The 72,089-nt window shown below is 35.8% G+C and overlaps 2 protein-coding genes across 3 annotated transcripts; one reads left to right on the plus strand and one right to left on the minus strand.

Moving 5' to 3' along the window:
* Positions 1-11,164: 11,164 nt before the first annotated feature.
* On the minus strand, positions 11,165-30,687 carry mtpap (mitochondrial poly(A) polymerase). 2 transcript variants are annotated; one of them, XR_007828838.1, is made up of 12 exons: positions 30,561-30,687; positions 27,686-27,897; positions 27,313-27,473; positions 26,965-27,192; positions 26,636-26,860; positions 24,618-24,826; positions 23,404-23,630; positions 20,980-21,072; positions 20,732-20,805; positions 19,216-19,702; positions 11,994-12,037; positions 11,165-11,678 (listed from the first exon to the last, which is right to left on the minus strand). XR_007828838.1 is itself a non-coding variant. In XM_051124302.1 (10 exons), the coding sequence occupies exons 1-10, from the start codon at positions 30,563-30,565 to the stop codon at positions 19,349-19,351; spliced, it is 1,788 nt and encodes a 595-aa protein (XP_050980259.1). In that variant the 5' UTR covers positions 30,566-30,687; the 3' UTR covers positions 18,418-19,348. The 2 variants fall into 2 exon arrangements, 1 of the variants encoding a protein (XP_050980259.1); XM_051124302.1 differs by lacking the exons at positions 11,165-11,678; positions 11,994-12,037 and having other exon boundaries at positions 18,418-19,702.
* Positions 30,688-30,729: 42 nt separating this feature from the next.
* On the plus strand, positions 30,730-40,228 carry map3k8 (mitogen-activated protein kinase kinase kinase 8). The gene is made up of 8 exons (XM_051124304.1): positions 30,730-30,923; positions 31,511-31,841; positions 32,010-32,180; positions 34,303-34,564; positions 35,531-35,637; positions 36,257-36,409; positions 38,295-38,541; positions 39,485-40,228. The coding sequence occupies exons 1-8, from the start codon at positions 30,892-30,894 to the stop codon at positions 39,607-39,609; spliced, it is 1,428 nt and encodes a 475-aa protein (XP_050980261.1). The 5' UTR covers positions 30,730-30,891; the 3' UTR covers positions 39,610-40,228.
* The last annotated feature ends 31,861 nt before the right edge of the window (positions 40,229-72,089 follow it).

The raw sequence follows: 72,089 nt of genomic DNA on the forward strand, positions 1-72,089 counted from the left end.
AAAACCTAAATGATAATGTTAACAAAACTTGATATAAAAAAACACAACCCACAACCATGCCAGTAATGTGCTTCTAAACTTGTAGGCTCATATTGAAGCACTCCACATCGCAAGTGCAATCCTTTACCAGGTGGGCTACCAAGCAATTTTACTCAGAAAAGCCAAATATATGGAGCTGGTTATGTGATGCAAATGTATGCATTACAATTCCTGCACTATGGTAAAAGTGTTTTGAGGCCATTATAGTATTGTGTAGGGCTGCCCCCTAATAGTCGACAAACCGTTAGTCGATGAGATGATGCTTGGTCGACCAAAATTGTATTAGTCGCTTAGTCGCAGAAATAGAAATCCACAGAAAGTGGCGAAGTCACACAGTCCATGACGGAGAGATCTTTAACGGCTGGTCTATGTGATAATATAGTACATCGGGCAGGACATCCAAACGCTCACCTATCATTCATCGACCTCAAATATGGCTTGTCAAGTGAAATATGTAAGTAGTAGCAACTTTACATAGCCGTTCAATCTAATGTTAACCTAAAAAAATGTGCGCTATAAGTGTCTGTGCGAAGTGTGGAAGCTGAATAGTAGTGCGCTCCCGGGATGACAGATGGAGGTGCCAGTGCGATCACTTACTGTTAAAATACTGTTAAAAAAAACATCTTTCGAATCTCTAAAGACTCTATGTTTATTTGTGTGCATTCACAATTACAACAAAATGTTACGCTTTTGTAAAATAATGAAAGCAGGATGTGCTTTCTGCCGTCTCGGTCTCTGTGAACTTGTGTGCGAAACTTCAAAACTCCATGTATACTTGCCTTATAGACATGAAAAATATATCTATAGAGAGTGGAATGTCTACTTTTAAATGAACCAATTCAAATAGAAAATTATTCTCAGATTACATAATCTGTATGAACCGGACATACAGGCACGTCACTAACATTACTGCGGAGATGACGAGTCAGTGCCGACTTATTCTCTTAAGCCGATAACAAAGCAAGCACTGGTTTATCAATAGCTTATTAAAACATTAATGCAGTCTCCTTGCTGTTTTTCCCAGACACATTCATAATTATATCTGCTGGTGCACTGTGGCAAGCTATTTTTTGCGCTTGAGCGCTTATTAGGCTATGTAGGCAATTAACGCCTTATTATTATGATTTATATGGTTTATTAGTGGAGAAGTCCACTTCCAGAACAAAAATTTACAGATAATGTACTCACCCCTTGTCATCCAAAATGTTCATGTCTTTCTTTCTTCAGTCGTAAAGAAATTATGTTTTTTGAGGAAAACATTTCAGGATTTTTCCATATAGTGGACTTCTATGGTGCCCCGAGTTTGAATGTCCAAATTGCAGATGCGGTTGTAAACGATCCCAGACGAGAAAGAAGGATCTTATCTAGTGAAGCGATCGGTTATTTTCATAAAAATAATACAATTTATATACTTTTTAATGTTTTTCCGGTTCATGACAGTTGGGATATGTCAAAAAACTCCCATCTCATGTTCTTCCTCAATTTCAAAATCGTCCTATATTGTTTTACTTTTTTTGTTAACGGTGTTTGATCTTCTTTGCATGCTCACTTTGAGGGAGTTGAGAGAGAAAATACGATTGGAGTTTTTTCGACATACCCTAACTGTCTGAACCAGAATACACAGAGTTCAGGCAGAGCAAGACAAAACGAGCGTTTGAGATTAAAAAAGTATTTAAACTGTATTTTTAAAATGAAAATAACCAATTGTTTCGCTGGATAAGATCCTTCTTCCTCGGCTGGGATCATTTACAACCGCATTTGGGATCGTTTGAAGCTGCATTTAAACTGCATTTTGGAAGTACAAATTCGGGGCACCATATCAGTCCATTATATGGAGAAAAATCCTGAAAAGTTTTCATTAAAAAACATAATTTCTTTACGACTGAAGAAAGAAGGTGAGCACATTATATGTAAATTTTTGTTCTGGAATTGGACTTCTCCTTTAAACTAATAAACATGCGACTAACAGTCGACTAGCGTTAAAAATGAATGACTAGTAGTTGGCAGTGAAAACGGCAGTGCATAGTATAGAAGTATAGGGATGTTTTTGTAATTTTGCAGAAATGCCGCCACAGATACATTTTTCCACTGAGCCTAGGTTAGATTTGGAATGACCTGACAGTGAGAAAATGTTGACTTTTTTCAGGAAAAATATCTAAAAACAATATGTTGACAGCATAATCATGTCAGTTGAGACTACACCACTCTGTCTGACCTCCACCTCCTATAGGGAATTATAACAGCACTTTGGATGTGATATTATTAGTGCTGTCTGCCACCTCGACTCACTTCCTGTGGACGTCTAGACTTCAATTTCTGTTCTGATTTATTCCACAGAGACTATTATAAATGGCCTGTAGTCTGCAGACAGCATGTATTGCAACACCCTATGACCTTGCAATTATTAGAAAGGCTAAAAGGTCACCGGAGATTCAGTGCAATGTGCCGTCTGATTGTTCGCGACACATTTTCTTGTACATAGAATTGGGATGAACTCACAACCATTATTTCCACCTCACACCCTCATCACTTCTCCACACGCTGCCATCTTGTTCCATTTCACCCTCTCCTCCTTTCTAAATCACTCAATAACCTCCCCTTTTTCAGATCATTTCCACATTTCTCAATCTAGTTCTCTTCACTTTCCACATCGCTTTGATGACCTTTCCGGCACCTTCATTTGATGGCCACTTACTAAACAGACAGTTTTGGATCTTTGCAAAAGGGGGTCGGGCCGGACCGCCGGTGGCCGCACACCTCCATCTCCCTCCGTTCTATCAACGCAGATTGGAGGGAGGGTGGAAAATTCCTGAGCTGTAAGCTAGCTGCACTCCTGGGCTCCCTCCCTCCCAAATTAAAGGCATGTGTGGAATCTCGAGTGAAGGCTCTGACAGCAAGGAAAGAGGGGAATGGGGGAAAGGGGAAAGGCGAAAGGGAATTAGATGATCCTCGAGAGCGTGGATGACCGAAAAAAAAAACAAAAAAAAACAGATACATAAAAAAATAGGAGTTAAAAGCAGATGAGAGTGAGCAGAGCTTGATTTTCTCTGAGGATATAACGTACAGAAGATGAAAGAGAATAGTAGAGATGGTTTAAAGTACGAGAGAAAGGGAAAAGTGAAGGGTGGAGCTGCTCCCAGGGGACGAAGCAGCACATGTGCTTCCTATCCAGCACTCCATGTGTATCTCTCTTTTGCTCATTTGTACAGCCCCCTCGCTCTCTCTTTGAGCTGCTGGAGTGGGAGGAAGAAAGGGTGTTCGAAAGTCCTTAGCACAGATGCGAATAGCCTAAACGCCAGTTTAATAAAAAGAAAACAAACTCTTTCCAGCTTAACCTGCCTCACCAGAGGGGGAATTAGAATAGGGGGTCACACAGGATTGTCCCACCCAAACCCACCCTCTTCCTTGTCATTCCCCCCCTTACATAAATATAGATGAAGAGAGATATACATCTCACTCGGGCTTCTCACTCTGTCTCCTCTGGAGACAAATTGCTGCACTAGTGGGAAGGTAGTGACTGACACTTCACGACGGACTGTGTGCATATACAGTGGGTGGTCCAAAATTTAAATATTCTAGTTAAAGAAAACATTTTATTAGAGCTGTGCGATTGTCAAAAATCATAATCATCATAATTATTTTGGTCAGGGACATCAGATGCAAACATGGTGTTTGCATATAAATGTGCCTTAGCAGTGTGTGGACACAACCACCCTAAAATGATTAAAATTCATTCACTCCTTTTTTTAACCCTGAAAAAACCTAAACAGTCTTAATTATCAAGCCGTTTTGATTTTCTGAGCAATATGACGTCATACTGCTCAGGCCCCACCCACAACTGCTGATGGACTGTCCCGTTGTAACGTATTTCCGACCTCGGCCAATTGTACGCTGTTCGCCATTCTCTTGAGCAGCTGTAGCGACAACAGTGTTTCGTAAGCAGTGCAGATGTTTTGTAGCTGGATGTAAAAGTGAACATGAGTCTTTTTCTTTTTCACATTATATGTTGCTGCCTTAAGTTAAACTGCTTTAAATTACTTTTTTCCACATCAATCTACACTCAATACACCATAATGGCAAAGCAAAAAACAGGTTTTTAGCATCTTTGCAAATTTATTAAAAATAAACAACTTAAATGATTCCATTGCATAAGTATTCATACCCTCATCTGGGACACTTGAAATTTAGCTCAGGAACATTTACATTGCTTGTAGATGTTGCTACACTTCAAGTGAAATTAACCTGTGGAAAATTCATTTGAATGGTCATGATTTGGAAAGACACATGTCTTAAAAAGGTCTAACAGCAAACAGAAAATGCATATCAGAGCAAAAACCAAGCCATGAGGTCAAACAAAAAAACTGCCTGTAGAGCTCAGAAACAGGAATGGATCAAGCCACACATCTGGGGAAGAGTTCAGGAAAAAATTCTGCTGCAGTGAAGGTTCACAGAAGCATGTAGTCTCTGTTACCCTTAATGGAAGTAGGTTGAAACAACCAGGACTCTCCCTAGAGCTGGCCAAACTGAGCAATTCATGGAGAAGGGCCTTGGTTAGACTGGTGCCCAAGAACCTTCCAACAGGACAATGAGCCAAAACACACAGCAAGATTGGTTTATAGACAATGTGAATGTCCTTGAGTGGCCCAACCAGAGCCTGGGCCTGAACCCAATCAAATATTTCTAGAGAAACCTGAAAATGTGCATCTACCCCCATCCAACATGACAGAGCTTGAGAGGTGAAGAGGTGAGGAGAAGAATTGCCAAATACAGATGTGCAAAGCTTGTCACATCATACCCAAAAGACTTAAAGGTGCTTCAGCTAAGTACTGAGTTAAGGGTATGAATACTTATGCAATGTACTTATTTCAGTTTTTTTTAAATAAATTTTCGAAGTTGTGACAATTCTGTTTTTGCTTTGTCATTATAGTGTATGGAGTGTCGACTGATGTGGGGAAAAAAAGTTTTTAAAAAGCAGTTTAACATAAGGCAGCAACATAACAAAACATGAATGAATGAGGTATGAATACTTTCGCAAGGCACTGTATGTTAAAGACGTTTCATGAAGACATTATTTATATATTTATTTGTTATATATACATACATATATATACAGGGGTTGGACAATGAAACTGAAACACTGGCCAATATAGTGTTGGAGGTTTCATGGCTATATTTATGCAGCCTGGTGGCCAGTCTTTACTGATCGCACATTCCACCAATAAGAGCAGAGTGTGAAGGTTGACTATGTGCACCCAATAGCTCAAACATTGTACCCTGAAGGTGGTGCCGTGTATTAGGATGATAATGCACCAATACACACAGCAAGACTGGTGACAAGAGTGATTTGATGAACATGAAAGTAAAGTTAAACATCTCCCATGGCCTGCACAGTCACCAGATCTGAATATTATTGAGCCACTTTGGGGTGTTTTGGAGGAGCGAGTCAGGAAATGTTTTCATACACCAACATCACATAGTGACCTGGCCACTGTTCTGGGAAAGGAATGGCTCAAAATCCTTCTGGCTACTGTGCAGGACTTGTATTTGTCATTCCCAAGATGAAATAATGCTGTATTGGCTGCAAAAGGAGGCCAAACGGCATACTAATTGTGGTCTAAACCCAGGTGTTTCAGTTTCACTGTCCAACCCCTGTATATATATATATATATATATATATATATATATATATATATATATATATATATATATATATATATATATATATATTCTGTATGCCCTCCTTTCTTTTTAATGACAGCAGAACTCGAGCTGACATGGACGGATGATCATGTTATCCAGCATGAGAATGTTCATCTTGTGCTCCAATGGCAGCGACAACATCTGACCTTTTGTAAAGCGGATTTCACATGGTTGATGTCACGCATTTCCTTACATTTAATGAGTGACCTAAAAATAGAGCAGAATTCTAAATGTTTTTAATTATTAACTATCATCATGAAAAAAAAATGAATAAATCTTGTCAGACTTGGGCCCCACTTTATAAAAGCTATTCTGACATTCTGTGCATGTGCGCATATGTGAGCTTTGTGATCAATTCTTTGACTATAAGATGACACCGCTGTAAATTTAGTGAATTATCATTTATATTCTTCCCCAAAAACCCTGAGGAACCAGACCAGAGATGAAATGAGTAACACTACTGATGCTCTGTATTTGTGGCACCTTATGAACACATTTAAGAATCCTCCTGACAACAAGTGAGCTTTAGTCATCTATAAACGTCACTACCACAAGGCACTGAGAAAGAGCACCAGTAATTAACGGGCTTAGCTGCGGGTTTCCAAACAAGTCGAACATCACAAGAGCCCAGAGAAATCAAAAACCTTTAAATGGCAACATCATCATGTACACTCAGCGATTCTGGCCACTGGGCCTGTGGCTGCTTATTTATGCAATCATTGCTGTTATCTCTTATCTAACAATAAAAATAGCACGCTTGCTTCGGTGGAGTTATTTCTAAGGAACTGTTAATAATCCTGTTATTTTTGCTCCACTGAATGATAGAGGAGGAATTTAGGACACATCACTCCACGAATTTCCCAACCATTTCCTTGGACAGGTGACCTCTGTTAGAGGTGAACTAAAAACGGCCCGAGGGAAAGGACGCAGAGACCAGCTCATCACCACGAAACAACAGCTCAACTAATGCCAGACCTCTGGAAGCACGTGTAGAGCATGTGCCTTGTGACCTTGCACAGGTCAGCAAGACAGCCTTAAAAAGGCGCCCTTTGATCTTTGACCTTTAAAAGCCATAAAGATTTGACATTAGAGTGTTTGTTTACCTAATCAGGTCACTGAACATTCTTTTAGTTGTCAAGACCTCTCAATGGAGTCTCTTGGATTCGGAGTTCATTTCCTTTCCAGTTTTTTTCCTAAATTGAAAGCAACATTTAAATGAATGTGTTTTCACTTACGGCTCCTTATGTTAGTCTTTCTATTTTAGTTCCATGCTGACAGCATCAAAGATGTTACTGTCCATATGATATCAGCAGATGGGTTTTTCATTGCTACCATGCCAGACATCATTACCCCTTAACAACCTCTTATTTAAAACGACCTGTCTACATGTGTGAGTTATCTGCATTTACATTCAGGCTGAATCACGTTCTAATGTTTGTTTAAGGTTCAACTGAATGCTACTAACCTGTAATTAAACATACACTTAAACACATAAGAGTGAACACAAAAAACTCCTAGCTGGACAGTAATTTTACCATGGACAGTGTGAAGCGCACAGAAATGCCAAACAACCACACACAAACAGTTTCTGAGCACAAAGAGAATGCTGGGTCTTTGCAAGGGGTGGTGGGATAATGGGGAGAATCCCTAACAAAGGCCATTTTGACAGAGCGAGCTTTGTCTGCGTCAGCCCACAAATTCATCCACTCCAAATGAACTCGGCAAAAATAATGGGACTCTAAAGAGTGCTGGCCCTTGAAAAACAAAGCTGTTCAGCACATGATGTTGACCTTTTGTTATTTACCCCAAACCAATTTAATCCCACCCCGAAACAAAATTAAAGTTTGTAATGTGCTGAAAAATATAACTTTTTAGGTCTTTTATTATTTTTACCTTTTCCCTCAAAGTTTGTTGTTGACAGTTTATAGGACATTTAAAGGAGCAGTGTTTACTGCTATCTTAATGCCATTTTAGCATGCTACTCAAGCTGTTTGCAAAAGTAGTGTGGCAGTTATGCAAATCTAATAAGGGGCCATTCACACAAAATGCATTTTGCATTCCACTGTGCTGCTTTTCCATTGTTTTCTATGTAAAAATTCACTAGATGGATGTGTTAGATCATTGCACTCACATCTTTTGCAGCATATGACGTTAGAGTCCAGTTCAGGGACTGCATCCTAAGGACATGGACTTCGAAATCTACAATGGTCGAACCAAGATTTGTCAAATAGGATGGTCTAGCCTGGAGGATTGATCTTGTCATTGATTCACTCAAAAAAAAAAAATGATGCTGTTCACTTCATTTAAACAATTAATTTTATTAGGTTTATCATTCAGACATGATTACATCATGTTAAACTGACTTGAAATGGTTATTTTTGGCTTAAATTGATTGTTTTCATTTTGAAAGAACATGTTTCAATCAAGTAGCTCAAAATAAATTTTAAACTTCCCATCATGCTGTGCACAGGGCTGGATATGAGGAGTGAAAAGTCAAACTCAAGTGTTATTTTATGCATTTTTTTAGCAAAATAAGAAAATAGAAAGACGTGTTAATGTCTAATGTATTTTTTATTATTATGTTGGCATTTTAAAATACTTTAAAAGGACCTGCTAAAAAGAGTCTAAGTTGCTTTCATTTAAAAAAAAAAAATATAAAAAATCAATTTTTTTTTTTTTTAATTGTTGGTACACAGTCCCATCTTTAAATGGCCAGCAACTAACATCATACAGTTAAAGTCAAAAGTTTACATACACCTTGCAGAATCTGCAAAATGTTCATTATTTTACCAGGGATTATACAAAATGCATGTTATTATTTATTTAGTACTGACCTGAATAAGATATTTCACATAAAAGGCTTTTACATATAGTCCACAAAAGAAAGTAATAGCTGAATTTATAAAAATGACATGGTTCAAAAGTTTACATACACTTGATTCTTAATATTGTGTTGTTACCTGAATGATCCACAGCTGTTTTTTTTTGTTTTTGTTTTTTTTTTTAATGATAGTTGAGTCTCTTGTTTGTCCTGAACAGTTAAACTGCCTGCTGTACTTCAGAAAAAAAAATTCAAGTCCCACAATTTCATCATTTTTGTGTATTTGAACCCTTTACAACAATGACTGTATGATTTTGAGATCCATATTTTCACACTAAGGACAACTAAGGGACTGTGCAACTATTACAGAAGGTTCAAATGCCCACTGATGCTTCAGATGCTTTTTGAACAGAATGAATATGTGTAAATGTTTCTTATTTTGCATAAATATTTTCATTTAGTACTTCCCTTCAGAACCAGCTACAAAAGATACTTCCATGTTTCCCAGAAAACAAAATAAGTAAAATTTACCCTGATATTCAAATTCAAATTCAAGTTTTAACCCCCCATCTCATAATGTATCATGATTCCTTCTGGAGCATCAGTGAGTGTTTGAACCTCTGTAACAGTTCCATATGAGTCCCTCAGTTGTCCTCAATATGAAAAGATGGATCTGAAAATCACAGTCATTGTTGGAAAGGGTTCAAATACACAGAAAAGCTCAAAAACCTAAGAATTTGTGGGACCTGAAGGATTCATGAGGGACTCATGAACAACTATCACTAAACAAAAAAGCACAGCTGTGGATCATTCAGGTAACAACATTAAGAAGTGTATGTAAACTTCTGAACGGGGTCATATTTTATAAATTCAACCTAAACGTCTTTTATGTGAAACATCTTATTCAGGCCAGTACTAAATAAAAAAATAACACACATTTTGCATGAACCCTGTTATTTTGGCAAAATATTTAACATTTTGCAGACTTCAACTGTATGTGTAAAAAAAAAGTTATTTTACTTGCTAACATGTTATTATAGCACTTTGGCTGAACTTGCATAGACAGTGGTTCTACTCTAATATTTCATGTAACAACTAAAATTACATCTCAAAATAACTTGATTCAATCATATCCAAATAACATGATTCAGTCACATGGAACTTCTGTCCATGATTGAATCATGTTTAGTCAAAGAGTTATTTACAGTGACTGTGACAGCAACCTTGGTCCATTTCTGTACATATATACACTAAAATCGCATCCTACTAACATGTCAACATTTGAACTGCTTTAAAGTGTTTATATTTTTAACATTTGTATCATTAGATATCAGAGTTGAAACACAATACTAACATTAAAAAGTGTAATCTGGCATTTTTGCTCTCTCTCTCTCTCTCTCTCGTCACTAACACACAGTAAATCTTGGAATAGTCAAACATTAATTCCCAGTAAATGAAAGACGCATTTCAATTCCACATTTTTGTCACACTGCTGTGTCACATTTGGTCTCGGGATGCAGACTTCAAAAGATGCAGCATCTGAATTGGGACACAGCAGAGGTTCTAAACACGCAACTTCAGTTCAACTTTTATTAAACGTGCCTCTAGAGCCTTTTTTTTTTCCTGCTACCCAGCATCTTAGATTTAGAAATGCAAAAAAGCATTCTCTGTGAAAGGCTCCTTACACGCTCGTATAAACTCTTCTCTCTCACTCGCGTTGTAATGCTGGGAAAGTTAATTCATTTTAGTAAATTAGTTAGTTTGAATGGCTCGTGCAAATAAAACGATTTTTAATGACCAGTTTGTTTTACATTGACTACCCAAAGGAACCCATTCATTAGTGATTCATAAATGTGAATTGAGGCCCTGGGTAGAAGTGCTTGAATGTTATTTTGTATTGGTTTATTACTTCTGTTGTATTTTTCTTTTTTTTACAGAAGTAGCTTCTATAAAAAACATCTCCTGATGATGTTGACACAGATGTGATGGCATTTATGATGTTAAAATCTGTTTATATTGTAGAGTTTTGTTCATTACCTGTTTTCACTCTTCTGACCTTTGCTTTCCAATACCATGAGGTCATCTCATCTCTTTTCACTCCAGTCTATCCACCATTCACCTAAATCACGTTAACAGAAAACCTAGTTACTTCCTTGCCAAATATAGACTAATTCAGACTCTCTCTTAAGACTGAAATTTAATTTCCAACTGACATCAGTTCATTTACTAGCACACAGTGCCATTCCTGTTCCAGTTGTATGGCAGGATGTTGTGCTATTAACATAGTGAAATGTTTTTGCATTTATAGCAAAAAGAATTTAATAATCCATAGCCATATCCCAAATTAAATGATTAATTATCAAGATTACTGTCAACTCTGCTCCTATTAATGCATTAAAATGATTTCAAGGCAGATAATCTCTTGCTAGACACAAACAACTACCCACACAAACTCACACACCTAAGAGGAACTGTGGAATAGGAAGAGTGGGAGGAAAATGTCCCTGTAGTTCTCCATGTGTGAAGTGAAGATGTTTGAAAGATGAAAAGTGGAATAGGATCCTACTGTTGTGTTTTTCAGTAATGAAACAGGAGAGCTGCTGCTTCTCTCTAATAGTTTTAGCAGAGACAGATCATAGAGTTGATGGTTCCAGGAATGGATGTCATTACATATGGATTCACCACCACTGATGGAACCCAATATTCATGGAAAGGCTCACGCTGATGCTCCAGAGTGTTCAGGAAAGAGAAGGGAGAGGGAATAAAATTCTAATTTACACAGACCGATAGCAATCAAATGCCCATGTAATCAATTTCATGCATGTGGTTCTACTTTTCATGGTGTAATAAGACACACATACAGTGAGAAAACCTCACAAGTGACTAAAAACAAATGGTTTCAGGGCTGAATAATAAAACTTCTTCCATTTCCCAATTTCTCCTTTTCTGTCATCAAGAAAGCTCTCAACAAGTGGCCACAAATACACTCATGCCAGCACACTGGATCCAGCATACACTGAACTCAGCATAATCTCTCATCTATTACTCACCCTGCACAGTCAAGCCCCAAATCTTCTAAGTTGCAGCTGTGTACAGCCATGGAGGAAAAAGGCCAGCTCTGGTGACAGGGGAGAAATCCTGACCTTAATAAATTGGTGGTTTAGTTGTTTATTTTCAAGGAGCATTAGTGCACCAAAAACAAAACAAACAAAAAAATCATCACAGCACTTGTGAAAAGCATGAAGGAAATCAAAATCAATAAAGTCCATATGGGATTCTCAAAGCAAAGTTTTTTTTCTTCTTGCAGGAAGCATATAAATGGTCTCATATGCAAAGTCTCTGAGTGTGAAAGCCAAAAGCTTGAGTGGTTGACACTAGGAAAACAAGAATTACATTAAACCCAACAATGAACTACAAGCTAACCAAGAAGTACCTTTAAATACATCACTTCCTCCAGAACATCTACTGATGTTGATCCTGTTGACGAAAAAAAAAAAAGAATTAAGAGAGAGATAGAAAGTGACATAGAACAAAAATAAACCCCCCTATAAAACTGTAATATAATATAATGTAATGTAATGTAATGTAATGTAATGTAATATAACATAATATTACATTTTATTGTAAATTATTATGAAAAAAATAAACAAAATTTAATTTAAATGCAATATAATAAATGCAATTAAGTGCAATATTAAATGCAAGACAGAACCATAAATTCCTGAGGGGATATATATATATATATATACATACATACATACATATATATATATATATATATATATTACATACACACAGTTTAATATAATATAATATAAAACTATTTTTTTAATTATTATTTAAAAAATCATGAAAACAGAATTAAATGCAATACAAAATCATAAATTCCTGAGGGGGGAGTGGGATATATATATATATATATATATATATATTGATATAATAAACATTTGAACGATAGTGTATACGCACAATAATATAGTATAATATAATATAATATAATATATAATATGATATGATATAAACTTTTGAACGATAATATATACACACACACACACGGATAAACAATGCTAATATAAGAAGAAACTTAAACTCTGATCCCTTTTAAAGCTGGCAAGCAAAACTCAGACACAAGGTCCAGTAAGCTGTTTTCACCCATCATTAGTAACTGTAAACTGCCTAAAGTTTTAAACAGAGACAGACCTATTAAATGGAGGTCTTTCCAGACACTCATATTGTGTTAGTACTGCCTGTATTGCAGCCAGGCCCTCGGCACCAGAACAGCAGACAAGAGAAAGAGAGAGAAATGCCATCGACCGGCATAGCTCTATCGTTCCACTGAGGTCGACTTTTGGTGCCAGGCTCAATTAAGCCTTGCTGAGGTAGAGAACTAAAACAATGGGAATTGTGGGTGCACACAGAGGCCCATTCTGATAACTGAACTTCAGTGTGTGTGCGCGCCTGAGCTTGCTAAAAACAACAACAACAACAGGGCAGGACTTTCCACCAGTTTACTGAGCTAATGCTACTGGCTGGCGCAGTGCTTCCGACAGGGAAAAAAACTGCGTCAGAAGCTTTCTCAGATTCTCTTGATCCACAAGGTGCTTTGGGAGAAATAAACGGCAGAAGGAGGAAAGGCAAAGAACAGATTTAGAGACATTGACCCTGTACTGACAGGGAAAAGATTGAGAGAGGACATAGGGAAGGACGCTCAGTGGACCTCATTCATGAAACACAAGCTGTAAACCGTTTGCAAAGCCACTCTGAAGTAGACGTTTGAAATCATGAAAACGACCGAACAACAATAGAGAAATTTCTGGTTACTTAAATTTTATCCACCTTATTCTTCAAAGCGGAAGTAAGCCTATGGTCGAGACTTCTGGTTCATTAACTACTATAGTCCGTTTTCACAATGCGTCAACAACCGGCGATATTGGCGGCACTGAACATAAACAATGCCACTGAACTGAATGAAACTTGCATATTTTGCTAATTATTGCTGCTGAAAATGGTCAATTATTGTCATGTTTTGGGCTTGGTCAGACTGGAAAAAACATTCAGAGTACTATAGACTGGCAAAAGTTACAACAAATCAATGAGAAGAGTGCAAAAAACTGTCTGAGGAACAAAAAGCATTTGTGGTTGGCTAAACCGAACCAGGATTTCTTGACAACAGTCGCGTTTGTTTTTATCATTTCCGCTCAGGTATGTGAAATATTAGGCTAATATCTAAATTAATACTGCTTGTACGTATCTTCACCACCTATTAACTTTAGTTTGTCAAAATATTGTGCCCTTTCCTGTTTACTAAGTCCTTCTCTATGATTTAGTTGCTTCCACACGTTTTTTCCCTGTGGTTTAGACAGCATAAATTAGCAGAATAATCTACTGTAGTACAAAAACAGTGCAATTAAAGCTGTTGTTTACATCCCAATACCTCCAAAATGGCCGCGCATTCGGGTAACTGACCGAACCTTGACGTTTACAACGTCTTTACAGTGTGCAGTAAACGTTAAAACTGTTTGCACTTCAAACCAGTGTGTTCATAATTAAGATAATACATTAAAAATAACATGGTAAGACACACCAATTTGCAATATTAAGCAGCGAAAAGAGCTGTTTTGTACAGGTAACTTAACGTTAAATAGCTGGACGCGGAGGAAACAGGAAGCCAGATTTGTAAAATTTAACAAATGGTAGCGCCCGTTCTTACAAAAAAATAAGCGCCTAGCGTTTTTTTTTCTTTTGTCTAACACTTTGGTGGACATACTTTAATTGAATGTTTGTTGTTAGGCATACGGTCTATTAGTTATTTTTCATTTATGCAGTATGCTGGACGGCGCCAAACCTGAGAAGGGAATCTGGATTATTGGGAAATATTCCACTGCATTCCTGATGGACACGTAATTCCGTAGCTATAATTCATTGGCGGGGATTATGCAAATTGTGAATGCACGTGCACTATTTACGAATGATTGGAATCCATTAACATACACGTTTGACTATCAAATCTGATGTTTACAAGCCGTTTCTAAACCGGAAGGTCTGTTTTGCGTGTAATTACTCTGAATTTACCCATAAACAAAAGTTAAATACATCTTGCAGATTCTGCAAAACAGTTATTTTACTAAAATAAGAGGGATCATTCAAAATGCATGTCATTTTTTTTATTTAGTGCTGACCTAAATGAGATATTTCACATTAAAGACGTTTACAGTCCACAAGAGAAAATAATAGTTGAATTTATAAAAATGACCCCGTTCAAAACTTTACATACGCCTGATTCTTAATACGATGTTATTTCCTGAATGATCCATAACTGTTTTGTTTTTGTTTGTAGTGATAGTTGTTCATGAGTCTGTTGTTTGTCCTGAACAGTTAAACTGCCCACTGTTCTTCCGAAAAATCCTTCAGGTCCCACAATTCTTTGGTTTTTCAACATTTGGTGTATTTGAACCCTTTTAAACAATGACCATATGAATTTTAGATCTATCTTTCTAAAACTGAGGACAACTAGGGTCTCATATGCAACTATTACAGAAGGTTCAAATGCTCACTGATGCCTCAAGAAGGAAAAAATGCATTAAGACCCAGGGGTGAAAACTTTTGAACAAAATGAAGATGTGTACATTTTTCTTATTTTGCCTAAATATCATAATTTTTCACTTAGTACTGGCCTTCAGAAGCTACAGAAAGATACTTACATGTTTCCCAGAGGACAAAAAAAAAAAATTTTGATCTTCAAAAGTTCCCCCTATTATTTTCTTGTGTATGTAAATGTCTTTTATATAAAATATTTTATTCAGATCAGTGCTAAATAAAAAAAAAACATGCATTTTGTATGATCCCTCTTGTTTTGGTAAAATAATTCACATTTTGCAGATTCTGCAAGGTGTATGTAAACTTTTAACTTTAACTGTATTTACACAAATTTCCTTGGAAGCCTGTGTGTTTTGGTACTACATGGCAAGCGACTGGCACAAGCACAAGCTTTGGAGTTGGAAAAGAACTATAGACCACTCTGGACAATGAACTTGAAAAGGAAAAGGAAGTTAGATTATGCCTGGGTGTGAATGATATAACATGAGAAACTGAGATCACGTGATTACAGTCACACAAATAATTGATGCATATCAGCTGTGGACATATTAAAGTATAATTTAAGTATCAAATATTTTAACGGCACACTAATCACTGCCTATAAACGTGTGAAAATAAGATCAGGAGCATTTTATAAATACCCAAGGCTTTAAAATGCTAAATTGCACCTAACCAGCAAAATCCTCTGAAGAGGTTGTAAATAGCACAGGTTTTGACTGAAATTCCACTAAGACGGGAAAGCCAAGACCATTTTCATTTCATGTTGTTTTTCCTGCAAATCCCCCCTGTGTTTTTCAAACCCTCAAGCCACCTTTCCGAAATTCTTTCAGGCTCAAGAGAAAAACCTACAGCCAAGAATAAGCAGAATGAGCGAGAGAAAGAATGAAAGTATATATTTTGTACATACTCAAAAGCAAACTTACTCTATGGGTAGTACAGAGAACAGTTGGAGAATATGACTGAAGCACATCTCCATTGGAGACGGGGTCATAACAATCATCATTTCAGGAAATAATCATCATATTTGAATAAGTTTGTTTTGTTTGGCAGCAGGGTGAAGAAAAAAATCGTAGCGTAACCTGACGAGTATTACACCCAGCGGAAGCCTCAACCCGTCTGCTGCCTCAGAGGCCGAACAAACACACGGGAGGTTGAGCTCCCTGCCTGGATGAATCAAAACAATGGTTTATATGCAGGTTATATTTCAAATGATGAAATGGATAGACCTAGTTATAAACACACAGACTACCACCCAAAAAGTTACGGCTGGTAAGATTTTTATGATTTGCTTTGAAAGAAATAAATACTTTTATTTAGCAAGGATGCATTCAATTCATCATAAGCGTCAGACATTCACATTACGAGTTTCTTTCTTGAAAGACTTCAAGACTAAGATTTCTTTTTGTTATTTTAACAAATGCATACAAACAACAAAAAAACCTTACCTTTTGGGGGGCACAAAGACAGCATTAGCAGCTCTGCAAGTCCTAAGCTGTCATTGTGTAGCCTACGCTGTGACTGTAAGAACCTTATGAGACATAACTGAGCCGATAAACAATTGTGAACCGTTTGATGCCACACAGATATAAGCTCATAAAACCCAAATGTCTTTCAGCTGTTCGGATAAATCCACCACTAAGCAGCTCTGGGTGGGATTTCACCTGTGAAATTGCATTACGATATCAAGTACTTATTACTTTATCACTCCATCATTTGCTTGTCTTAAGGAGCCCATGACCTTCCACACGTTCTCAAACAGCCACTTAAGTTCAAATTCAGTTCAGATGGTTTAAAGGTGACAACGCTGTTATTCTCTGCCTCTCAGTAGAAGGGGTAAGGTAAAGAGAAATGGTTTCTACTAGACTCTTTGACCTCTGACCTCATCAAGTTAAGTGGTAAAACCATTGTGAACATTAAAACAACTAACTAGCTCTCCTAGGAGACTTCACACTCTTTCATCTTCTCCCGTTACAGTTTTCTTCCCCTGCTACTAATCGTCCTGTGACAGAGTCTCAAAACACTTATTTCCTCTCCATTTGCCAACACTCTACAGCTTTTTTCCAGCAACTCACTATCTGTTTCCTGCCCTCCCCGTCAAAGTGCTGCAGTTCTTCACCTTTCCCATGTCTTGCTCCATCCATTTTCAAACACAACCTTCCAGTTTATTATGAAAGTCAGCATTATATTAAGATACAGTTTCAATGACGAGAAATCACAACCGGTAGCACTGAAAGATATCAAGTCTCATTTCTGAGAAAGTTTCATTATGAGATACAAAGTCACAATTACACTGTAAAAAACAATTTGTTGAGTCAACAAAAATAATTTGTAACCTGGCTGCCTTAAAATTTTAAGTTTAGTCAACTCAAACGAAGTTAAATGTTAAATTACACTAAGTGACAACTTAGATTTTTGAGTTGAATCAACTTAAGATTTTAAGGCAGCTACTTTACAACTTACTTAGTACAACTTAACATTTCAAGCTGACTAAACTTATTTGAGTTGACTGAACTTAAAATTTTAAGGCAGCAGGGTAAAAATTATTTTAAGCTGACTCAACAAATAGTTTTTTATTTTTTTTACAGTGTACAAGAAATAAAGTTGCAATTGTGTGAAACAAAAGAAATATTAGGTCACATTAGATCAAGATTGATGAGGAAATTATGCCCCAATCAGGAGTAATAAAGTCATTATTGTCACATACATAGTTGCATTTGTAAGGAAGTCACGTTGTGGCTATAAAGTCACATTTACAAGGAGATTAAGTCCCAATTATGAAAAATCATGTCACAATTGACCTTTCGCAAAGACCCCCGCCCTTTGTTCCTGTTGCTATGTCCGACAAACCATTGCACTCTCACACCACACATCATGTTCTCACGCAGCGAAAAATACATCGCAAAGGAAACCGACAACGCGCTGACAGACAAGACAGGACAGGTTACTTTTGGTATGAAACAAAGTCTTAGCCTTTACATTTTTATAGCCTTTTTTAAAAAAAAAAATTCCAGCAGCATGTGAACTCATCATCTCTTTCTCTTTACTAGTTATAGCGTGAAATAAACACGAACGAACAGAAGATATCTCGTTTCAACCGCGGAAAGACACAAACCATTTTTCAAGTTCAAGTCCACCGATGTTAATCTACTCTCCTGTCTGGGTTGTTTGTCAGACAAAATGGCATATTCAGCAATATGATTGGTCAGATCGCCTGTCAATCAATCTCTGCGAAGAGTATGGGAAAAATAAGAAATAAAGAAGCGCAAGAAGAAACAAACTGTAATGGTCTGAACGTTACTTTGTTTTAATATCTTATAAAACATTATTTATGTACATTAGTTGACAGTGCCCGTTTATTCTTTTTGCAGCTCTCACAACACCATATTTGTGTAAAAACTAGGGCTGTTAATCGCATACAAAATAAAAGTTTGAGTTTGCCTAACATATGTTTACTGTAATTATTATGTATATATAAATACAAACACATTCATGTATATATATTTAAGAAATATTTGCAAGTATATGCATTTATTATAATATATATATATATATATATATATATATAGTAAATAACATTTCTCAAATATATACATTAATTTGTATTTATATATACATAATAATTACACATAGTGCACACACAAATATTAGGCAAACTCAAACTTTTATTTTATATGTGATTAATCGCAATTATTAATCGTTTGACAGCCCTAGTAAAACATGACATGAGCTTTGCTTTTGCATAGAGTCATTAGGCTATTGTATTATTATGGCAGCTCAGAGTAGATGGAGTTTGTGTGTGATCTAACATAATCAAAACTGTTCCATGCAAGCTGTTTAGTGTTCAGAGGTTCTGCTCCACTTCTCTGGAAACCGTAATGATTGTGTTATCAGATCAACACAACAACCACTGAACTCCATTTTTCTAAGAGTCAAAGAACACAGCTGACCTCTTCCTCCTGTTATATCATGTTGGGATCTACAAAGCTTCTCTTTCATGTGAAATACTTGAGTAGAAAGGAAACTGAGCTTAGTTGTTTAACATTTCTTAAAAGACTTACAGATTCAGACTGTAGAAATTTATGAAGTTCACGTTTGTTCCAGTCTTTGGGCATGTCGGTCATTTAAATTCGTTCTTCAGAAGATTTTTTTCCCCCCCGTGTTCTTCAGGGTGAGTGGGATTTATTGACCAGATCACCTACTAGAGTTTTCACTTCCCTTCTTTGCAACAGTTTCACCACCTTTAATCTTCAGAGAGTCTAACAGGTTCTTTATTCTTGAACTAGCCGGTTCCAGTTTCCTCTTCCTGCGACTTTTCACCCCTGTTCCCGAGGTGACTGAAGGAAGGAGAAGTGCGGCGAACCCCCACGGTGAGACCGAACTTCGGTTAAGAATTTCCTTTTGCTGGAGAAGCCAAGCACTTTCTCGACAAAGAGCCACGAAACGTTCAAGCTGTGTTCCGTTAACATTCTTGCTAACGTTCAGAGTGGTTTCAAATGGATTTTGGATATACAAAGCTGTCGTTTCCGGTTTGGTCTGCTCCCTTCCCTGTTGAAAGAGATAGAAAGCAGGATATTTAGGCCTATAAACAGTTAAACACAGTACTAACACATCAATTGCACCAGCAGTCACACTCAAATTGTTACAATGATAATTTAATATACAAAAACGACAACAAAAACTATAAAATTAGAAACACACAAAATAAAAGCATTTTCACTGGTGGTCTTAGACATATGGATTGCATTGTTTACAACTGCTATCAAAATTATTGAATCCCCAGAGACTTTAATGACATAACATAATAATAATATGTGACCCTGGACCACAAAACCAGTCATGAGGTTTTGAAATCGAGATTTGTGCATCATCTGAAAGCTGAATACATAAGCTGTAAGGACAGGACAATATTTGGCCTAGATACAACTATTTGAAAATCAGGAACCTGAGGGGAAAAAATCTAAATATTGAGAAAATTGCCTTTAAAGTTATGCAAACAAAGTTCTTAGCAATGCATATTACTAATCTAAAATTAGGAAAATATCTTAATGGAACATGATCTTCACTTAATATCGTAATGATTTTTGGCATAAAAGAAATATTGACCATTTTGACCCACACAATGTATTTTTTGGCTATTGCTACAAATATACCCATGCTGCTTATGACCGGTTTTGTGGTCCAGAGTCACATATAACGTTTATTGGAGATAACGAATAAAAGGTTATCTACAAAATTTGACTTTTTGCATTAAATCATATTGTATAATATAATTATAAATCTCAGAATCACTCAAATGTGTATTAACAAACTTCCTTTAACACTTCACAGATGCTTTTGGTTGAAATATTTTCCTAATACTTTGTTTACAGCTGAGGAACGTCTTGCAGGTCAAGGGAGTTGAATATATTTGATAGCAACCGTACATCAGCGTCCACTGCAGACCTAGACGCTTTCTTTAAATTGACTATAAACACACTGCCCTCTGGTGGGCGTTTGTAGAGGGTTCGCTAAGACGTCAGCAGCGTCCTCTGGGAGTTTGCGCATGGATGCACGTGTCGTCGGTGGATGACTCACCTTCCTGATATTGATCGATGCCTTGTTGAAGGGAAAATTGCCATAAAACTCGAAGAATTCCTGCAACAGTTTCTCTGTGGGTACAAAAATTAAAACAGAAAAATAAACAGCAGTGTCATTAACGCTCAATAATAATCGAATGCATAACAAACGCATCACAGAAATGCGCCATCTGCCCAAGGGTGAAAAGGTAAAACCTTTCATTAGGTTTGGGTAAATTATGAAAACAATCCATGTGCTCCACTCACCTAATGTGTCTGTGTTCTGCTGCAGTGTAATCTTACTAAGGTCACTGACAATAGTGCAGTCATTACCCTCAATGACACATTTATCTGATGGTCCTGGAAAGAGCACACACACAAAACATAAATATAATTTGAGTGGCCTTCCATATAGAAATAGATTCTGTATCACTATTGTGGCATCACTGTCCTTGACCCTGGCAGGCAAGAAAACGATTGTGGGTAGACAGTCAGCTCAGAGGAGAGACATAAAGTGATTCATCCAGAGCCACTATAGGTTATTAAAGTCACAGATGATGAGACAGCAGTGTCTCATGTATTTTACACACACACACCCATATATATATATATATATATATATATATATATATATATATATACACACACACACACACACATACATAAATACAGCTGCTGTGCCACAACCAAAAAACACATTTAAAAAGCCATTAAGTATTCACATTTTAGATGTTTACTAAGATCCTTTTATTATCTATTGACATTCACAATAATATTTAATATATCTATATTAAATATATATACTATAGATATACTATATCTAATATATATTATATATTAGATATATTATATTATATCTAATATATATATCTAATATATACTATATCTAATATATATTAAGCTTGCTGATATTTAAAATATCAGCAAGCTTAATATGTAGAAAATTATCATTTGTAGGTACTTTCAATTGGGAGGTGGCTGTCCCGAACCCTAACCCCTAATTTTTAACTTATGAAAATGATATTGAAATACTTTTTGCATTTTATCCCATTATTGTTTTTAAAAACATCTTTTTGGTTTTGTAAAAAAAAAAAAAAAGTGAAGTTAAAAATATATATTTTTTGTAAATTATTAAACTTTATGTGAAAAAATAAAATAAATAAAATGTCTTCCACATTTTCATGTCCCTACTGAAACTGTATGTTTTAGTCCACTGGCTGAGACTGAATTTTTAACTAAACCCCTAAATTTATGATCTGGAAATATTTGTGTGTAAACTAGGAATCTGTGTGTAACTTAAAAAGTCACTACCGAACACCATTTTTCTATAATTAAACATTTTCTTGGGAGTTGTTCCATAACATATAGTTTTTACATGTGTACAACAGTTCAGAACTGTGCTAGAAACCATGTGCTGATTAGCATCTTTGAGCTACGTTCAAAGTATCTAAAATTATTACTATCGAAACAGTCACAACTGAAACAACTGGTGAAGTTTCAGTAATGACATCATTGTTTTTTTTTGGCTGTTATCCCACAAAATTGTCACCACTGTAACCATCACAACCGAAACATGTCATCATTGTTTCGGTAGTGCTAAAATAGAACGCATAATCCTTTATTTGGGGGAAATAAACACAATTTTAGTACAGTTATGCAAATTTGTAGTATTTTAGTATGTTTTCGTTATGTTTTAGTATAAAAAAATTCTGTAATACGATGTGATCGCTACCAAAACATTACTGTCACTATCGAAAATGTGCAGTCATGACCAAATCATGGGATGTTTTGTCAAAAATAAAGTATACTGAATTATCAACCAAGTTGTTATGATAGTTTTTGGTTTATGTATATTCAAACTAATGAATCATTACGTTTTAAATGAGTATGATCAACTTTTCACCTCTACAAAGAAATAATTGGATTCAAAATAAAACAAATTTCATAAATCACACTTGAAATATTGTTAGAATAGTAATTGTTATTGATTTACCTCTGAAAAATTAAAAAAAAAAAAACTGAAAAAATATATTTAAGGAAAACGTAAACAAATTCTTAGTAGGTTAACATAACCCTTCCTATTAAATTATATATTACTGTGTTTCGGTAGTGACAAATTTGGGGGGATGGCAAATATTCCAAAACTTTCTAAAAAAAAAATACAACATGAGAATTAACTGCACAATTACTAGAAAAGTGTACGTTTGATATTATACAATTTGTATATATACAAAATTTGTGGGAAAAGACATTTCCAACTCTGGCTTTGAACTAATTCTATAGAATGGCCCATATATACACACAAACACAATTTCTACAGTTTGCAATTTAAATAAAAACAGAAACAAAAAAAGCACAATACCATTCAAAAGTCTTAATTTTGCACCACATTAGTGATGCAGTAAATGTTTATCATTTGTAATACCTATAATAGTATAACTGCAATAGTAGCTTTTTTTTTTTAACTGACTTTATAATATATTAATTCACACTCTAATTTTTCTGAATCTGAGCATTGTTGAGCCAAACTCATCTGTCACAGGACAGAACATAATCTAACAGCTCCTATTTCAGTCATAGCTCTATTTTGACCAAATGTGTAGTTACTGTCTTTTGCCTTTGTATGGCAGTGTAGTACAGTAGACAAGAAAATGCAGACAAGAACAGTTGTAAAAGGACAATTGTGTATACCTGCAAGCTCCTTGAGTCGGTCGAGTGTGGGCAGTATGGGAGGATTCCTCTGCTGTAGAAAAAACACTACCATGACCGTTAAAGAGAAGTTAGTGATCCATGCTCCTGGAATACTGCTTGTGATGCTATGAGCCCGAGCCCAGCATCGCACACTGAACACCAGATGCCGAACACGAGGGTCCAGCTGGCCATAGAGAAACAGCAGTTCTGAACTCTTCATCGCCACCCTGCACACATGAAAACATGAAATAATAATGTAAGAATAATTGAAAAACCTGTTTTAAAAAATATATATCATTTTTTGTAATTCTATCTGGTCCCACTAGGGGCACACTGCATCTTTATAAGACATAAGTTATATCATATTTAAACTATTAAGTCATATCAAAATAATCAGCTCAAATAAATAAGTGTATAAATATCTAAGCAAGTAAATACGAAAAAAAGCAGCATACGAAGCTGTCATAAAAAATACAAACCAAATCTGCTATTAATGTATGTTCTTAGAAATACACAAATATCCTGTCCCTCAGAAAAAAACAAACTTTAATATTAAATAAATGCATTTCATGTTCCTCAGTCTTTTTACTCCTGTGTTCATACATCCTCCACCATATTTCCATTAAGGGCAAATAAAGGTCTGCGTTTCTCATTATGCATATATAGTTTACACCTATGCATATATAGTTTACACCACACACATATGGAAATACCCCTCCCCAACCCACATCTCGTCCCTGGAGGGGTCTCAGCGCAACAAAAACTGCTGAACAGGTTTCTGTGCATTGCTAATTTGTCATGTTCAAAAAAGGAAGCATAAGAGTGACCTTTATTTTAAGGAAGTACAAATGGGAGTGAGAAAATAAACCGACAGCCCTTAATGCCCACATAACAATACTTTAAAAGTCTTTCGATGGGACTTACAGAGATTAACCATAACTACACTACAAGACAAACGTTTTTGAACAGTAAGATTTTTAATGTTTTTTAAAGAATTCTCTTCTGCTCACCAATCCTGCATTTATTAGATCCAAAGTACAGCAAAAACACTAAAATGTTGAAATATTTTTACTATATAGTGTATAATGTTACAAAAGCTTTTTATTTCAGATAAATGCTGATATTTGGATCTTTGTATTTTGGATCAAATAAATGCAGGCTTGGTTAGCAGAAGCTGAAAATTGAAATTTTATACATCATTCCGCAGACATTACCTGTTATTTGCAGTGAGATCACATTGAAAGCCAGAGGGCTGGTGAGCAAAACGGACGAGAGGGCATCGAGCTTGGAGAATGTTCTGGACTCCCACACATCCAGGGCCGAACTGGTCTACACATTTTCCAATGACTGAGAGGATACTCTGGGTCACAGCTCGCTCTGATGCTCCTCTCTTCACCTGGTACTCAAGAGACAGTCCTGAACCCTGTTTACAATACAATACTGCATAATTAAGGAACATTAAAAAAAAAAGTATCACTGCTATTGTTCTGGTGGTGCTTGAGGAGATTCCTCCCTTCTATGTAAAGCGCTTTGAGTGCCCAGAAAAGCGCTATATAAATGTAAATGTAAGGAATTAATTATTATTATTTGTAAAGACAATGACGGCTATTAACTTCTATATATATATATATATATATATATATATATATATATATATACACACACATACACATATATATATTTATACATATACATATACACATACACACATATACATATACATATACACACACAAATAATTTAAATATGCTGATTTGCTGTTCAAGAAACATTTTTACTATTATTAAAAATATTTTAAACAGTTAAGTAATTTTTTTAGGATTCTTTAATGAAAACAAGCATCCAAAGTTCAGCATTTATCTGAAATAAAAAGCTTTTGTAACACATACACAATACCATTCTGAAGCTTGGATTTTTTATTTTTTTACAGAAATTAATACTTTTGTTTAGCAAGGATGGTTTAAATTGATCAAGTGTGATGATAAAGACATTTAAAATGTTACAAAAGATTTCTGTTTCAGATAAATGCTGTTCTTCTGAACTTCCTATTCAAAGAATCCTGAAAATAATAATAATACATTTTTTTGAGCAGCAAATCAGAATATTACAATGATCATGTGACTGGAGTAATGATTCTAAAAATTCAGCTCTGCAATCACAGGAATAATTTACATTTTAAAATATATTCAAATAGAAAATAATTATTTTAAATAGTAAAAATGTTTCCAAATTTTACGGTTTTTTCTGTACTTTGGATCACATAAATGCAGGCTTGGTAAGCAGAAGAGACTTTGAAAAACATTAAATTCCTTACTGTTCAAAAACTTTTCCCTAGTACTGTAAAACAAATTCCTAAAACTATATGACTAACGTTCTTCTGCAGAACAAAAAAAAGACATTTTGATATACGTCTCAGTGGTTTTTGTCCACAGAATGAAAATCAAAACTACAAACATTCTTCAAAATAACATCACGTTCTACAGAAGAAACAAAGTCATTCAGGTTTGCAATGACCTAAGAATGTAACTGACAGAATTTTGTGTAAACTATCCCACTTAGTTTCAATATATTTAAAGGGATAGTTCACCCAAAAATGAAAATTACTCCATGATTTACTCACTCTCAAGCCATCCTAGGTATATATGACTTTCTTCTTTCAGACGAATACAATCAGATTAATAAAAAAAAAAAAAAAAAAAAAAAAAAAAAAAAAAAAAGTCCTTTCACTTCCACTAATTGTCACATGCACGTTCACAAAAGAGTGGCTCTCCTGCTTATGACTTAGAATGAAGGGAAACACGGTGACGAATATGGAAGTGAAGAAAGCGGAAGCGCAGAGGAGAAAGCATAACACCGATCACAAATTAGAAGTACAAAACAAGAACTTGCAAAGTAATATAAGCTAAGAGGAGACTGGTCTTCCTTTGTTGTAAACAAAAATGCTACACCTACGTCCTATATCATCTGCTGGAACACCACTCTCTCATGCACGTACGTATGAGAGTTAGCAGAAACTAGAGAGTATGGTTTATAGTTTTTCCTAATTTCAGGAGGCCTTTATTACTATCCAATGCCATTATAAAGCTTGAAAGAGCTTGGATATTTTTTAATATAATTCCGACTGTATTCATCTAAAAAAAAAGTCATATACACCTAGAAAGGCTTGAAGGTAAATCATTGGGTATTTTCATTTTTGGGTGAACTATCCATTTCAGTACTCCAAAGCACTGACCTTTTTCTGGCTTGTTGCATAAATGCCATCAAGATCCAGAATCATGTCAACATCACAGCCCAGTTTGCCAAAGCTGTTGACAGTGGATCCAAAAGGCCTGATGATGCATTCTGGGAAATATGCTCCAGCTATGTCTTGAAGCAGGGAACAAACGAGGAAACGCAGACTGACGTTCTCTTCTGTGAGCTGTAAGGCCTCTGTCAGAGACTGCAGTTGCTCATCAATCTATGGACGAAATGTAAACAGAAGATGCATATTTGAAGCTCCAGTGGATCCAGCCTAATCATATGTTTTGGTTAAAAAATTAACGTCATCCAGAGAAGACTTACACTGTCCTTCTCCGTGAGCAGCTGGGTGATTTCACCGATGGATGGAGGAGACTGGTTTTTGAACTTCGGCATGGGTTGATTGCTCGACTGACTCCCTGGCCATTTTAACGAGAGCAGGCGAGATTTAAAAGGCACTGCAGCTTCATGTTCAACAGCTGGTATATTAGTGCTCTCCTTCAATGAGGCAATGCTGTCTCTGCTGGAGAATTCAACTACTGCGTACGCTCCCTACAGAAACAGAATCACATGATAAACAACAGTTCTGTCAATTTCAGATCTTTGAGATCAAGCATCACATGACTTATAAATATCACATTTGCAAATATTCAATAGTTCTGCAACACTTACATAACTGTTGTAGAAGAAATGATTGTTGACTGTCCCATGTTTGGACAGGTAATCTAAAAACTTCTTTTCGTTGATCTTAGGCGGACAGCTGATCAAAACAGATCTTTCAGCTTGCTCTCTTCTCTCCTCTTGGATTGCTTGAAATGTTTTACTCTCTTTGGCTTTCGTGGAGAAAGAGAACAGAAGCTTGAGTTATTGGAGGTGTAATGCACATGTTATTTCCATCACTATTTTCACCATGAGATGACAACTCGGTATTTATTTTTAACATAAAATGTCAGACGAGAACACGTTTTACAGCTATCATTTCCATGACTTAACGGAGAACACTTGCTAAATGTCATGCCTACAGATCTTCAGAAAAACATATTACCGGCTTTCGCTGTTGTGTTCTCTATCTGGGGTTTGATTGCTGATGTAGTCGAAGTGAACCTTCCTTGCGTTTGAGGTTCCAATCCAAAACAAAATCTATCAAACCCTCCTAAACCCCTGAAACGTAACCTACACACGCCAAAGGAGGCCGCCATTGTTGATTTGAGACGGGCGCATGCGTACACATTGGCTCTACGGTGGCTGTGAACGGACCTGCGGTTTCGAATTGGGAAGAAACGGCAAATGTTAAACCATCGGTGCAGCCCGGAGATCACCAAATTTGAAAATACTTACTAAAAATAAGTGTTGAGGATTTTGGCTCATTTTCGAATACTTTGAATTTGTTCACTGAGTCGTTTACTGGTTTACAAGCTATGCTGTAGATATGATGTAGCCAGTCGAGTCACAGTTCATTACATTCACAAACGAGTCAGTGCATGAAAAGTGTGTAAAAATGATTTACATGCCTAAAAGATTTATACACATCGGTTCGCCAGCAGACTTCTTACTTTTCAAAAAACAACAACATTTTGAGGGTGACAGACAGAGACCGTTATAACTTAGGAGCAACCCAGAAATCCCCATTAATTCCTGTGACTCATTCACCAAAAGATTCGTTCACTGATTCGTTTAGTGATCATTTCTGCTAGTGCATGTTATGATGTCATTTACTCATTGTGGGGGGTATAACGCGTTACAAGTAACGCGAGTTACGTTATCGGATAACTTTTTTGAAGTAGTAAAGTATTACTTTTTAATTTAAAAGAAAATATCTGAGTTTTTTTTTTTCAAATAAGTTCCCATTAACTGACTGACAAGTGTCCCCATGTTGAGAAAAATCGTGAACATGCATTAATAAATCTAAATAATAAAAAACAACAACAGTGAACTCTGAATAAGACGCATACCTGCAATAATTAAATAGAAATATCCTTAATGTATTTAATCCCATTTTATTAACCAATGTCTTTGCTGCTGAACTTTGATGATCCAATTAAACCATACTAATTAGCAAATTACTTTAGATAAACATTTGTGCTTCATTTTTTTATTGCTGAAGAGTGCTTAACTTTATTGCCTACTTTTCCTTCAGCCTGAGGTTTATTTATTTTACTTTTGGTGTAAAAGGGCTTTTAAATTAGCAAAAAAAAAAAAAAAAAAAAAAAAAAAAAAGCAATCCCTGCCCAGATTTGAAAAGTAACGCAGAAGTAAAGTAATGCATTACTTTCCATAAAAAGTAACTAAGTAGTTACGCAATATTGTACAGGCAACATGCACCAGGGGATACATACTCTTTGGTCTTTTGTAGGAGGCATGAGGAAGACTTTTTCATCCAATACTGTTATCATTATCATAGTTGAGGTTATTTAGAGTATGGGGGTCATATTTTTCTGTGCTTGTTTTGTCAGTTTGACCTTAAGCCACCATGTACACCCATTGGGCTGGACATTCATATGTAGAAAGTAGGCATATATTAATCTAACTTTTTTCAGCAAAAAAAAAAAAAAAAAAAAATTGGCATTGTCTTGAGATATTGAAAAAGAAAACTGTCATATGTTGTTTGTGTTGTTTTTATAGCATTTTGAAATATGCATAAAAAGGATTATTCGCTACACTGACAATGAATGGTGTCACAAGGTAAACTGTGCCCTTGTTCTGGTCATTTCATTATTGTGCTTTCTGGGGCGGTGTGTGATGGGGCTTGAGGGGGTGGTTATTGGGGATGGTGGGGTGGGGTAGGGGGATGGTACAGAGGCTGTAGAAATCACAGAAAATACTCAGTGGAAATCACATTCCAGGGCCTGGGGCCTTTGGGAAGAGCCTTACAGGCCCTCCTGGCCTCTGGCCCCCTTTACACAATTCCCTTTCTATTTCTTTTGACTTGTGCAAATGTCAGTATTTGCATTTTTTTTCTTGCAGGGTTTTACACAGCTCATTATATGTGACCCTGGACCACAAAACCAGTCTTAAGTCGCTGGGGTATATTTGTAGCAATAGCCAAAAATACATTGTATGGGTCAAAATGATAGATTTTTCTTTTATGCCAAAAATCATTAGGAAATTAAGTAAAGATCATGTTCCATGAAAATATTTTGTAAATTTGCTACTGTAAATATATTAAAACTTATTTTTTGATTAGTAATATGCATTGCAAAGAACTTAATTTGGACAAATTTAAAGGCGATTTTCCTCAATATTTTATTTTTTTGCACCCTCAGCTTCCATATACTGAAATAGTTGTATCTCAGCCAAATATTCTTCTATCCTAACACACCATACATCAACAGAAAGCTTATTTATTTAGCTTTCAGATGATGTATAAAGCTCAATTTTTGAAAAATTGACACTTATGACTGTTTTTGTGGTCCAGGGTCACATATGACTGTTTAGGGATGGAGCGAAACTATGCAGGACAGTGGACCTCCTCAAGGGGTGGAATTGCCCACCCCTGAGAAAGAACACGAGTTAAAAAATGTAAAAATGCAGGAAATGCCAGTGGCTCAATTTTAGGACACTTATGTCATATATGCAGCATATTTTGAATTTTACATACTTGTTTGCATCAAATAAATCATAGAATTATTGATGCCTGTTGCAACGTATCTTGGGAGATACAACTCATAAAATCCAACATTATTCAAAACATTATTCAAAAAAGAGTTTTTGCTGATCATTTTTCCACTCTTTCCTGTTTTGCTTTAGGCTGTTGAATTTGCCTACATCATTCAGAAACGAGTCACGATTACTTATCTAAAAGATTCATTTAAAACATCGACTCCTTTATGAACAAGACATCCCCTTTTGCGCAAAGTCAACGGACTTCGCTAATTTGCATAAACGTTTTGAGATATACAAACACCAAAAAAGTTGTTCACCTCATAAAGAGCACAGACGTGTGGGTCTTACTTTACAGCCGTTCATAATAGTTTATGCTTTTCTTTTGTTACAAGAACGCATAACTTTTTCTCTTGCGTATCATGAAGATGAAAGCGAATGACATCCTTCTTCTTCCACGGAACATTCTGATAAAGGAGTGCGGCAAAATTAAACAGATACGTGACCTCTGAATGAGAAAATACCTCTCGGTGAAAAAAGAAAACGAAACCGCAGCTGACGTAGGCGCTGAGCGGAGGCGCTGCTCATTCCACTTATCTGTGAGCGTCAGGCTGTGAGCGCTTCAGTGGGAACTATGGACAATCAGTGAGCATGTGTCCTGCTGTGATCACACTGACCGAACGGTAAGCAAACGACTATTCTTTTATAGATAGTATATCGTTTTAGAATTTGTGTACTGCATTACTATATGTTTTCGAGCAGCTATTACGATTATTATAGTTTGAAATGTACACAGCTAGCCGGTTGATTATTGGCAGTGACTGAAAACCTTGTCAGCTGACTGTTTCTAGTCAGTGCTTCTGAGCATCAGTTATTTTTAAGCACTAATGATACATTATTATTGTTGTCGTTACACGAGTTTCTATTACTTAACTCCACAAAATACGTATTATGCGAATTTTTCAGCACTGTGAAAAGTTGGGTTTGTCTTGTTCTGTCGAAAAAGAGTGCTTAAGGATCGTGAAAATATTTTAAAGTTTGAATGTAGAAGTTTTAGGTGGTATTTGTTTTGAAGAAGAAAGCCCATCTCGGGGTTTCCCACCCCCTGAAAACCACCCCTCGCATGCAGGCAGAATAGAGCAAGCAAGCAGTTCAGGAAACTTACCTGACCACACTGTAAACATACATATGGGTGCAAAACAACATGAGTGTATCCACTAAATGACTTTAGTTAATGTCCTGTTTCTGACAATCCAACATTCTGTTGTAGGATTCAATCCAGGATGGAGTACAAAAATGAAAATGCTGGTATAGAACTGCTTCTTGCTCACATGAACATTGAAGACTTCATCCAAGAGGCAGAGAATTTCTACTGTGTTGACGAAGAGGTGGAACCAGAAGTTTCGTTTGAGGAAAGCTTCTCTCAGGAAGACATGGATGAGATTGAGGAGACGCCTCAGGATATAATCTCACATGTGCAAAGTCCTGGAAAGGTTCGTTATGGGACAGCATCTGACCTCCTGGACTTTGTAAATATGGTTTCAAACAAACCATCCTCTCTTTCAGAGGTGGGTGAAGAAATGGGCGTTCTGTTAAACAAGGTAAGCTCCAATTTTGATGCCATAACAGATGCATAACATTTACAGCTGCATGAATTCTTTACACTGTGAGATTTTAGGCTCAATTAAAACAAATCTTGTTTGTACATTATAAGGAGTGCTTACTTGTAATAGCCTTATTTTCATGAACGCCCTGTTTTGTTCCTGCAGACAGACATGGTCATTAAGGAGGGGCATTATCGCATTGACTTGGACGTGCTTCTATTTCCATGGAAGCTGACCTACAAGCCCCCAGGCCCTGGACATGTTCCCAAAGGCTCATTTGGGAAAGTCCATTTGGCTCAGGACACCAAAACGCGGAAGCGAATGGCATGCAAACTAGTAAGTCTAGGAATTCAGAGAATGCTTGTTTCAGGAATCCCAACCTTTTTTTTTTGGCAAAGGTAGTTGTTTTCACTCCACTAGGAGGTTTTAACAGACGTGACTTCCCTTCAGGGAATCTGTGTTCTTTTATAAGTAAAGCAAAAACATGTTGTGTACTGCTTGTTCAAAATACTATGCTGAAACCAAGGTAATAAGCAGGAAAAATAAATAGTTTGAGCATAAGGTCAGTCATACACTTCTCACATGAAAATATAAGAGAGAACGCACATGATACTGCGTGATGTGTTGTTGTGATGATCTTATGCACTAGCATGTGAGGCCACAAGGCTTTAAGTTTAATGAAACAATAATGGCTCTAAAAAGAGAAACGGTTCTTGTAGAAACTGCAGCAGCAATAAGAGAATATTTCGAAATAAGGAAGAGCACTTTTGGGAAATAACCCAATTTCCTTAAAATGTTTAGAGGGTCAGTGTGCAGCATGCAGCGTTTGAACAGAAACTGAGAATGGCTCTAACGCACACAGGAAGCAGACAGGAACACCCCCGTGGAAACATTCAGCCCACAGAGACAGTGTCTCAACTGTGAGGCAGAGTGCAGATGTCTAGTGGGAGAAACGTTTCATACTTGTGGTCAGTTGATCAGGTTGTTGCTGACGCATATAAAAATAGTCACCCTCTCATTGTGGCCTTTAACACTTCGATCAAACAATTAGACGTCATGGTGGTTGATGTCTGACCTAATCAAGTAATGCATCTGTTTTAGCATCTGTTCAGCAGTATGTGGCCACTTTTTAAGTCAGTCATTGAATTGTTTATTTAACCGATTTATTCGAAAATACTGATTCTTTATGGGTGAGTCATTACATAATTCACTCAACCTGTTTATTCAAAAACATTGATTTATTCAGGAATGCCACTCCATGTGTGTTTCTTTGGTTGTTGTCTGGCATAATCAAGTAATACAACTATCAACTGAGTCATTGAATTGATTATTTAACAGATTTGTTCAAAAACGCTAATTCTTTATGGGTGAGTCATTGTATTATTCACTTAACCCATTTGTTAAAAAATAGCACTTCAGTCAGGAACGCCAATCTGTTTGTTTCTTGGAGACGCTTAACGTAAGAAATTCTCTTGTCACCAACACTGGTACATGCAATAAATTCTGATGAAAAATAAAGTAAATGTAATGATAAATGTATTAATTTTACAAAACATTTGCTTAAAATTAGTTTAAAAAATGTGCATTATCCATTGACAGATCCACTGACAGATGTTCACAGATTTTGGAAATATCTATAATCGTTTAAGTATATGAATGTAATTTTAAACAGCCAAAACAGAGAAATACCGTGCTTTGGGATGTAGATTGATGTGGAGAAAAAAGTAATTTAAAGCAGTTTAACATATGGCAGCAGCATAAAAGGAAACAAGATACGATTCTTATTTCAAAACTATTTCTTCTTCGGCCATTGTTCTTTAAATAAAATAAGCATCAGCCACATACAAAATGACCAACATTTAATTTTTAGCAACTGAAAATGGATAATATTTAACAGTCTGAAAATGGAGCACTGACCACTGAAAATGTGTACATTTTAACAGTTTACTCCTGGAGCCTCATAGGGCTGAAAAACGTAAGATGCCAAAAGGAAAGTTTGTTAAGACCCAATATCTAAAAGTGCATTAAGATATCTTTAATACTTCTTGAGCTACAGGCATGCAAACTTTGTTGAAAAGACGAAAAACTTGAAAAGCGCTCTCCATTTTTGAATGGTCACCATTGGCACATAATGCAACAAAGATTGCTAAAGTCAACAGATTTTACTAATATAACTACCAATCTCTGAAAATGGCCATTTTGACCTCCCAATACAAAATAGTGGATTACTCAGTAAATATTAATCCATGACATTTAAAATTTTGGCTTTCATCCTTATACATGTGTATCTTTCTTCAGAAAAAAATATTAGCAAAATCAAAAACTTGAGCCAGGGACACGAATGACCCATTAGTATTTTGTCTTTCTCATCAAATTATTTGCATATATGAATGCTTAAATAGCATATAAGTATAATGAGTGAGCTCATTTTTGGTGCACTTCCATTATTTCTCTCCAGATTCCTGTGGAACATTTCAAGCCTGCAGATGTGGAAATCCAAGCCCGGTTCCGGCACGAGAACATAGCAGAGCTGTACGGGGCATTGCTGTGGGAGCAGACGGTGCATTTGTTCATGGAAGCGGGTGAAGGGGGCTCGGTTCTGGAGAAGCTGGATAGCTGTGGTCCAATGAGAGAGTTCGAGATCATTTGGGTCTCTCAGCAGGTTCTGCGAGGCCTTGAGTACCTGCACTCTCACAAGATTATACACCACGACATCAAACGTAAGCGCTTTTCTGATTGCATCATAAAGGATTTTTGCTGAAATATCACTGCTGTTTCCTGCCAAACAGATTGTTTATGACCACTTTACCTCAACTACTCTGAACTCAACGTTCAAAACACATTTCAAAAGAAGGGTCAAAAGCAGTTCAGTACTTTTTACGTTGCAAACCACAGGCACACAAAACCACAGTTATTTTCCCCCCAAATGCAACAAAGGTGCTCTGAAGGTAAATCAGATAATGACTTTGTGGTCGAGAAAGGTATTTAGCTTATTTGGCAGAACTTAAAATGAGGCCATCAAGAGGAAACAGCAGTGTTCAGTGATTGACAGGGCATTGGCCACAGGCTAGAGAAGTGTTTTAGTTTATGCTTCTCAAAGATGAGGAACACAACATAATTTAATATGGTGGGGTTGTGAGTGACAACATTCTGTTGCTGTTTAGTCATACGCTGGAGCCAATCAGCGCTGCAGCTCATGACTTCTCAAGCATCTGGAATTTCCAGTCAGGAGAGCAAGAGCAGGAAGAAGACAGACACTATTACTCAAATGTACTGCTTTCAAGTTCATAGTGTTCAAATTTCAGTAAGACTGAGAGAGTAACATGAAATGAGTGACCAATCACAGGAGCCTGCTTTGTGGTTTTAAGGACTTTTGGCTTGGAGAGGAAACATGTTATTTCAAGCAGTGTGAAATGTGGAGGGAGAGCAAGAAAAGGGGGTTTTGAGACATCTGATGATTTGTTTTTTAACTATTCCACCCAGCCCATGAGTAAAGACCTTACTCTGCTTCCGGTAAAAACAACACCTTGCTCTGCTTGTCCCACTTTGCGGAACAAACAGGAACTGAACAACCTATATTTAGCAGAAGTAACTGTAACATCTCAAATATTACTACACTGTCTGAATGTTGTTTTTTGCTTTGATGTGTTTTAGACATGATCTAAATTTAATCTTTCTCCCTGCAGCCAGTAATATCGTGCTAATGTCGGCCAAAGCCGTGCTGGTGGATTTTGGGCTTACAGTACAGATGAAGGATGATGTATATGTTCCTCGGGATTTACGTGGCACAGAGGTGAGTAGGATTGAGGTCACTTTGCACACTTGATTTTTCCATGTTTGGTCTGCTGCTGTGTTGTGACTAAATATTAGTTTAGTCTATATTGGGATACAATGCAGAAATTGTCAGTTCCTGATTGTGCTGGTGGCAAAGTCCTTTGGAAAGTTATAAAAATGCATTGTCTTTTGATATGTACATTTTTTAAAAGTTGATTCTGAAAGGAGATCTGAAAAGCCAGAAGGCACACACACACACTTTCCCCCCTCTTAGCTGACATTCTGTTCCCTAACAAACTCTGGGAAAGGCCCAAAAGGGACACATGCACATTAGCTGCCTCAGTGTTGACATTTTGCCCCATTCGGAAAGTCCAGCATGCCTTGTTGACCAGCACTGAATATTCCCAACATAGAATAATAAAGTTGTTTACTGTAAGGCAGTACAGTGAACAGCTCACCAGATGTTCACTAGAACATTTGCCTATTACATCAGAAGTTGTTTTTCATATTTATATCATTCAAAGTGACTGAACTGTACAAAAGCAGCCAGTCCAGTCCAGTATTCCATGCACAAACTTGAATAAAAACAAGCTAATGCAAATTTTGAGTTCTGAGCTCTTGTTTTTCTTTCTATACAGATGTACATGAGTCCAGAGCTGGTTTTATGTCGAGGACATAACACAAAGACTGACATCTACAGTCTGGGAACCACAATCATACACATGTTGAGTGGAAGCCCTCCATGGGTTAGGAGATATCCCAGAACAGCCTACCCCTCATACCTTTACATAGTGAGTGTGCTTATTGAATTTTATCAAGGTGCATTGAACTGCTTGCTCTTTTAATTGCTTGTATGTTTAATTTGTTTGTATGTATTTTATTGCAACGGTATAGGGAAAGTCCCCAAATGTGGCAAAACCTCATCGTTGAAACTGACTATATACATTAACCACAGAGCAAAACCCAGAATTGCCATGCAGGCTGATGTCATAACTTAATGACATAAACGCCTCCAATAGCACAACATATCTCATGCTGATTCTGTATCATTTTGATGTTAATTATAATAATTGTGTTTAATTTTATTCATTTCTTATTTTCTTTTTTATCATTTTTTAGTTTTTTTTTATTTATTTGTTCCATTTTAATCACTGAAAATTATGCTTATTTTATATAATTTTAATACTAATTATGATAATAAACTACTGTAACGCAAAGGATGCTAATTCTGTATAACTGCAATAATAATAATTACTATATATACAGTTGAGGTCAAAAGTTTACCTTGCAAAATCTGCAAAATGTTAATTATTTTACCAAAATAAGAGGGATCATACAATTTTGCATGTTATTTATTATTTAGTTACTGACCTAAATAAGACATTTTACATAGAAGATGTTTATATATAGTCCATAAGAGAAAATAGTTGAATTTATAAAAATGACTCTGTTCAAAGGTTTATGTACACTTGATTCTTAATACTGCGTTGTTACCTGAATGATCTGAATTGATCTGAACAGTTAAACTGTCTAGTGTTCTTCAGAAAAATCCTTCAGGTCTCACAAATTCTTTGTTTTTTTCAGCATTTTTGTGTATTTGAACCCTTTCCAACAATGACTGTATGATTTTGAGATCCATCTTTTCATAATGAGGACAACTGAGAGTCTCATATGCAACTATTACAGAAGGTTAAAACGGTCACTGATGCTCCATAAGGAAACACAATGCATTAAAAGCCAGGGGGTGAAAACTTTTAGAATTTGAAGATCAGGATAAATTTAGTTTATTTTGTCTTTTGGAAAACAGTCTTCTGTAGCTTCTGAAGAGCAGTACTAAATATAAAATTATTAATATTTAGGCAAAATAAGAAAAATCTTCATTCTGTTCAAAAGTTTTCATCCCCCGTCTCTTAATGCATTGTTTTTCCTTCTGGAGCAACAGTGAGCGTGTAAACCTTCTGTAATAGTTGCATATGAGTCCCTCAGTTGTCCTCAAAAAGATGCATCTCAAAATCACAGTCATTGTTGGAAAGGGTTCCAAAAAACAAAAATGCATAAAAACCAAAAATTTGAGGGACCTGAAGGATTTTTCTAAAGAACATCGGGCAGTTAAAACTGTTCAGGAAAAACAATGGACTCCTGAACAACTATCACTAAACAAAAAAAAAAAAAAAAAAAAAAACAGCTGTGGATCATTCAGGTAACAACACAATATTAAGAATATTGTGCAACGTAAATGTCTTTTATGTGAAATGTGAAATAATTCTTTATTTTATTTACAAAGCTTTTTTTAATTTCTTTTTTTAAAGCCACTATAAAGCAAATGATCACAAGATAAAACTTGTGATGTCAAGTTCTTCTTTCGATTGCGAGCAATTTCCAAATATCTCTTTTATTTAAAAAAAAAATAATAATCTAATATCAGCGGTTTAAGCTTCCTCTATGTGTTGCAGAATAGTTTGTGTGTTTCAGTTTGAGAGCTGCCCATGTAATGGATGCAGACTGAAAGCTTGCTCTATAAAAAAATTACTTTTGTGAAGCATTTGTACCGCAGTCCAACTGGTTTCAGTTCCCTTTTCACACACCACAGTTCCTTTTCATGTAAATGAATGTAAATTCATGTACAGTGTGCATTGCACCTGTACCACTATTGATTTTCACAATCTCTGTTTGCAGATCCACAAACAGGCCCCTCCTCTAGAAGACATACCTGAAAGCTGCAGTCCCGCGATGCGGAGGCTCCTGGAGCATGCGCTCGAAAGGGTGCCCGCGCTGAGAAGCTCTGCCACCGAATTACTGAACGAGGAGGCCCTCCATCCTTCTCGGGATGACCAGCCGCGCTGTTGGAGTCTGGATTCTGCGCTGGAGGAAGGCACACATCCAATGCTGCGACAGCACAGTCAGCTGTCAGACAGCACCCAAGGTACATCACACAACATACACGTACAGTTGGGTCAAAAGTTTACATACACCTAGTAGAATCTGCAAAATGTTAATTATTTTACCAAAATAAGAGGGATCGTACAAAATGCATGTTACTTTTTTATTTAGCACTAAACTGAATAAGATATTTCACATAATAGACGTTTTAATATAGTCTACAAAAGAAAAAAAAGAAAACATAATGCATTAAGAGCTGGGGGGTGAAAACTTTTTGAATTTGAGGATCAGGGTAAATTTAACTTATTTTGTCATCTGGGAAACTTGTAAGTATCTTCTGTAGCTTCTGAAGGGCAGTGCTAAATGAAAAAAATACGATATTTAGGAATCTTTATTCTTTTCAAAAGTTTTCACCCCCAGCTCTTAATGCATCGATTTTCCTTCTGAAGCATTAGAGAGTGTTTGAACCTTCTGTAATAGTTGCATATGAGTCCCTGAGTTGTCCTCAATATGAAAAGATGGATTTCAAAATCATACAATCATTGTTGGAAAGGTTTCAAATACACAAAAATGCTGATAAACCAAAGAATTTGTGGACCTAAAGGATTTTTCTTAAGAGCAGCAGGCAGTTTAACTGTTCAGGACAAACAAGGGACTCATGAACAACTATCACTAAACAAAAAACACAGGTGTGGATCATTTAGGTAACAACACAGTATTAAGAATCAAGCGTATGTAAACTTTTGAACGGGTTCATTTCTTTTGGCCTAAGTGTGTAAATGTCTTTTATTTGAAATATCCTATTCAGGTCAGTACTAAATTAAAAAAATAACATGCATTTTGTATGATCACTCTTCTTTTGGTAAAATAATTAACATTTTGCAAATTCTGCAAGGTGTATGTAAACTTTTGACACTTTACTCTATACAACATATATCAAATTCATTTAATTGCATGCTTGAGATCCTTTACTCTTCTATTTTCAGATTCATCCTTGTACACTGAGGATTCTGGGCATTCTAAGAAGAAAGGTTCCCTCTATATAGATCTGGGCGCCTTGACTGGCTACTACAATCTGGTTAGAGGGCCACCATCTAGTGAATATGGCTAGTTAAGATGGAGTTTTGCTGAGGACCAATGCGGTACTTGTATAGTTTGCATTCATATACATGCTGTCAGAATTGCATAGATGAATCCGTTCTGTGGAGCCAAATTAATCCACAAGATGATTCAGCATACACTGTATGGACAGTATGAGGATAGTCTATACTGATTGGACATGAGCTGTCCAATTAGAGATGGACTTCTTGAAGAGAACACAAACGTGTGGTTTTTATTGTTTGATGAACAGTTTGTAAGGTGTAGTTTTGTTAATGCAGTTCCTTGTCTGTGTTTCAAGAGCTTGAATATATAACCCATGACATACATACTGGGGATGCACCAATGTTAAAACTCTTGACAGTACAGATAAGCCTATGTTATGGCGGATAAAAATGGCTGGTGTTAAAATTATACACTATTTTGTTTAAACAAAAACATTGTAAAGAACAGTATGAAAATGTATATTCATTTTTAGACTTGCTAAAAGCTACCTTGAACAGTGATTAAATGTGTTTTAAAAGTTAACTTAAAAAAACTTTTAAAAACAAACTACATATGATGCTAAATGCAAAAAAAAAAAAGGTAATCTAAATGCAAAAATATGGGAAAATTGTATTGGATTTTCATTAGTGACTTTGTGGATCCCTAACACAGAATAATATTTCCTAATATTGTTTGTCATATATATAATTGAAAATCACTGTAGCTGTGCTAAGTGTATTGATTATGTATTTCATATATGATCACATAAGGGGCGGGCCCTAATGAGAGTGCTTTAAAATACGCTGAAATATTCATGAAAATGATTGATATTATACTAGATTATTATTGCTTAATGTTTTTCTATTTCTGATTTTTAACCATAGCAGTGCTATGAATGGTAAGAACATATGCATCTCCAGTAAACTATAAAGGCAGGCCTGTGTTTTTGGAAACTATATGTGTTCTGACCTACATTTGTAGGTCTTTTGTTGTTTGTTGTTGTTGAAATATTACGCAAAATGTGTGTCAGTCTATTGAATTGAATATTTGACCACTGACATTGGTCTGTCTGTACAATTTGTAATTCGTTTCAGTAAATAATGTCAGTTTTTGTTTTTGTTTTTGATGCATCTGTGCAATCCCCATATGAGTGCATTGTCTTTAAATAGCTATACCTGAGATCCCTTGCTAATACAACAAAAAATAAGAGTTGCCAAAAGCACACTACAGCAATTTATTTCTCTAGGAAGTGTTTTTAGATAATATGGGAACTTATCTCAGGGTTTTATTCCCATGGAATGTGTTTTTGTTGAGTAGTTGCAATGCAAGACAATTAAATGTGCACTCAGACAAAAAATGTAATACGTCCTCCAAACAAACCTAATGTTTTTAATGAATAAAAAGTGATTCCATAAACCTACTGTGACAGCAAAGCATTTAGTTGTCTGTACATCTGTACGAAAGAGCTCTAGTCTGCATATTCATGTCTAAAAAAATAAACAGTATTTGTAAAATCAGCATATTTTCAGCTTTTCATGTGTTGATAGGTTGGATAAATATTATTTTATCTACTTTATCAAACTTATATTCTAAGGTTGTAATTTCAAAAAAGTACATTTGGCTGTTTCAAGCAATGAACAGTTCTTCATAAGTTTCTTAGTCATTCTGGAAAAACCAGGGAGTCTGTGTGTGATATGTGATAGTATCACGAGACGAAAAGTATCAAATGATAGTATAAAAAGACAAAAACTGACCTCTGTTTTTACAATACTTGGGGGAAGTTATAAAATACATGAATGTACTAAAAAAGATGAATAATGTGTGATTCATCACTTGGAAAAGCATTACATGTGTGGTGGAAGTGTCGATCCAGGCCATGTTTATAAAACCAAGTGTAAAATAGAAATAAAAAAATTCTGATCAATAATAATGATAACTATATGCCATTAAGTGCTTAAATTCAAATTCTTTTTAAGGGACTAAAAATTCTGTGCAATAAAGGTCAGGACATTATCTACTTCATGACTTTCAGTACGGAAAACAAAGGTGTTTTAGGGTTTCTGCACACAAAGTTACATAAAAGTTACAAGATAGTATATTTAAATGATTTCATGACGCATTGCACAACTATTTCCATGACACACCAGACATTATGCAATCAAATCAGAAATTATATCATATCAGTATATTTTTTCATATATTAACATAAAAGTAGTTTGATTACACGATGACACATGCTTAGAGACAGAATGCTTCACTATCATGGCAAGTTGCTGCTAAGCTTCAGTAAAGTTGAAATCACACTTCACGAGAAGCAACGCAATCACACATGCTTACTATTTCCACGCAGTGACACTGAAATCAAAAGTGTCATTTCTTGAGAAAAAGAGAGCATGGTCAGCAGAGCTCAAGCAAGGAAGTGGGTTTCCCCCTTTGCCGATAGGTTCTGCCTTTGAAGTGAAAGGTGGAGGGGGTGAGACAGAGACTGTATTCCCTGACCTTTATAATTCACAGCGAGAGATCAAAACTTACTGTAAAGGGACAGAATTTCTACAACATGTCAAAGATGTGTCACTATCAGTAGTAACTATCTACACCCAAATGCCCACACAGACAATCATATTTACTTGTTTATCGAGATGGGGGCATTTTTCGACTTCTATTAATTCATAGTAAACTAGTGATTTGTTTTTTTCTTTTTTGTCTGCTAACCCTAAACCTCACAGAGGGCATTTTTTGAATTTTGCAATGACATTAGGGTATTATTTTAACCCTATAAAGCCTGTATCATATTTGACACACACATTTCTAAGGCCTCTAAATTATGAACATGATCAAAATATTACCATAGAACCTGTTGTACATAATCTACTACATGCCTTCTGTACTCTACTAAAAGGACTTGCTGAAAAATCATGAACTATCAATCATAGAGTTGCATGCAAAAGTTTGGAAACCCCTTGCAGAATCTGTGAAAATGTTCAAAAAAAAGAGAGATCATACAAAACGCATGTTATTTTTTTTATTTAGTACTGTCCTGAGTAAGATATTTTACGTAAAAGATGTTTACATATAGTCCACAAGACCAAAAAAAAAAAAAAAAAAAAAAAAAAAAAAAAAAAAAAAATTGCTGAAATTATTAAAATAACCCCCTTCAAAAGTTTGGGAACCCTTGGTTCTTAATACTGTGTGTGGATGATCTAAGACTGTTTTTTTTTGTTTAGAGAAAAAATCCTCCAGGTCCTGCAGATTCTTCAGTTTTCCAGCATCTTTTGCATATTTAAACCCTTTCCAGCAGTGACTGTATGATTTTGAGATCCATCTTTTCACACTGAGGACAACTGAGGGACTCAAACAACTATTTAAAAAAATTCAAAAATTCAGATATCTTCGTTCTGTTCAAAAGTTTTTACCCCCTGTTCTTAATGCATTGTGTTTCCTTCTGGAGCATCAGTGAATGTTTGAACCTTTTTTAATAGTTGTGTTTGAGTCCCTCAGTGTTTGAGTCCCTCAGCTGGCCTTAAATAAAACTTTTTTCTTCTATTTCTATACTATATGAGGCTGATGTTCTATTTCTATACTATATAAGCCTGATGTCAAATATGAAACTTCATTAAGGAACCGAAAAAAAGAAAAAAAGAAAGAAAGAAAGAAAGAATATACAGCTGCAAGTTTTAAAAAAAACATTGGAGGGAGAAGTGGTAAAGCTGATGATGCTTTGAACGCAGCCAGCAAATAATTGAATAATTGAATTACTATAGCAGCACCTTGTGGACAGTTTTGGTACAATTACTTAATTATTTCATTTTGGGCACTGTTTTCCTTCATTTTTTCACTTATATTCTAGGATATATATATACAGTTTTATCAAAGTGTGCTAACTATGAAATGCAAAACTAATAGTTAGTAAGATAATCCAATAGGTACCCCTGGTGAAAAAACCAGCATATGCTGGTAGGTATGTTTTGATGCTGGGATGCTGGTTAGGTAGGTTTTGATGCTGGTTTAAGCTGGTCCTTTGCTGGTTTATGCTGGTCCTTAGCTGGTTCATGCTGGTCCTTGACCAGCAACATGACCAGCAAAAACCAGCAAAGGACCATCTTAAACCAGCTAAGGACCAGCATAAACCAGCAAAGGACCAGCTTATACCAGCATCAAAACATACCTACCAGCATATGCTGGTTTTTTCACCAGGGACACATTTTAAGTAATGTAATCAGATTACTTTTTTGATTACTTTTAGATTACTTTTGACCTAACTTGATTCTCACGTTCATTTAGATAGGACAATATTGTACCATATTGATATAAAAATGCCAAAAAATACACAACTCGCAAACTTTTGTTGATTATTGCTGCTGAAAATGCTCAGTTATTGTCATGTTTTGGGCTGTACTTATAGGTCGGACAAGGAAAACATTTGGAGTACTAGACTGCCAAAAGGTATAACAAATCAAGGAGAAGAGTGCAAAAAAGGCGTTTGTGGTTGGCCAAACTGAACCAGAATTTCCAGGGCAAGAGTCTTGACAACATTCGTGTTTGTTCTTATAATTTCCGGTCAGGTAGGTGAAATATTAAGCTAATATCTAAATTAACACTCCTTATACGTACCTTTACCACATGTTAACCTTAGTTTCTCAAAATATTGCGCCCCCTGCTGCTTACAAAGTGCTTCTCTATATGATTTAGTAATTTCCATATGTTTTTTTTTTTTTTTTTCTGTGGTTTATACAACATAAATGAGCAGAAACACGTATTCAGTACTACATTAATATTAATTATTTTGTGAACATGAATTATTATGTGAACATTACCATCATCAGAAAACAGTGAACAATGTGCAAATGTGATACATAATATTTATTTTAAAATCTCAGGTGTCCTTCAAATTTAAAATATAAAAAAGGAAGATTAGGTAGAATCAGTTGTGCAAACAACATGGAATCATGCAATCAATAAAAAAGTAGTTGTAGTCTGATTCAGAGTATTTTAAAATGAAATTTAATCTAATTACAAGGACTTGATTTTGGGTGTCTGATTACGTAATCCAGATTACATATGCCCAACTCTGGCATTTAGTATGCATAATTACAGCCTGCATCTGTTTGTTTCTACCAATAAACACTAAAGTACCACAATATCATACCATTAAAATAAATCAGTAACACATAAATCCCCGATCCCAAATACACAGCACATTTCACATATCTATTTTACTTGACAAACCCATTTCCGGCCTTGGCGTCTCTGCTAACAAGCCAAGGAATTGAATCAGGTGTATTTGATTAACCAGGCATCCTAACTGGTGCAAACTCAGAATATAACAGCTTTTGTCCAGAAGGGGGCAGAACGAGACTGTTTAATGCTGCAAAGATTTCATGTTATGTAGGCCAGATATTCACAATCATCACAACCCAGATTTGGCACATTAACCTACTAAGACGTTTTTACATTAAATTTTGTAATTTAATAAATCAAAATCTTGTGCTTCAACTAATCGCTATTGGAAATATAGTATATTTAGAGTATAATATAATTAGTAATATTACATGTATTATCAGTATAATGTTTATATATAAATTACCTAAATTACATTTTAATATTTTGCCTATTGAGATTTCATGATCCAAGCTGAATTGTTTAGTTTACTGGAAAAGAGACCGAAAAAAAGACAGACAGAAAGAATGAAAGAGAAAGACCACTTGTTTCCCCCCCTTCTAACAGGACTCAGACAGATAGCCTCTGGTGTGGCACCACTAATGTTAGTGTGCGCTACTGTATACAAAGGGCCATTCTTTACAAACACAGCAAACCAGAGCTGCACTGTCCTCTAATCTTCCCATCTCCAGACTGTACAAACAGATGATAGTTATTACTTTTCATAATTCATAGTCCTTTTCTCTTGAAACACAGTACCCTGCAGTCATGGTGTCCAGAAATATGTGCTTGTGTACAGATGCACTTTCACACCTATCTAAGAAAATGCTGATCTATGTTTATTGCATTTTTTAGTCTCTCATACTGAATTTGTTTTTTTTTTTTTTTTTTCTTATTTGGATATCTGCTTCTGCATGGAAGTTTTTATAGTGATTTAAAGAAATCTGTATAGTTTGCTGTGTGCTGTATGTAATTTCTAGATTAATCATTCTTTACTGGAAATAGTTTATGTGATGACACAGAGCTTGTTGGCGCTGTTAGCGTGTTGATTTAGTTCTCAGTGAGTCAGGCTATGACACACGCATGGCACCCCTCTTAGCCTGGTAATGGCATCATTCCTGGCACTGTTAACATTTGGACAGAGATTTGGCATGGTCAGGAATTTCTTGTTCAATTTATATGGTCTTTTATGCACATTTGCTTCCACTTTGTTGCTGACCCTCTTTACAGGCTTCATTTGAGCTGGTGTTGGTTCACCATACAGGCTACAATGCAGTAAAACACAATGGTTACTAAAGACAGGAAGAAAATCAGCTTTATGCACATATTGAAAGACATGCGCATCCTCAGGAAGTAAAGTTTATTATAGATTTCCTTCTACAACATGACTGCGTTGTGTTGATGATGGAAACTCACCATTTACACTCTTTGTCGTGTTGATGTGGTTTTCTACACATCAGGAACTGCAGATGGTTTTCTGCACACCATTCTTCACACCATTATATACCCGCTTTGTTGTTTCTAACCAGTCACAAAAACTGATTAAATCCTTTTTTTTTTTTTTTCCTCACACCTTATTTTTCCCGTAAGAGCAGGCAGGGCATTTGTAAACTTTATGAGTTTGGCTTGCAGCCTCATCTGCGTCCAGCTATTTTTAGCTTGATATTGCAAATTGGTGTGTTTTACCGTATTATTTTAATGTATTATCTTAATTATAAACACAGTAGTGCAAACAGTTTTACCGTTTACTGCACGTTGTTATTCTTCTTGTTATTTCCCTATAGTGGATAATGAACCAGACGTCTCGCCCATAAGCTTACTTCCGCATTTAAGAATAAGGTGGATAGAAATATACAATTATTTATTTATATTTTTGTCCATCATATGCACAATGAAATAAATTATTTTAAATAATTGTAAATATTTTTTAAGTACAGAGACTGAATTTTTATACTGTGTTTTCTTATAAAACGTGCTCCAATATGCATATATACTGCCGTTCAAAAGTTTGGAATTTTTTATGTTTTTTAAAGACGTTTTTATTCTCATTAAGGCTGCATTTATTTGATCAAAAATACAGAAGAACAACCCAGTAATATCGTGAAATATTGCAATTTAAAATAACGGTTTTGTATTTAAATATATTTTAAAATATAATTTATTCCTTATAATTTACTAAACAAATCTAACTGATTCAGTGAAGAAAAACACTGATTCAGTACAGAAATTCCACTGATTTACTAAAAGAAATACCAATAAATATAATAAAAATAATTTACTAAATACCTCTGCGGTACGATTGGTACATCTGATTGGCCAAAGAAATACCTCTGATTCACTAAAACAAAATACCACTAATTTACTAAAGGAATATCACAGATTAATTGAGGAAATACCATAGATTCGGTATAGAAATTCCACTGATTTACTTAAGAAATACCACGGATTCAGTACAGAAATACCACAAATTTACTAAATATCACTGATTCAGTAAAGAAAACCCACTGATTCAGTACAGAAATTCCACTGATTTACTAAAGAACAGTTATTTATTGCAAGTTATTGTCAAGTTATCAGTTATTTATTGCAAGTTATTTTAAATTGCAATATTTCATGATATTACTGGGTTGTTCATTTGAATGGTAGTGTATATTGATACAAAACATTTTTATTTTGATATATATATATATATATATATATTCAAAATAAAAATGTTTTGTAACAATATTCAAATGCTGGGGGTCCGTACATTTTTTCTTTCATACTTTTTTTGTTTTTGTTTTTGAAGTATATTAATATTTTTACTCAGCAAGGATGTGTTAAATTAATTTAAAAGGTGATAGTAACATTGTTACATTGTTATTCTTTTTTGAATAAATGATCTTTTTTATTTTTTATTTATCAAAGTGTCCTAAAAAAGGTATCACATGTTCCAAAAAAAGAGTTAAGCACCACAACAGTTTCCAACACTGATTATAAATCAGCATATTATATAAATTTCTAAAGGGTCATGTGACATTGATGACTGCAGTAATGATGCTGAAAATTCAGCTTTGCATCACAGCAATAAATTAAAATGTAAAGTATATTAAAACAGAAAACAGTTATTTAAAATTGCAATCATATTTCACAATATTACTGTTTTTTTTTGTATTTTTTATCAAACAAACACAGCCTTGAGCAGAGGCTTTAAAAAAAAAAAAAAAAAAAAAAAAAACTATAAAAATCTTACTGATCCCAAAACAAACTTTTGAACAGCAGTGTATATTATATTGTATTATATTATATATAAATACACATATATTTTAAACTTAAAAAGGCAAGAACATTTAATTTGGCCATGATTCAGTATACAACCTCCAAAAAAGGCAAAGGGATTACGAAACTAACAAAATGAAACCTAACAAACATGTAAAGGGTAAACACAGCTGCAATAGTTCATAATTCAAATTCTTTAGACCATTTTTATCATCATCTCTGGACAGGCTAAGAAGCTAAATCTGGGAATTAGTTTATTTTAAGATGTCTGAACATGCTCGAAAATAGGTGATCTCTTTGTAAAGCTGCTTTGGAGCAATATGCATTACGCAAAGTCCTGCAAAGCGTAAGAACAAAAAAATATTCTGAGGTGTGCACATATTCTAGATTTTTGTTCGTCAGCTCTAAGCGTCCTTTTCAAGATTCAAATCCCCTCGGTTCACTAATACATTACATTTTACATCCCTCCAGCTTGACACGGAGCAGAGCTGTGCCACGGTGGTCTTAGAAACACAAGCTAACAGAGAACTGGGTTTCCTCCACGTGTATTGACTTAAGCTTATGAGACATTACAGGACTTCAATCCATCCACTGACATAAAAACCCACCGCAGGATCCTGAGAGAAATGGGATACTCTAAACAGACGTTCATCTAACACACTGTGCTAACAGGAATCTCTCTCTCTCTTTCTCCTCGCTCACGCTTACAGATACATACACACAGAGATACAAAGGTCTCTTTCTGTGACGGGCCGAGGGCTGAAGTTTGATGTTTAATAACTGCGGTATTTTAATGCTGTCTGTGCTGACGGTGCAGTGGGTTTCTGAGGCAGGATAATGACAGGACTAAAACACTACCTGTGGATTCCTGAGGTATTGAGTTCTAAAGCGCCGCTACGAGGTCAGTCGTCATGTGTTTCTCACAGTAACACTGCAAACATCTCAGCCAACTCTGATCAGAACTACAGTAGATGTGTATCTCGGCAGGATTAGACGTGGAGCCGAGGAGACTGTGGTAACTGGGATCAATACAGTGTGGAGGCCTCTGAGAAACTCTGGGCCTCATTCATACATAAACAAACCTCCTTACAAGAGTCTCAAACACTTGTTTTGATTATGTTTTTTTGCAAGGCTGTGATATTTATGTATCCTTAAACATAAAGTACAGCTAAAACGACAGAAATCCCTGATTTAAAAAAATATTAGTCTCAGTGTTTATGGTAAAGAAACAAAATTATATTTAATCTTTAAGAATAGCAATTTTTAAAAACGTATCGCTGTGGTTTATTTATATTGACTATAAAGAGAAGGAAGAACAGGACACACAGGTCGTGTTAGGTCATTAGGATACGTTGCAGGCCAGACTCAAACCTGTATATCCAGTAGAATTAAGGCTGTTGTGTGTCTACAGCGCATGCATTACTGCTGCACCACTGACAAAAGGATCGTATATTGGACTGTAAAATATTCAATTTTATTAGTAACAAAATTTTCAGTGACAATAATACAATGCTAACTAATCAATTTTAGCAACGTGAAATATGAAAGCAATATGAAAATCTGCAGGAGCAAAAAGAGCAAGAGAGATGTTCATAAGAGGGCCAGGAAAAAAAAAAACCATTAACATAAAACCATAACCATACATTTATTGTGTGTATTTTGCATGCATTCAATGATTTCTTTGTTTATTAGAATAGTTACCATAATTAATATGTAAGGTTACATACACATAATGTTCAATGTTGGTAAGATTCTTAAAAATGTTTTATGAAAAAAGTCCTTTTTACTCACCAAGGTTACATTTATATGATTAAAAATAACAGTAAAAGTGTGAAATATTATTACAACTTAAAATAACTGTTGTCTATTTTAATATATCTTAAAATGTAATTTATTCCTGAGAATTTATTGTGCTGCTTAATATTTTTGTGAAAAGCATGACACATTTTTTTCAGGACTCTTCGATAAATACTTAGTTCAAAAATAAACATTTATTTGAAATAGATTTGATCCAAAGTACAGCAAAAACAGTACAATTTAGAAATATTTGTAATATTTACAATAACTTTTTTTTCTATTTGAATATATTTTAAAATGTAATTTATTCCTGTGATTTCAAAGCTGAATTGTTAGCATCATTACTCCAGTCACATGATGCTTCAGAAATCATTCTAATATTCTGATTTGCTGCTCAAAAAACAAAAAACAAACAAACAAACAAACAAACAAACAAAAAAAAAACGTATTGTTATTATTATGTTGAAAACATCTGAGTAGAATTTTTTTCAGGTTTCTTTGATGAATAGAAAGTCCAGATGATCAGCATTTATCTGAAATTTATCTGAACATAATAAATGTCTTTATCATCACTTTTGATCCTTTAAAACATCCTTGCTAAATAAAATTATTAATTTCTATAACTTCTTTCCAAAAAAAAAAAAAATATCATACTGACTCCAAGCTTCATCAAAGAATCCTGAAAAAAATTACTCAACTGTTTAAAATATTGATACTACTACTAATAATAATGTTTCTTAAACAGCAAATCGGCATATTAGAATGATTTTAAGGATCATGTGAAGCTGAAGACTGGAGTAATGATGCTGAAAATTTAGCTTTGATCACAGGAATAAATTACATTTTAAAATATATTCAAATAGAAAGTAATTCTTTACATCAATTTAACATATCTTTGCTGATTAAAAGTATAAAAGCTTGAAAGAGCCAGAACATTTTTTAATATAACTCCGACTGTATTTGTCTGAAAGAAGAGTCATAAACAACTAGGATGGCTTGAGGGTGAGTAAATCATGGGGTGATTTTCATTTTTGGGTGAACTATCCCTTTTAACTATCCCTTTTTTTTATTCCTTAATACCCCAAACATTTGAATGGAAGTGTATTTATTTATTTATTTATTTATTCATTAAAATTAGACGTAAGTGAGAGGTAAAGCTGAAGTCTTAAAGTATTAAGTCTGCATCAGCAAGTGAGCATCCTGATGCTTAATGACCTTTGACCTCTCAGTAAGGTGGTGGCTTTTTCATGCCTGTCAGACAGCGTGTGTTCACAGAGACCGGTCAGTAGGCAGCCATTGTGTCTCTGTGTCCTCTGGGTTAATCCCAGCAGGCCACCCACAGGCCTCAACATATAGACTATTCTCTCTTGTCATGTCTATCTGTCTCCTACTATGACTCCTTTATTCAGTTTCTTTATTTCTCTGCTTGTGTGTTTCCCTTTTATTTTGTCTCCTTAATATGATGAAAACTACTTAAATTAGACCAAATATCCTCCACCGTCAAATGTTAGACATGTGATTCCCCACATCATATTAGAGGCTATTTTCTGCTCCATAATATGGTTTTAAACAAAAGTACTCCGCTTATTCTAGTTTTAAAGGATATATCACAATAACTGTTTTTTCTATTGTGTCCATTTAAAAACTGCCTGAATGTTCCTATTTTGGGTTTGTCCTTTACTCAAATCTATTAAAATAACTAATTAAACCTGCTAATAATACTGCTAATTAAAACTGCTAATAATAATAGTAATAAAAATGTTTCTGGAACAGCAAATCAGCATAATAATATGATTTCTGAAGGAACGTGACACTGAAGACTTAAGTAATAATACTGAAAATTTAGCTTTTTTGTAATCTATATTCAAATAGTTAACAGTTTTTTTTTTTTTCAAAATGTTACTGTTTTTGCTGTACCTTGGATCAAATAAATGCAGGCTGGGTGAGCAGAAGAGACATCTTAAAAAAACATTAAAACTCTAACAATACTTTTGACTCGTAGTGTATATAAAGAAGAGCAAAGAAAATTAAATCATACAATGCAGAATAAAGTTCAAGTTTAGCATAGATGTACTGCTCCAGTGACTTTTGACCTCTCATTTTCCCCACTATGTTTGCTTACGACTGTGTGTGAGTTAGAGAGATGATGGCAGAGCTGTTTATCTCACTCTAACCTGTCCAATCTTTCCAGGTCTGTTTGCTCACGCTGACACATAACACTGCCACTAATGGCTAATGACCGAATGATAAACGGATGCGTGCACGCTCGCACACACAAACACAAAAATATGCGAGGAAGACTAATGTGAAAAGCCACAGTGCAAACACACACAAGCACAGCCTCTGTTTATCGTCTATTGTCCAAGGGGCTTCTGTTTTTTTCACAGAAGCATGAGAAAGAAGATGGATATGTTTACATATTCGGCGACAGCCTTAAACACATTGTTTAAAATAGCATCTGTGGGATAATCTCCCAAAAGTCACCACAGATAGTACAAGGAAATATCAAGCATCAAATGCAGATTAGAACTTCATTCATTAAATCGAGTTGTAGTAACATTCTAACATAAGATCATTGAAAACAATACAAACGTAGACTGCAAATTGACTGCAGCTTCAGACAGAAAGGAACTGAACAGTAATGGTAGTGAAACATCAAAAAGCACCATTTACGATTACAGGGCAGATTATTAATTTATAAATAATTATTTTCATGCATTTTCTTGCGAAACAACCTCAAATAGAGCATGATTTGTAAACTTTCAAAACATTCTGATGTTTGCATCACATAATCAGCTCTATATGTGTGTTTTTTCTGATGTTGTAAACTTGCTCAGTAGCTCACTCGGTACAACATTGTATCCTCAAGTAAGGATTCGAACACAGGACGTCCGGAGCGCAACGGTGCTGTATGTTGGTGCACTGCCCACAAGGCTATCAGAGCCAACAACCCACCAATAAAATTTCTCTCATTAATTACTCACCCATGTTGTTCTAATCCTGTAAGACCTTTGTTCATCTTCGGAACACAAAATAAAAAAAAAATTTGTAATGAAATCCGAGAGTTTTCTGACCCTGCATAGACAGCAACGCAACTGATTTTCAAGCCCCAGAAAGGTAATAAGGACATGTTAAATACAGTTGCTATTTCTGTTTTCTTTGCTCACAAAAAGTATTCTCGTAGCTTCATAAAATTAAGGTTGGACCACTTATGTCACTTGGACTATTTTATCGATGTCCTTACTAACTTTCTGGTCCTTGAACATGGTAGTTGCTTTGTGTTCTGAAGATGAACGAAGGTCTTACAGGTTTGGAATGACATGAGGGTGAGAAACTAATGACAGAATTTTTTTAATTTTTGGGTAAACAAACTGTTTAATCTCTTAGCACCACTCATCAGACTTTTAGAGTACATTGACCAAATATAATGTTGATGTCATTAAACCTCTATGAGGACTTTGTTAGAGCATAAAACATGCCACTTCCTGTTGCTAGTGGGTAACACTATGGCTATAATTGAACATGGTCATGGGCTTGTGTTCAGGACAGAACTTTTATCAAACGTGAATTTTCGTGCAGATTGGACATTGTATGCCTGAATTATAACAACTTCCTTTTTCATAGCGAACATCAAAGTTTGTCAGGCCGCCACGGACACGCCCTTTAACGAAAACTCAAAATCGTCACAATTTAACGTCACAAAGGGCTTTAGATTACACTGAACAAATTTGGTGTTGACATGGGTAAATCTTTAGGAGTATGTTTGAATATGCCTGAAAGTAGCAAAAATGGAACAAACTTACTGAGAAAATTCAAAATATCAGACTTCCTGTTGGGTTTCGGACTTCGTACTGCAGGACTTTTTTGTAGGTATTGATGTGTTACATGTGTTTACCAAATTTTGTACATGTATGTGAAACATAGCTCGAGGGGCACTTCGTTGAAATTTTATAGGTGGCGCTATCGAGCCATTTTGACCTACTTCTGAAACTCATATCAGATGTAAATTTTCACCACTTTTGGTGTGCGTGCAGTTTTCATGAGTTTTCAAGCATGTTTAGGCCCTCAAAAATGCAATTAATTTTGAAGAAGAAGATAAATCGGAGCAATTCCAACCGGTGCTTTGGGCCCTAATAAAACGTTGCCAGATTCTGTTTCTGATAAAACTAAACACGCAACATTAGGGCAATTCACTGGACATTTAGCCTTGAACGTGTCTTGAAACATCAACACAGGCATGTTTTTCCAATTAGCCTGAATTTTTTCCTTCACTTAAAAATTACATGATCAGATTTAAAGACATTTTATCTAGTAGCTCAAAAAAAAACCCTTTATTTACTCATCCTTGTGTCATTCCAAACCAGTATGTGGAAGAGAAGAAAAGATATTTTGAAGAATATCTCAAGAATGTCTCATTGTATGGGCTAAAACAAATATCTTGCTTTGTGTTCCAGACTATAAAGTCAGTCAGATTTGGACCAACACGAAGGTGCAATTTTCATTTGTGGGTAAACTAAGTGAACATCAACCACTATAACAATACACAATGAGTAACGGTGGCAGATGCTAATGAGGTCGATTTTTAAACATCCAAAGTACACATCAAAATGCCTGCACTTCACTACTATGAAGACAACATATAACTATAAACAGAGATTACAAACATTGGTGAAGCCATACAAACAAGAATAGCAATTAGCGTTCATCTTGCAGGCAGAGCTAGCCGATGCACAGCTGTGTGTGGAATGAAACAGTGCGTCCCATTCTCTATGGGAAAATAAGCGCAAATCCTATTTTAGTCAGAATGGCCTCTCTTCATCTCACTTATCAAGCCATCGGATATAGCTGATGTTATTTTTCTCCTCTTTTTCATGAAACATGAATAGCGCCTCTGTCATTTAAGAAGGCAGAGAGAGATGGAATGCGTACGTGTGTGTTTATGCGGGGTGTGCGTCGAGCGCCGGTTTGCGCGAGTTTGGGGGGAGTCTGTCAGTCTGGGTGCTAGAAGGGGTCTGGGATGTCTCCTTCCTGCTGACTTCCTTATCGCCATGGAGATCCTGAATCTATGTCTCTCTAGTGTCCGCCGCTGCTCCCAAAGCACACACAAACATTCATTCTCACACAAATACATACACACACACACTCCTCAGAGACTCGGGACGGGATGCAGGAAGCTGTCCTCCACCTCACTTGAAGGTAGGCCCCTGGTAAAAGAGCTTCCAGGGGGTGTGTGTGTGTTAAAGTTCTTTGGTGGGGCCCCAGAAGCGAGCTGATCGTTTGTTTTCAGAGCCATTACTATGACAGGCTGTTTACTGAGAGGGGCAGATTACAGTTGCTCTCTGCACTGTTAGTCCCCCAGTATAAACAGCCACACCAGTACGGCTTACTGTTATTATTGAAGAGCACCTCCTCTCTTTCTACTTATTTACCTCATTTATTTACCAAACTCATGATTCATCATGCTCTTGAGTTGCTTGCATCCTTAAAGGCCACATGAAATGGCTTGACGAGTACAGCATGCTGTAATATTGAAAAAAATCCTAATGAAACAGGAAGTTAAAACAACCCTTTTACCAGGGGCGTTTCCTCTGAAGAGGCAAGGGAAGGAGTGTCTCAAAGTATTGGATGACAAAAAATGTGTAGTATAAAAATAAAACAAATATTACAAAATATAACATTAAAGGGGTTTTTTTTATGTTTGGGCATAAAAAAGATCTACAAAGTTACAAACCTCAAAGTTCACTCCAAAGACAGATATTTCGTTTTTAAAAAATGAAGCTGTAACGTTGAAGCCGTAACGTGCCGCAGACATGTGGTAAGAGGTGTATATGACTTCCTTATTTCAGATGAATCCAATTGGAGTTATATTAAAAATTATCCTGGCACTCCCAAGCTTTAGAACGGCATAGACGAGTGTTTCTCTTCATCAGTCCAAAACAAGTCTAATAATGTGCATCCATCCATAATAAAAAGTGCCTCACACGGCTCTAGGGGGATCAATAAAGGCCTCCCGTAGCGAATAGATTTTGTAAGAAAAATATCCATATTTAAAATGTAAGAATCACTTTAATCTAGCTTGGGCTAACAGTTGTACACAGAACTTTTTTTTTTGGCAAGGGGCATGGCAGTACTGAAACACCGTCTAAGCTGTTCGCCAATCGCAACGCAATGGGACAGCTAACCAATCACAACACATTTCATTTTTCGGAAGGCAGGCCTTCATCAAACCCGGAACTAATCGAGCCATTTGTGCAAGGCTGGTAGAAAGGCATTTTAATAATGTAAATTATCTGAAAAATAGTGAGTTTTTTCGAACCACGAAGCATGAAAGCATGCTCTTGTAAACCCCCAAAACAAAATAAAGACTTTGTAAAAGAGCATAATAGGACTCCTTTAAAAAGTGTATAAATCACTTAAAAAAAAAAACAACAAAAAACAGTAGACACGTTTCCATTACACTGTAAAAAATTAAAAACACCCTGCTGCCTTAAAATTTTAAGTTCAGTCAACTAAAATAAGTTTAGTCACCTTGAAATGTTAAGTTGTACTAAGTAACAAACTTAACAGATGGGTAAGTAACCCAGCTGCCTTAAAATTTTAAGTTGATTCAACTCAAATATCTAAGTTGTCACTTAGTATAATTTAACATTTCAAGCTGAAAAAACTGTTTTTGAGTTGACTGAACAAATTGTTTTTTACAGTGCACAGATGTGTGCAAAACTTCGGCGGTATTTAATAAATGTCGATAAAAAGGAATTCCGAAATGTAAGTGTTTCCATTAACCGATGTAATGCGACTAAACCGTATTTTTTTTCCTTTTGCGATAAATCATGGCACGCATTTTGGTGGGATTTTGATGGATTTTGACCATATTTAATTGAAGGAGGCATATGCGTGTTTCTATACAGAACCAGCACGGAAAACCGCTTCAGAAACGTGCACATCGCAGCTGGTATAAATAAAAGCATTGACTAGAGTGCCCGCGATCAGCTCCTGTTGCCTTTTCGGAGCCGTAATGCGCCGCAGACTCGTGCAGTGTAAATTGTCTAAACATTAATGGTAAGGAATGTCCCTTATACTTGAGAGTGGCCACATATGAAGTGTTTCTTGGAGGTTACAGTACATTGAAGAATGATCATATGGCTTTTTACATATACCATGTGACCTGTAAATGAGAAAAAAACATTTCCAGTGCAGTTTTGCGAAATATTCCTTTTTCGAATTGCCACCTCATGCGAGCGTAAAAACGTTTTACGTACAATATAATGGAGTTTCTGTGACATTGATGTGTTTCCATTAGGCATATTTTCAATTTGTGCAATTTGAAGGGTAATGGAAATGCAGCTACTTTCTAACAACACCAGCAGGTAAAGTTACAATAGGAGTCCTTGTCTCTAGCCTCCCCCTGAGCCCACTGAGTTTTAACAAACCCCCTAAAGCGTAAGGGGTAATTGAGAATGAGGCAAGTCACGTGAGAGGAGACAATGCCTCCATTGCAATATGACTGGTCATGATCGGTTTGTGCCATGAATTTTACCTCTTGTACTTGTGCGCGTTCGCAAATCAGTCTGAATGAACAATATAATGGCATTAATGGGAAGACTAGTTTATAAGAAAAGTATTTAAACAACTCACACACATATATATATAACCACTTTGTTACATCAAAGTAAGACTTAATGGCATGAAAGCATGATCTGTGGGAGTTTTTAGTGAGTAATTAGCTTGGTATAATTTAAAGTAATTCTCAGTGTATGTGACCAATATTTACTGAGCTTTGATGATCCGAAAAATTAAAAAAGTTAACTATTAAAAATAATAGCTGAAAATAAGTTCACCATTACAATATATTGATTAAACACTTACTGCCTTAAGATATTATTTTGCACTTTATGAGATTCATACTTTACTTTAATGAATAGAGATTACATTGTTAATGTAAAAACATAAAAATATATATATTTTTTCTTTTCCTGACAGTGTAAGTATGTTTATTTAACTACGAAAACGAGTGTGAATTTAAATTTGATTATAAAAAAAATACAATGCCATTCAAAAGTTTGGGGTCTGTAAGTTTTTTTAAAGTTTGAAAGAAGTTATGCTCACTGAGGCTTCATATTACATACTGTGATCATTTGAAATATTAAATGTTTTAATTTATTTTACAGTGTAATTTATTTTTATGATGCAAAGCCATTTCTCCAGTCTTCAGTGTCACGTGATCCTTCAGATTTTATGTTGATTTGTTACTCAAGAGACATTTCTTATTATTATCAATGCTGAAAATAGTTGAAAATAGACCCCTCTCTTTAGACCCTACAGACTCTCACCAATGTATTTAATTTGTATAAAAAAACATATTATAATTATAAAGTATCAATAAACTATAAAGTATGAATAAAGTAAAAATAAATAAAGTACAAATTCTTTACAGTTTCTCTCCAGGTCTGATTTTGTTTCATGTAGGCTATTCAAAATGAATTAAATAAATTGTTCACATTTTTGTAGGTTTTTTTTTTTTTGTTTTTCTATTCACGTGTTATGCCTCATGCTTTTAGCTGACACTGTTGTCTACTTGGTAAACAAATTACAAGTTACTTGGGGAAAAAAAAATTACAACAGTCATATGACTGTGCGGAAAAGTCATTTAATATAAAAAATATCTCAGTTATTTTCACATAATTATTGAAATTATTTATTTCACTCAACTCAAGATTATTACACTTTATAAAAAAGGGAATAAAAAATATTTTTCTATAGCAATTTTTCATGTTTAAAACTGAATTTGGAGGTTTGCTGAGCCATAAAGTGTGTTAGTGTTAATAAAAATCACATTTAAAATAAAATAAAAATCACTTGGACACAAAAGTGTCAAAAGTTGAAGAAACACCCATAAACAGGTGTGTGTACTCATGGGTATTTAAGCCACACTGTAGTGGAATACACACTATTTACACTATTTCAGGTGTTGATTATGATCAGACTCTGATTCACAGGAAAAATGGACGTATAGCATCCTGCTGTTTGGATACAAACAGGAGAAAGAGGGAGAGGACACGGGAGAAAGTTCTGGAAAGCCAGCTTGGTAGTTTGGTGCCAGACCGGATAGCGTTCCGGATGCCGCTCCACCTGGGAAAGTGACTGAAGTGGAGCAACCCTGGAAAAATAAGGGGGGTAAATTAGGACGATAATTAAAACAGAGTGCTGACAGAAGGAGAGAAGTTCAGCCAAGAGTCTGGCACAACAAACACTCAGTGCCCCGAGACGTCGGTCCAGTCGTACCTACAGAATGGAAGACTTCAGGAGACGTCACAGAACCACTAACGCTGTACTTACGGAGCAAACAAAATGACATTTCTGATGTCAGTTAGGAACCTCCAGACATTTGTTTATGGAAAAGACATTTCCTTCAACAGGAATTGCAAGAGCATGTAGAGTTTGAATGTTAATTTGTGAGAGCATTTACACATCCAAAGGCATTTCGACAAATTCTATTTGCATAGTAATTTGGATTTTAATATTAAACGCAGGCCGGGGAAGTTTACAGTGCATCAAGTGTTACAGGAAATGCAGACACCACAGCATATTATTTTGAGAACGTCATCCTGACAGCAACCCTAGCAGCAAAGATACATATGTATAAAGTGTTTTCAGCAAACAGAGCTGTTCTTTGTTTAGATGGTACACAGCTCGACTCTCAGTGTCCATGTGCGTCTCCGAGGCCCTCGGTTTCTTTTCAGGCTTTCGTGTAGAGCAGACACTCCTCAAACACCCCGGCCCACACGCATACACAAACACAATAAACAGTGGCGCCTGTCTTCATCTTCATTTATTCCCTGACCAAAAAACACACACACACGCGGTCACGCACATGCACCCGTACCACACACAAACAGGCTTTCTCTGAGGAACGCGAATGCTAAAAAATCTCTGAGTGTTATTCATCGCTGAGGAGACAAATGGACAGAGACACTATTCATCTGTTTGATTTACTGTGCGAAAAGCACACTTCAGTCACACTGTGTCCACAGATCGGCTAGTTACACGTGTCCTCCAATCATTTTCTTACATGGGTTCGCTGGTGTCTTCACAAGTTCACTGACACATTATCTACACATCATGCCTGAAAGGATGTGAGTGTAACTGCTTAGTGACCCATTAGACCCGGCAGGCACATGGCCTTTCCAAATAGAGCCCTCATTGACGCAAACTGATAAAATCAGGCGGGAAATGTTGAACGATGAATAACATAGTGTATTAATGTACGTTTTGATCAAGAGACAGCCTGCCGGAAACATCCAGGATGTTTTTACAAAAAATAAAAAATATTCCAAAGCTGTCAATCTATACTGCACAGAGAAACTTTTCTAAAAGAGACAGTTCACCCAAAAATTCTGTCATTAATTACTCACCCTCATGTTCCAAACCCATCAGACCTTTGTTACACTGCCGTACACAAATTGTTTTTGATGAAATCTGAGGACAGAAAGGTTGGAAGGTGATTGTTAAAATAGTCCATTCATCATTCATTATGAAGCTACGAGAATACTTTTTTTGCGCAAAGAAAACAAAAATAACAACTTTGACAATTTCTTTTTTCCGTTTCAGCTGAACCCAGATGCTCTGTGCCTTGTTTATAAGAAGAAGACAGACGAAGATGAATGATTAGTTCAGTTTGAACTGATCTTTAATATAACCTGGGTACATTGAGTTGTCTCAGCGAGGGATTGGTTCATTTCGTGTTGACCACGCCTCCACAACGTCCTATTGGTTCTTTGCAGGAAACAGAAATGATTAGTTCACCTCTCAAGATTTTTGGTTCGAGTTCAAGCGTTCATTTTTCCCATGGCAGCCTCATAAGCCGGGTTTCCATCCAAAGTTGCGAATTTAACGTAGTAATTAGTAGTAATTATACAGAAATACCGTCCCATAGACCAAAGCCACGACTTTTTTGATGCGCATGGAGGAATTTATTCAGCAAATGCATTTCTATCTCTCATTATTCGCATTAACCCTTTTTCGCACAAGTCAAAAAGTGAGCGTAAAAACTTTGTTGGCAAATTAGGGGATTTTTATTTTATTATAGGGAGTTTCCATTACTAGTTTCTGATGCGATACTTCAAAATGCATATAAAAACAGGGTGATGGAAACATAGCTATACCAGAAGGAGAAATGATTAGTTTACCTCTCAAGTCTTTGGGTCTGAGTTCGTTCTTTTGTCACATGATGTCACAGCAGTATTGCATATAGAAATTAGCTAATACAATTATTCCCACCCTTCCTTACAAACACGTTTACAGTTTGTGAATTTCTGTCAGTGATGGTTACCACTGAATGTGGTTAAACTTTAAAAACTTTATCCAACGTAATGTCATGATCAAAGCGTACTTGTGCAAGATGCGAAATACGTAGCGCCATGTATGTTTCGTGACAAATTCGATGTGAAATGTCCACTGAGTGGACCTTAAGATTGATTTATACTTGACACGTGCGCAAGTTCACTTGGGTGCACACGGCAAATATGACATCATTGCGATGTTGGCGGAAGTTCGCCTTGAGTGCGCACAACCTCATTTTGTGTGCTGGTGTGCACAGCATTTTTTAAACTTTCCGCTTTAAATCCTGCTTTAAAGAGTGTTCGTTTTTTTCCTGGAACAGATGAACACACATATGGTATGTTTTTGTATGTGTCACCACAGTTTTGACCAGGGTTACCAGGCTTTCACAACAAAACCCGCTCAATTGCTACTCAAGACTAGCCCAAAACTAGCCCAATCACGTTTTGAGGCAGGGTTCCCCATTCTGGGGGATAAAATAAAAATTTTTTTGTCAGGGTGCCTCTGGTAAATTCACATTTCAGGGGCTAAATATGACGTTATTTGGGTCGATTCAACCCACGGACATCAAACCCGTGGCAACAGTGTAAAGTAGCCCAATTCTGCTGGAAAACTGCAGACTCGGCAACACTGGTTCTGACTTGAAATGTCCGCTAAGTGCCACTGTAATCCTAATGCTCTGTGATGGTTTAAAATAATGTACCATCTGCACTACACCTAAACCTACCCGATAGTATGAACAAAAGCGAATGTGACATAAAAAACAAACACAATCATGACATTTTAGCTTGTTTTTCAATTTCTCATCTTTCAGATCCCTTTCAGCTGCGTATGTCAGTAATGACTGACTAATTGGGATCTCAATTAGTCGATCATTACTGACGAGATGTCTCCGTTCCCACCGTCAGGGAACAAGGGTTATATATGTAACCGAGACGTTTTTTTATTGTGAGCAGTGTTGGGTGTAACGCGTTACTAAGTAACGCGTTACTGTAATTAAATTACTTTTCCACTGAAAAAAAGTAGAGTAACTGATTACTCTTCATTTTTAGGTATTTTAATTACAGTTACTTATAATGTACTTGCGTTAAATTGTAAAATAATTAAACTCGCTGAATATCATTATTTAATTTTATTAATTTATCTTCTAAAGGTAAAAGTAAACTCTGCCGCTTTAAAATCGTTGTAGTGCAGGTGCACGTGATTTCGCGCCAGTTTGCTGCGTAGTCCCATTCGGACTCGGCTGAAGCGAGTGGCTGTTTTACGAAATGGAAATATTCCCATCACTTCACTTTTCTGAAACAAGCAGACAAGAACATTACAGTAATATGTAAGCTATGTCCTGGGGAGAAAAAAAACTATCGGCCGCTGTCAATAGCACGAATAATCTACTGAAGCCCCTGACACGGCAACATAGACGAACACTTCTGAGTGATCCTTGTTCATCATCGACGGATAACAGCGCGGCAACTCCTGCTAAGCAGGCAAAACTTGATTTTACTAAGGCAGCGCAGAAAGTGTTTAAAGGTGAGCTAAAAAAAATGATTGCAGGCTACATTGTGGAAGAGATACTACCGCATTTTTTATATACCGCGTTTTTTATAGAATGTAATAAAGATGATTCAGAAAGCTAAAAGGCTAAACTATTTCATGTTTGACTCATATGTTTTTTTTAATTATTATTATTTATTTAAAGAGTTTAATTTCTATTGTTTGATCCCTCAAGGTTTATAGGGATTTTAAGAAGTATTTAGTTAAATTACTTATTGAGTAATTAAGTTACTTTTCAGACACAGTAATTAGATAAGTATTTTAAATACAACATTGATTAAGTAATTAGTAATTAATTACTTTTTTAAAGTAACTTACCCAACACTGATTGTGAGTCATGTTTTTCACAGGATTTGTACCCAAGGATTCCACAGTCCAATTCTGTCCGGGCTGAGCTACCGAGCAAGCTTGTAACATCCAAAGTTGTCCCCTGCCAAATTATTACTACCCCCCCCTCCTTGTTGAAATTCCTACATGATTTCTTAATCCTAACCCCTAAACCTACACTTACCAATATTATGGGGGTAATCTAGCAGGGGTCAGAATTCAGCACAACACTGGAAAGCGAAACATATGAAGCTGTAATCATAACTGTGTATGAAAATGATTACAGGTGCTCGCTGTTTTATCCGCCTCTAGTATTCATTTCTGTTGGTAACTGCAGTGATATGCACTTATTGGTACGTATTTTGCGTCTTGCTACAAAGTTCCCACGTATGTTTTCGTCATGAGATCAGGTAGACTTTATCTGTATGATGTGGAGAATCACTTTTGATAAAGCAAAGATATCTACATATAATAACAGCATACAGTTAACATTATGTAATGTTTGTGTTTGTTGTAAGATACTGAGCCAGGACTGTGAAAGTGTTATAGCATATAGGGCTGTGAATGAACGACTCAAACCCAAATACTCGAGAGATGAACTAATCAACCAGACTATACAACCAGAAACGACAATAAACTAAGAAAGACGGATGCTCTACGTCACAATGCCAGTGGTTGAACCACTGATGTCACATGGACTATTTTAATAATGTTCTTAGTACCTTTCTAGACCTTGAACAGGCCAGTTGTGTTGATGTCTATCCAGGGTCAGAAAGCTCTCGGATTTCATCAACAATATCTTAATTTGTGTTCTGAAAGTGAACTAAGGTCTTATGGGTTTAAAAACAAACAAGCAAACAAAAAATTGTACTGATTCTAAACCAGGAGCTGTACTTGTTACCTGACTGACATCACTACAGTGTAATCACAACTCCAAACTTCCAAGATTAGCTTAAAAACACACAGTCTGGAATTCTGTCTGAATGAAAGTCAATAGAGGAGATGCACTGGAATGCTGGATAAACTAGTTTTATGTGGAAAAAGTTAGGCACACAATAAATTGACTGCTTGCCTGGTAATCTTCAACATGTTTGCCATGACATATTCACTGTAGACTGAGCTATATTTGGAGTGTATTACTAAAGATATCGCAGTTTTATTGGCGAAGTCACAGACAGTTTTGCAACACAGGACCTGCAAATGTGACTGACTGTCATAAAACATTTATAAGCCAACATTTCCTCCACTGAAACTCTAAAGCATGACATCTTTGGTTTATCCAATAAATACCCCATGTCTTGCTCTCTATTTAGAAGTATTGCAATGGTCAACACAATAAAAAAAGCATCAATATGAGTATATTTGAAAAAGGCGTGCATACAATTACATCTATAAATGTCTAAAGCATAGAAACTCTGACAAATCCAGCCCAACCCAAAGTTATGAAGACCAACATGGGATCTACCAGTACCCTAGCCATTTTGTTCTGCTGATAACCATGGTAACAGGAAGGGCAGATGGGGCACAGAGGATAAGAGAGTGGAAGAGTGAGTGGGAAGAGCAAGGGAAGAGGGGAATAAAGAAAGTGGAATAGGGGTGTTTAGGGCCGGTAATGAGTTTTAGGAGCGGCAGGATGGAAACAGGATGAGAGTCTCCTAGAGACTCGTTTAATGCAGAACAGAGGGAGTTTTATACCCGCTTCTGAGGAAGACCTTTTTTGTTTTTCCACTTCCTCTCTCTTATTCGGGTTTGGAGGAATGAGAAGGTGGGCAGAGATGATTTGGCTCATTGTTTTGTTCAGATGTGATTAGGAATATTTAATTCTAAATGCATTTCACAGAGTGGTTACGTCATGCGCAACATGTAATGAGTGTGTCACATGTTATCATCATTAATAATGTACTAAAAGGTCATTTTTGTGTTTTCGATATATATTAGCTGGAAAAGAGGTAAGTAATAGTAATAGTTCACCCAAAAATGAAAATTCTGTTATCCTTTACTCAACCTCATGTCATTCCAAACCTGTAAGTGACTTAATCTTTCTTTTGTGGAACACAGAAGATAATTTAAGAACTTTTCATACAATGAAAGTCAGTGGTCACCAAAACTGTTTGATTTATCAAGATTCTTAAAAATAGCTTTTGTGCTCTGAAGAAGATGAGATGCATACTGGATTAATGCATACTGGTTTGGAATCACACAAGGGTGAGTACATTTCAGAATTTTCATTTTTGGGGAAACTATCCCTTTAAATCAAGCTTAAATAAGAGATGGGAAAGATTTAAGAAAACCACTATTCCCATACGGGACACACACACACACGCAAAGTTTAGTCAGGAGTGACTCTCGCAGCAGGAAGTTGACTTATTAGGTCTACTTTCTTAAGAAGCCAGGGGTGAAAATAGATTAAAGCCCACCCTGCCGAGTGAGACAGAGACAGAGTGTGTGAGTGTGTGAAAGAGATGAAAAGTTCTTCAAAGCTGTATCATAAAGTATCTGATTCCAGTGCTGCAGATAACACATCTAACAAAATACACATACTTGTGTTTGAGGACACAAAAGTGTGGAGAGGAAATGATAATGAAAAACACACAGTTTGACGTGATAGCAGGTGACATGTTCATATACCTAAAACAGTTAGCTTTTCACAAAGTCCCCTGAAAATAAATGTCATGACAAACTGACAAACTGATTCAATGTCTGTGCTTCCCAGCAGGACCGCCATCATGTCTTAAATTTAGCTTATTGTGCCACTGACAAGAAGTACATCCTTTATATACACTACAGAAAAGTTTGGGGTCAGTAACATTTTTTCAATAGAAAATAATTAACCTGATCTCAAATGTACCTGTGCGAACGTTTCCGCACGATGTGAAATACGTACCAATAAGTACATATCATTGCTGTTTCCAACAGAAATAAACACGTCACAGAGCATTAGAGTTATAGCGCCACTCACCAGACATTTCAAGTCAGACCTGCGGTGACACGTACAAAACCAGCGTCACATAAAACATACCATATGTACATTGATTTTAGTGCCACGCAGTGGACATTACACATCGAATATGTCACGAAACTTACATGGCGATATGTGATTCACGTCTCGCGAAAAAGTTGCCACAGGTATGTTTTCGGCATAAGATCAGGTTGAAAATAATACTTTTATAGAGCAAGGATGCATTAAATTGATCAAAGTGACAGTAAATGCATTGTTACAAACCTTTCCATTTCAAATAAATACTGCACTTATGAACTTTTTATTCATCACAAAAAGTACGACAACTAAGTAGCACAACTGTTTTCAGCATTAAAAATAACAAGAAATGTGTTTCGTTAGCACCAAATCAACATATTAGAATGATTTCTGAAGGATCATGTGACACTGAAGACTGGAGTAATGATGCTGAGTGTAAATTCTGCTTTGCATCACAGGAATAATAACATTTATTAAAAGAACAGTTATTTTTAAATTGTAATGACATTTTACAAATACAGTTTTACTGTATTTTTGATTAATAACTGCAGCCTTGGTGAGCATAAAATGCTCCATTCAGAAACATTAAACAATCTTACCGACCCCAAACTTTTGAACGGTCTCTAAATAAATGATTATATTGCAATATAAAAATGCACTTACTGAGCCAGTAAAAATGGCTATAAAATGTCCATAAAAATGAAGTCCTGGGACCCATAAGTTTTGGTGACAATGCCATACACATTAACATATATTGTAATGTAATTTAGGCTCATTGGAAAATAGGTGCCTCCATATACATTTTGGCAAAACTGAAAAAAACATACCTATATATACGAATCACTGCTTTTTCTAGTTGAAATGAACACTAGAGGCAGTAAAACTCTACAACTTTTATTTCTTTGCACACAAAGTATGATTTACAGGTAGAGAGTTTTGATTAATAAAGACTCATTTTAACACACAATTACTTGCAGAATATTATATTATGGCTTTAAAACAACTGTAACATCCTGTAATTTACTCACCCCCTTGTCATCTAACATCTTAGATGACAAGGGGGTGAGTAAATTATCTGTAAATTTTTGTTCTGGAAGTGGACTTCTCCTTTAACCTTTAGTGACACTCCCTGGATATTTGAAGTCTGAACTTTAATGAAAAAAATCCTTGACCAGAAAACTTAAATCAACAAGATGCAATAAATTCTTATATAAGCACATTAGCATGGATGACTTAAGAAGAGTTCAAAGAGGAAATGAACTGCGTAAGAGAAATGAAGAAGTGTAAAATGAAATGAACGACAGGCCGAACACGGGATGTTCTTTCTGATGCTGAAACTCTAATGCGGTTTTTGCTTCCTTTCATTTTCTGTCCCTCTGTCAAAGCAAAAGGAGTCAGTCTGGAGTGTTTATGCATCACAGGCTGGCACCAGCGGAGATAAAAGAGATTTTATCCAAATAGCACAGAGAGGACAAAAAGGGCACAGGGACAGTGAATAGCTGTATACTGACTCACTTCACCTATTCATTCATCCATCTATTGATCTTTTCCTCTGATGCTCTCTCATTTCTGTTTAGAACTCAATATGGGCCTCGCTGGTGCACATACCGCCAAAATATTGTCAGAAACACTCTTTATTTTAATTTTCTCATACAAAGAACTCCCACAAACGGCCTGAAAAAGCCTCAGATTCTTAACTGATGTATTCAGTCAACAGAAGTTTGCCAACCGTAAAACAGGATGCAGATTTCCCAACACTCTCAACCATGTAGTTCATGAGCCTTGGCTCCAGGTGAAAGGACAACAGTCCGCACTGTCCACATGTTCTGCAAACAGATAAAACTGTCCTGCCAGTGTAAACAGCAAGAATGAAAGAGCATTTATTAAGAAATAAGCACGTTAAATAGGCGTTCACCAAAATATATGTTTGAAAGCTTTCTATCACTCTCAAATCTCTCGCTTCTTCTTTCATATTTCATATAGACCCCTCCGGCCCATCCCCCAGTGGGACCCCGTGTCCGTTATCGCTGTTCTCGGGGCAGAATTCGGTCTTTCTTCTCTTCAAAAGCTCCCGACTGTCCAATCTCTCTAGTTATCTTTTTCCTCCTCTTTCTTTTTCGCTCCCTAACTTCCCCTGGTGGTCTGTGCGCTGGCAGACCGCGGGAGGCAGATGACTCTTCCCTCTCTTTGAAATGAGAGAGAGAGAGAAAGCGAGGTAGAGAAGGAGTGAGAGAGTCAACAGTGTAGACATCAAACACGGCAAAGTCACGACAAAGGACATTTAGGAAAGAACTTTTGATCTGTTCCACACTCCACCTCCCTCTGCCCTCTTTAAACCTGCCTATTAAAAGTGTAACTCGAACCAAGCTTGTTGGCACAGGAGGAGACATGTTTGGGCTACGATTACTCAGCTCAGGTCAAAGGTTACTGAATGGGTCTTGTTAGGTACACATGGGACTGTAACAGAGTTTAACTTGTGTATTTATAAAAACATTTTGAAAAAGACTAATTGATTTGTTTTTAAAGGGATAGTTCACCCTAAAATGAGAATTTTGTCATTATTTTTCATGTCGGTCTAAACCTGTATGACTTTTTATTATTCATTTCTATTTGCTGCAGTTCAAACCACTATATGAATTCAGACGACTATATGGGCTACTAATATAGCAAGTTTATGATTATTTTTGGTCATTTTTGATGTCGCAGGACACCATTCACTTTAATTGTATAAAAAACAGCTTGAAATGGTCTGGAAATATATATATATATATATATTTATATATAATTATTTCTATGTATATTCACAGGCTCATGAAGACTTTGAGCTGCATGTGATTATGTTAAACCAAAGTTTTAATCTCACAAAAGAACACGAATCTACACAGTCACTTTGGCACAGTTGGAGAGATGGAGATAATCGGCAGGAGAGACGCGCTGCTCGCTTTCATTCTGCCACTGGAGAGAGGGAACAAAGGACAGAAGTCAGAGGTCAGAACTGCAGGCCTCAAAAGATTACAAGACAAAATATACAAACACACATACCAACACACAAAACCACAAGCCTAAAACCAACATACATAAAAACACAAAAACGCCCACACACAATACACACATGCATTTTATTATTAAGTATTAAAATCTGGTTGTAATTTGCTGTGCAAAAAGACCATCTGAACATATTCACTGCCAGTCAAAACTTGTCAAAAAATGTCCATTATACTTTCTAAGGCTATATTTATTTGATCAAAAATACAGTAAAACTGATATTGTGGGGGGGGTGTTACTGTTTAAAATAACTTTTCTATTTTAGTATATTTAATTTAATTTTTTTTTATTTAATGTAATTCATTCCTGTGATGGCAAAGCTGAATTTCAGCAGGCATTACTGAAGTCTTAAGTGTCAAATGATCATTCAGAAATCATTCTGATATACTCATTTGGTGCTCAATTATTATCAGTCAACTAAAAACAGCTGTGCTGAAGCTTTATTTATTTATTTATTTGAAACTGTGACAGTTTTGTTTTCAATGATTAACAGAAAGTTCAATAAACAGCATTAATTTGAAACAGAAATCTATGGTAGTATTGTAACTATTTTTACTGTCACTTTTAATCAACTGAATGTGTTCTTGCTGAATAAAAGATAGATTGACTGATATATTGGTTTTACCCCATACATTTGAGTGTATCACAGTTTCCACAAAAATATTAAGCAGCTAAAACACTGATATTAGGATATTATTGAGCAGTTTTCAACATTGATAATAATTAGAAATGTTTCTTGAGCCAAACTACCAAATTAATGGTTCAGGAAGTACAAAAAGGATACAGTGATAACCATATAAAAACATTACAAATTTTCTCAAGCATTTAAACGTGTTGCCAAAATAGACAACTGCAACTAGTGACACTAATGGCAAAGTAACTGCACACTTAGCTTTAAAGCACAGATATCTGAGGTATGAGAGGATATGATGTCAGCAGTTTGTATATAACACTTTCATCCGAGACAAGTGTGGACAACGGACAGTCCTAATAACAAACTCTGAAAAAGATTAAAAGGACCAATGCCTGATTCAAATGCTGCTAAAAGCCCAATGAAAGAAAAACCACACCAATAAACGTCAGCGCTTTAAGAGCTGCCACAAACAAACGCTCAAGGACGGTCGGGTTGTGTTTACTCTCTGTTTGGCATGTGTTTTGGTGTGCATGTGTATGCTAGCGCTCATTCTTGAAACTTTCAGGGAACATGTCTCTACAGGGTGTGTCATAGGCATGTAATCTTGGGGGAGTGCTCATAAAATGTCCTAAAAGCTTTCTAAGGGTCAGTGTTTGAGTAAGTTCACATGTTTGTTTAACCATCGTTGTGTGCGGTTTATGTTTCTTAGGATCTCAGGCGTTATGTGATGCGTGACTTCTGCAACTTATTAAGGCTTTCAGTGATATTCGTATGTGTGTGTTTCTGTATGTGTCACATAGCAACCTGGTGGTCATGCTCACTATGTGTTTTGGCTGGAACCGCAGAACTATATGCTTAAAGCTCAAAAAAGTTCACCCAAAAATAAAAACTCTGTCTCACCTTTATGCTATTTGAAACATGCATGACTTTGCATGGAGCACAATAAAGGAGGTATATACAGCTGAATGCCCAAGCTGTTCTTTCCATATAATGAATATGAATAGTGACCACAATTTAAAACCTAAATTTCAGCTTGTAAACAAGGCAATCGAGTAATCAGTTGATTATTTTGCATTTAAATAAGTAATCAGATAATTATAATTTATTTCTGTGGTAATAAAAATAGACCTAAGCAAACCTTAAAATACATATAGCAATTATGCAATCATAATAAGTTCAAATAAAGTATCAAAAGCAAGTAATAATATGATTTTATTGAACAAAACTGTTAAAATACATAATGTATTATAAACAATTGACATTATGAATTACAACAAACTGCAGAGGGCACTTTACATCATGGTCTAATCCTTGTTTAATATTGACTAAACAACATTTAAGTCAAATGTCCACTTAAACTTTAATATTTGGCCATTTCTTTATGACAGAAATGCTACAGCCATGTAATTTCTTGAATATGTGGACATAAAAACGAGTGAGAGTTTGAGCTTTTATTTTGAAATCGTGATAAACAGTTAACATTAGCATGTATCCTCCTGTGTTTGCATAGGTTTATAAATGAGTTACCTTACAAATTTGATGAAATGGCGCACTTTGCGTTCCCAAAACTTACATTTTAAGTGAACTGCTCTACTGAAGCTCTATTGATAGAAAATACATGACATACACACAAGCACAGATGGGTCTTTCTATAATTAGGTGTACATTTAGAATTTGACAATGTGAAGAAAAAAAGTTTTCCTTTTACCCAAAAACCTAAACATGACCTTACATAACTGCTTTGAAACAATCTTGTATAAAGTGCTATATAAATAAAGGTGACATCTGTAGGAATATGTGCATAAAATTCCATCTATGTGTGCAACTGTCCACCATGTTACCTTTACTGTGTAACACAGGTGACAGGTAACTTAGTTGACATTTTTGGTGTTTTTTAGGCCTATACTCAACAGGGAAGCCTAGAACTTCTGAGCATATGGTATGTTTAGAAATATTTCATGAACAAAACATAAGTTTTAGTTAAATTGTCTTGTTAAAATTTGCAGCAATTTTGTGTAACACTGTTGACAGTCAATTAATCCACTCTTGACACAGGTTTGCTAGTTTAACCAATATTAGGTGAAAGAGAGAGAATATAACTTTTAATGCTTCATCCATGTGCTTCTAGAGGAAATATCATCATACCGTGCAAATTATGCGAGAATGGGACAAACCATTCCTTTTTGGGGGGGTTCTAGTGGGTAACTTAGTTGACAATGTTTTTTGGACACAAATAAAACAAGTTATATCACAATAAACACTTATTATTTTTTGAAGCACACACCCAAATGTCTTTATATCCTAATTTAACTGAAGGCAAACCTATGAAATTAATTAATATTTGAGGAAATTTTCATGCCTAAATGCAGAGTAGAACTTTTCAAAATCTGACAGCTGAATACCAGGGTTGTACCAGGGTTATATT

Source organism: Labeo rohita, chromosome 12 (assembly GCF_022985175.1).
Source record: "Labeo rohita strain BAU-BD-2019 chromosome 12, IGBB_LRoh.1.0, whole genome shotgun sequence".
NCBI lineage: Eukaryota > Metazoa > Chordata > Actinopteri > Cypriniformes > Cyprinidae > Labeo > Labeo rohita.

Excerpts from the sequence above, each read along its gene's own strand:
- mtpap (XM_051124302.1), bottom strand. Across the intron at positions 27,193-27,312 it reads ATTTCTTCTACAACAGTTAT|GGAGCGTACGCAGTAGTTGA; the intron begins GTAAGTGTTGCA and ends CTGTTTCTGTAG. Across the intron at positions 26,861-26,964 it reads TGCTCACGGAGAAGGACAGT|ATTGATGAGCAACTGCAGTC; the intron begins GTAAGTCTTCTC and ends TTTCGTCCATAG.
- map3k8 (XM_051124304.1), top strand. The coding sequence starts at position 30,892 with ATGTGTCCTGCTGTGATCACACTGACCGAACG. Across the intron at positions 35,638-36,256 it reads GGGATTTACGTGGCACAGAG|ATGTACATGAGTCCAGAGCT; the intron begins GTGAGTAGGATT and ends CTTTCTATACAG. Across the intron at positions 38,542-39,484 it reads GCTGTCAGACAGCACCCAAG|ATTCATCCTTGTACACTGAG; the intron begins GTACATCACACA and ends TTCTATTTTCAG.